The 54,472-nt window shown below is 41.9% G+C and overlaps 3 protein-coding genes across 3 annotated transcripts; all 3 read right to left on the reverse strand.

The window, feature by feature from the left end:
* Positions 1 to 789: 789 nt before the first annotated feature.
* SYNJ2BP (synaptojanin 2 binding protein) lies at positions 790 to 11,503 on the reverse strand. Its single transcript, XM_062577418.1, has 4 exons — positions 11,379 to 11,503; positions 4,893 to 5,029; positions 3,306 to 3,401; positions 790 to 2,282 (listed from the first exon to the last, which is right to left on the reverse strand). The coding sequence occupies exons 1-4, from the start codon at positions 11,446 to 11,448 to the stop codon at positions 2,142 to 2,144; spliced, it is 444 nt and encodes a 147-aa protein (XP_062433402.1). The 5' UTR covers positions 11,449 to 11,503; the 3' UTR covers positions 790 to 2,141.
* A 4,058-nt stretch (positions 11,504 to 15,561) lies between these two features.
* LOC134140697 (disintegrin and metalloproteinase domain-containing protein 20-like) lies at positions 15,562 to 17,772 on the reverse strand. The gene has a single exon (XM_062576249.1). The coding sequence runs from the start codon at positions 17,770 to 17,772 to the stop codon at positions 15,562 to 15,564; it is 2,211 nt and encodes a 736-aa protein (XP_062432233.1).
* Positions 17,773 to 20,532: 2,760 nt separating this feature from the next.
* Positions 20,533 to 34,002, reverse strand: MED6 (mediator complex subunit 6). The gene is made up of 8 exons (XM_062577733.1): positions 33,963 to 34,002; positions 29,352 to 29,511; positions 28,241 to 28,332; positions 25,559 to 25,641; positions 24,828 to 24,936; positions 24,213 to 24,328; positions 23,385 to 23,412; positions 20,533 to 22,795 (listed from the first exon to the last, which is right to left on the reverse strand). The coding sequence occupies exons 1-8, from the start codon at positions 33,982 to 33,984 to the stop codon at positions 22,665 to 22,667; spliced, it is 741 nt and encodes a 246-aa protein (XP_062433717.1). The 5' UTR covers positions 33,985 to 34,002; the 3' UTR covers positions 20,533 to 22,664.
* Positions 34,003 to 54,472: the final 20,470 nt, after the last annotated feature.

Below are 54,472 nucleotides of genomic sequence, written 5' to 3' on the forward strand. Positions count from 1 at the left end.
ATTTAATAAACTACCTGCACCACAGATAGCAATCATGCCTGAACAGTATCAAAATCCCAAAGCTGAAATGAATAAACAAGGACTCATCTTTCTCCGCTTTTTCAACAGGAAAAGAGTGAAAATAACCACTCCCTTCTACAATGCCTCATCCTCCTTAGCCTTTTCTACACAATCCCCCTCTTGCAGATGAGGGTCTACACATAGCTGAGGACTAACAAGCAGAGGTTTGTTACACAGACCTTTCTTTACTGTCTACACCCATATTCTGCTTCCTTAATCACATTTGTGAGTGCTCTACATGGACACCAAGGCTTAAACCAGGCCTTAGACAAGCAAGCTGCTTTATCTGCAGAAAGCTATCTGAACAGCTACCCATATGCTATCAGACTTAACTGCTTTGCCGAACAAGGTAAGTCACTAGATACACAGGCTCAGACTATCCGACACCAATATATGCTTCCGCAAACCTCAGGCCAAGTCTCTTCCCAAAGCTCCCTAAGAATATAGGGCAAAATTCCTCCAGTTATATATACATATATACACACACACACACATATATATATATATATATATCCTTCTCTCCCTCCCTCCCTTACAGTGGAGCAGTTTATTGCCAAAACAAGACTTCATGTGGTGTAAACGCTCTGAAACTTTTTGTGAGGACATAGGAATGTCATGTCTAACATCATACCACTTCTACCTCCTCTGGAGGCCAGAAATACAGCTGGCACATAACGATTTTGAAAGCATCAGAAAAATCCTGCTAAAATAATGAGGAAAAGAGACAAGTAAAGCATCAAAAGACCAGATAGATTTCTTTGTTTGAATACATATACATTGCATAGGTGATTTTTTTTGGCATCATACAGACCAAACTATACATTTTGGTTTTCTTTTACAAAACAAACAAAAAGCATTCTTTCTTGGAGACAAGAGAAATAGGTCTTTCCCCACAGAGCTTAGGTCAGTCGAGGTGTTTAAAATCATACAAATCACAGTGAGGAAATAAGGTCCTGCAGGTAATTTCAGCAACACTCTTTTCAGAGTAAGGGTTTCTTCCTTCCGTTTTATTTACTAAGCCTCACTCTGGCTAACACCTGCCAGTCTATCTCCTCAACACCACATCAGTCTTAGGAAATAACCAATAGCCAAGATGAACTCAGACTGCTCTGGGCTCCCTGGCTTCCATCATTCTAAGATTTTTGTGATGGCAGAATGCAAAAAACAAAAACAAAAAAAACCCCTTTATCTGAAGAAATTCCCATGCAAAAAACAACCCCCAAAACAATGCAAAAAAGACCTTTAACCTGAACGACTTCAAGTAGCTTGATGGGTGGAAGTGCTATTGCTTCATTGCCACTTTAAAGACCTTTCTGCACCCTCAGCATGACCATCGGGTATCTCTTGCCATTGCTTACCCTTGTGATTCTGTTGTCTGCCTGTCTCTTTCTCAGCACTTGTGGAAAGCTTCTTCTTGCAAGTCTAACTCAAGATTAAGCAGCCCTTCTGATTCTTTCTAGCAGCAGGCTATCTTCTGTCTTTACAGAAACAGCAGAATTCTTCATCAAGACTGCACATTAGCTTTAAATCAGCAGCTACACTGATAATTTTACCTGTGAAATCACAGATCAGATTTTATACAATTTTTCCTAAGGCATTTATTTAGCAACAACCAAAAAAAATTAAACGGAAAAATAAAATACCCTCCACATTCCTCCTCTTTATTCATTGCTCAGAGACAAGGATCATTGGTTGCAAGAAGAATTCAGTGGGAACAAGGCAAAGTCTCTAGTAAAAATTTTTGTTTTAAAACCACCCTAACCCACCCCCAGCCTCTTTAACAGAAGTAACTTCTCAAAACATGGAACACATGAGCATGTTTGAAAGTTCACAATGCAGAAAAGAGGGACATAGCCAAAGACTCCCTTACACTAGTCAAAAATACAGCTATTCCACCCTACATGTGAACACAGTCATCTTTCTTCCCCTTTTCCTTTCTGTTTCCATCTACCCTACAAGAAAATCAATACATAAAGAACATTAGCAGCAGCTTTATGATAGGCAATGATGCTTTTGGACATCAGTCTGTGATAAGATCGTTGATTCTCTCTTTCTTTAAAATACATCCTAGCATGAACTCTTCATATCCGCTGTCGATACCTCAGCATGATCCACACTGCTGCCACAGCAAGCACCAGGCCTGGCACAAGAATGGCTGCTAGAGGAAGCCCACCTGGTTCTCCATCACCTCGATGACTCGCCGGGCCATTTTGTGGCTGCAGCTACAAGGGAAGAAAAGTATTTGTGTGAGAGAGCCCACTGCAGGAGAACCCCCAAACCCATGTCAGGACCAGGTGGTACTGTAAGGACATGCAAGATGGTTCCTTCAGCTACCTGTGCACTCTACACATGGGAGGGTTAGAATGGCTTTCCTGAGCTGCGCTTTACTACGGGGTACCCTTTCACTACAAGTCATCCTCACCTTTCTCTACCACTTCATGAACTAGTCACAAGGTAAAGAGTTCAACACCTGGGGCAGGTTAGGTCTCATGAAGCAGAAGCAATCTATACACATACCCAGACATCCCTGGGTGCACTTCCCATCATACTATTTTCTGGTGTCATTCCCAACAAGAGGGCATCACTAATCCCATCCATTTTTCTTACTTGCTCTGTGCAGTGGTCCAGATTTACTCTTCCATTAAGAGAGTAGAAGAGGGGCCCCATCCCACCTCCCCACACCAACATGCTTCAGGTTGATCACTGTCCTTTATCAACTTCAATGCTGGCCAGACACGTCCAAACAACAAGAATGCATTAAGGATTTCTCTCCTTCTATATCCAAATGGTGCCAGTATTTTTAAACTGCAGCAGCACACATTTCCTTTGTGCTGGGCTGCAAATGCTTCTCAGCACTAGTATGAGGTGATGACCTCTGAAACAAGGGAATTTTGTCTCTCAGAAAAAAATGGAGAACTTGAGACTTTGCCTTCACAGACAAATCCTTGCCTCTGAGAAAGAACAACTGTGAGAAAATACATCATATTCTTAGCAGGAAAACAAAGACCTGGGGACTCCTCCAAACTCACCTTTTCACTGATACTGTTACAACTGAGTAACACAAGAGAGGGATACAACTCATGGTCAGTTAGAGGGAGTTACAGTTCAAACAAAATCTTTATATGTAGAATTTATACTGAGGGCCTTAACTGGGTATTTTTCTGACTTGTAAAATACACATCCATCAGCCACAGGAACCAGTCTAAACTAAGCTAGGAACACCCTAAAAAATGGGTAAAACATACCCTGCGCTGAATTTTCAGAGACACATCATAGCCTGCATTCCGGAACAGTTCCACAGCATCCTTGTGCCGTAAATCTTTCAAGTCTCTGCCATTGACCTAGTGAAAAAAAGAAAAAGGAGAACCAGGGTAAAAAGCAAATTTTTTATGATGCAAGGTAACATAGAAAGAAAGAGACAAAATTCTTCCTCTTACAAAGTTCTGCATTTAGTGCACAAAACTATAATCGGCAAGATACAGATTCATCCACTGATATTATAGATGTATTTGTGCTGAAAGATAACATGAGAACTTTCAAGCCAAGAAACAGAGGTGCTGAGAACACTACCTAGGAGCAAAACCTAAGACGACAGTTGTATCAATAGCAGCTTCTTATGTTATTGCTTTACTGGAAAAAATAACTGTGACATCTAAAGGAAAATAAAAGTAGCTAGAGCAAAATTATTGTTAGAGTAAAGTAATACCTTTTCCACATTTTACCTTCTACTGGTCTACTTTTGAAACCTTATTTCTGTTTGAGTGTTGTAAATAAACATTTAAAAGGATTCTAAGATACAAAAAGACTTACATGCACACTTGACATCCACTTAGATGTGTTAGGATTTTCTTTCATTTTAAATAATATCTCACAGCAGAGGGTCTATATCTCCTTGATTTCACTTGCTAACTCCTGATACTCATGCTAATTTTTCTCTTTCATCACTATTACTCCTAATTGTATCCCCTCACATCACACCCTGTTCCACCCTTCTCTTGATATTTAAAACTGCCCAAATACATTACACATGAATATTAAATTGTCAAGAAAAGATACAAAGTTTTTCTGCAGTTCTAGTATCATTCAGAGTAATCAGAGATTTAGTATCATTCTCTCGATCAGTAAGAGGCTCAACTAGCACAAGACACTATTTATTTATAGAGGCTAAAAACACAATTTTATTTTAGACTTGCCTATTAAGAAGTACAAAATGATCATGTATCAGATAAAGAGAGGCTACTTCTTCACTCTATCATGTTTTTAAGTATATTGTCTTGTATGCTTGCTAACAGCCAACAGAAAAGAAACTGGGGGACTGTAGCTCAGTCACCTTAAAACATTTTTCTGCAAGGAAAACTACGTCATTTGCAATTAAGTAATTTATGGCCTAAAAGTTCAGATCCTCCTGAACCAAAGATCAATAGTCACTGACTATCATGCAAATAAATAGAAACTTAGAGGTAGAAGACCAATTCCTGTATTTCCATGTTTGTAAATGACAATCCAATGAGAGCAAGAAAAGGTCTGATGAATCCTAAAGCCTCTGGGAGGCAAGTCACAGACGAAATACAAATGCAGCACCAAGTAATGCTTCTGAGAACAAATCAAGATGGCAGATGAGATGGGCCCTTGTGTAGAGGCCTCAATTTCCTGGTACTCAAAGCTCTGCCCATAACCTCAAGGCAGGTCCTCCACTTAGTTTCCTGAGGATCACCTAATTGCATTCATGCACTCTGATGGCAAACCCGCATCTCTCATCATGTCACTCAAAGCACTTCATCATGATCAAAGCACTTCAAGAATACAGCAAAGCGACAGAACAAAGGGCTTACCGCTAAAATTTTATCTCCTTCTTGTAATCGGCCATCAAGGTAAGCTGCCCCATCCTTTTTGATCCGGCTGACATAGATGCTGCTGTCATTGGAAATGTACTGCTGATCTGTCCCACCAACAATGTTGAAGCCCAGCCCTAAGGTAAGCCAAAGACAAAGCTGATGAGAAATAACTCAAAGCTTAAGACACTCTTGCCGTTGTGAGGGGCTGCACCGTACACTCCCATTCTCCTGTCTTCTCATCTATATCAAACTCATAGCACACAAATCTGCATCATCCTTTCCAGTCATCACTGCCTAGAGAAGTTTGTCTCATCATACTGTTCTTCAAAGCAGAGGAGAGACCTGGACACGTTAGGGGCCACAGCTCCATTCCGTAAGGTATCTATGAGCTGTTGCCCAGGGGGTGTTGGGGAATACTGAGGGCAAGCTAACATTTCTGAAAAGTTTATTCAGCCTTCGGCAGGAATAACCCTCTTCAGTACTGTGTGAAAGGAAAAGAAAGCATTTTGCATTTCACAGCAGACTTCTGTAAATCATTACTTTTGAGCAACCAGGAATCATGCCTCACAAGACCCTCATGAGTTGGGACAGAGTTAGGAAAGGCAGGGGGCATCAGACCCTTTCTGCAAATGAGCGAACAGACAGGTGGAGCTGTGCTACCAGTGAGGGCTCCTACAGCTCCAAGCGCTCCATTTCCACATCTAAGGAGCTGAAGCTGCCATTCTTCACCTCTGAGAAGGAGATTAGCTCAAATTTAATTTAATTACTTTGTTCTGCTCCAGGAATCCAAAACATGTCAGGAAATAAATACAAAGTTCTTGGATTTGAGACAAAACAAGAAGAAATACACATATATTAAACAGAACTAAGGTCTACTTCGTGTTTCTTTGCATTGCTCTTTTAAGTAAGCCTTGATTACAGACCTCTAAGCGAAACCAGCTGCTGGATTTAAGAGCAGTTAAAGGTACCTCTTTGAAATGCATGTACACCAATGCACGCAGCATGGGGACCATGCAGGAGGAGCTGGAGATCTGTGTGCAATCGCAGGCCCATGATCTCATTGCAATCACAGAGACATGGTGGGATAGCTCACATGACTGGAATGCTGCCATGGATGGCTATGTGCTTTTTAGGAAAGACAGGCCAGGAAGGCGAGGTGGTGGAGTTGCTCTTTATGTGAGAGAGCAACTGGAATGCATCGAGCTTTGCCTAGATGGGGAGGAGGAAGAGGCAGTTGAGAGCTTCTGGGTGAAGATCAAAGGGCAGGCCAACATGGGGGACACTATTGTGGGTGTCTACTACAGGCCACCTGACCAGGAAGAGAAAGTTGATGAGGCCTTCTATAGACAGCTGGAGGTAGCCTCACGATCACAGGCCCTGGTTCTCATGGGGGACTTCAACCACCCTGACATCTGCTGGAGGGACTACACAGCAAGGCACAAACAGTCCAGGAGGCTCCTCCAATGCATTGATGAGAACTTCTTGTCACAAATGGTGGAGGAGCCTACGAGGAAGGATGTCCTGCTGGACCTTGTCCTTACCAACAGAGATGGACTGGTTAGAGATGTGAAGGTTGGGGGTAGCCTTGGCTGCAGTGACCACGAGATGGTGGAGTTCAGGATCCTGCAGGAAAGAAGTAAGGTAACAAGCAGGATTGCAACCCTGGACTTCAGGAGAGCGGACTTCGGGCTCTTCAGAGACCTTATCGGTGGAGTCTCATGGGTTAAGGCCTGAGAAGGAAGGGGGATCCAGGAAAGCTGGCTAGTATTCAAACATCACTTCCTCCAAGCTCAAGAGCAGTACATCCCTATGAGTAAGAAGTGCAGAAAAAGGGGCAGGAGACCTGCATGTGTGAGCAAGGAGCTCTTGGCCAAATTCAGACAGAAGACAAAAATACACAGAATGTGGAAGAGGGGACAGGCTACTTGGGAGAATTACAGGAATGCAGTCAGAGTATGCAGAGATGCGGCGAGGAAGGCTAAGGCCCAGTTGGAATTGAGTCTGGCAAGGGATGTCAAGGACAACAGGAAGAGCTTCTTCAACTACATCAGCAGCAAGAGGAGGACTAAGGAAAATGTGGGCCCGCTACTGAATGGGGCGGGGGCCCTGGTGACAAGGGATACAGAGAAGGCAGAATTACTGAATGCCTTCTTTGCTTCAGACTTCACTGCTAAGGGCAGCCCTCAAGAATCCCAGAACCTGGATGTGAGGGAGAAAGTCTGGAGAAGGGAAGACTTTCCTATGGTTGAGAAGGATAGGATTAGAGACCTTCTGGGCAGGCTAGACATCCACAAATCCATGGGCCCGGATGGGATGCACCCATGGGTACTGAGGGAGCTGGCAGATGTTGTTGCCAGGCTGCTCTCCATCATCTTTGAAAAGTCATGGAGAGGTGCCTGAGGACTGGAAGAAAACCAATGTCATTCCAGTCTTCAAAAAGGGCAAGAAGGAGGACCCAGGCAACTACAGGCTGGTCAGCCTCACCTCCATCCCTGGAGAGGTGATGGAACAGCTCATTCTGGATGTCATCTCCAGACATATGGAGGAAAAGAAGGTGATCAGGATTAGCCAGCATGGATTCACCAAGGGGAAATCATGCATAACCAATCTGATAGCTTTCTATGATGGAATGACTGGCTGGGTAGATGAGGGCAGAGCAATGGACATTTTGTACCTTGACTTCAGTAAGGCTTTTGACACTGTCTCCCAAAACATCCTCCTAGATAAGCTCAGGAAGTGTGGGTTAAACGAGTGGACAGTGAAGTGGATTAAGAACTGTCTGAAAGGCAGAGCTCAGAGGGTCGTCATCAGTGGCGTGGAGTCTAGTTGGAGGCCTGTGGCTAGGGGCATCCCCCCGGGCTCAGTACTGGGTCCCATCCTGTTCAACTTCTTCATCAGTGACCTGGCTGAGGGGACAGAGTGCCTCCTCAGCAAGTTTGCTGAGGATACCAAGCTGGGAGGAGTGGCTGATACACCAGAGGGCTGTGCTGCCATTCAGAGAGGCCTGGAGAGTTGGGTGGAGAGGAACCTCCTGAGGTTAACAAGGGCAAGTGCAGAGTCCTGCACCTAGGGAAAAATAACCCTAGGCACCAGGACAAGCTGGAGGCTGACCTGCTGGAGAGCAGCTCTGCAGAGAAGGGCCTGGGAGAGCTGGTGGATGACAAGTTAACCATGAGCCAGCAATGTGCCCTTGTGGCTAAGAAAGCCAATGATCTCCAGGGGTGCATTAGGAAGAGTGTTGCCAGCAGGTCGAGGGAGGTGATCCTGCCACTCTGTTCAGCCCTGCTGAGGCCTCATCTCGAGTACAGCATCCAGTTGTGGGCTCCCCAGTACAAGAGAGCCATGGAGCTACTGGAGAGAGTCCAGTGTGGGGCTATGATCAGAGGGCTGGAGCACCTGCCCTATGAGGAACAGCTGCGAGAGCTGGGCCTCTTCAGCCTGGGGAAGAGAAGACTGAGGGGGGATCTTATCAATGTGTACAAGTACCTGAAGGGAGGGTGTCAAGGGAATGGGGACAAACTCTTTTCAGTTGCCCCATGTGACAGGACTAGAGGCAATGGGCACAAACTGAACCACAGGAAGTTCTGCCTGAACGTGAGGAGCAATTTCTTCACCGTGAGAGTGACAGAGCACTGAACCAGGTTGCCCAGAAAGGTTGTGGAGTCTCCTTCTCTGGAGATCTTCAAGGCCCGCCTGGATGCAACCCTGTCTAACATGCTCTAGGTGGTCCTGTTGAGCCGGGGGATTGGACTAGATGATCTCCAGAGGTCCCTTCCAACCTTACTGATTCTATGATTAAGACTCCTTGCTTCTTCAAAATCTAGAAGAACAAATTGAATGCAAAAGTCTGGAAAAATACATGTTACAAGACCACATTCCCTATAGCGCATGTAGCCAAACTTCTGTGTAAATAATAACACATGATAAGGGATAGGAATGATTCACTAACAAGAAGCTTGTGGCAAAATAAAAAAAGGGAAAAGTCAAGGAAAAAGAAATATGTCAAAGAAACAAAGAAAGTAAATGGAGAAAACTTTTTTCTGATATACACTAGGCATCCAAAACCTATTGCCAGGTACAGCTGAAGGCAAATTCTCCCCACATTTGGCGAGGCTGATTTATTTATTTTCTCTCTCTGCCTCTCCTCTCTGGGTTGGGACTAAAAACTCAGGGAAGACAAGTTGTAAATGAAAGAGTAAAACCACCTTGCACCTGCTGGAAAGTAGCTTCTTAAATTGGTCACAGGATACCAAAGGATATACAGGATGAGATATGGTGTTTTAAGTGTGCATATACTGGCTGGGAAGCAAAGAAATATTAACAGCAATCTTGCCACATCTGTCCTTCCTCCCCCAGCCCCCCACTCCTTGGCAGCTCCAGACAAATCAGGAAAAAGATGGAAGGGGTGACAGGCTGAAGAAACACTGACATTTTAGCTGGACTAAATCTGTTCTAAAGAGGGACATCTGTACATGTTAATAGACACTTTGTTAAGAATTAAAAACTAAAAAACAGAAGAAAGAAGGTTCCACAAACCTAAAACGATTTGCCACGAGGCCAACAACCTGGGGACAGAAGGATCAATACTACAGAAAATTTGAGGGTTAAGCAACATCTGGCTCTTTAAGAAAGAGCTAGGAAAAAGGAATCCCTGTTTCAGGGCAGACCGATTCTCTCTCAATTCATACATCTAACAACAATATGCATACATACATATTTTGCAAGTTTTCACTAGTGAGAGAGAAAAGAAATCAAAAGTCACTGTTTCCATCAGCAGAGGCAATATGAGGCAGGAACAGATATTTGACAAAAAGAGGCAGTAGCTCACGCTAGGCCAAATTAAGTATTCACAGCATTTGCTGCAGGGCTTTTTCACTGCGTCTTTCCCCCAGCACTTAAACAAATTTCCAGTCTGGCTAAAAATACCTTCCCTGCCGCTCCCCCAACTCTTCTGCTATTCTCTTCCTCCCAGCTCACGTAATCATAGCAAAGGACATGGCAGAACTACAAATAAACACAGCAAGGGGGAGAAGAGAAGCACCTGGCATTAAAGTCCTCATCTACAAGTGACCAGAAGTGCAATGACAGTCTCTAAAAGCGGGCTTTGGGGTAGCCTTCCACCTCTGCCCTGGCACAACAGACCTGAAACCAACTCCGTTATAAATACAGTTAAAGGATCATGATTTGCAGGGTTAGAAAAAGGGCTATATAATAATACAAACCTGAAATTCAAACTACAGTCCTTTAGTTTTCCATAAAATAGGGGGTTTCAGCCTACTTTACAGAAGGAAATTTTAAAAAGAGACACACGCAAAACTGTTTTGTGACTGTAAGCGTATCGCCCCGTTCAGCAAACTTCTGCTAGGGATGTTTGATCCTAAACGTTCTAGACAGTCACAAACATGGCCAAAATTTGGATGAGGGAATTATGGCATTGCACTGTGCTTTACAGAGAGTGGCGTCCTGTTCCTTCAACATAAATTATTACCAAGTAATTCATGTGAAAAATGCTTCAAGACCACACGGAGCCACGGGGGCCTTCAGCCCAACTGATTACCACATAGCTAGAAAGCTGGTGCTAGAAAATACACGGCCCATCTTAAAAACGGGATGAACGCTGCTCAGGGGAACCAGACTTGACTTCCAGTTGCCCCAGCAACGACCTCCGACACCTTCGTCCCCCCTCAAAACTCCAGGCCAAAGCGCTCCCAAGCGCAGGGAAACGAAACGCTCCCAGTCGCGACGGGCTTCGCGCCGCGCGCGGCTCCCGCGGGCCAAGGCGTTCGCCCCAGCTCCGGCTCGCGACGGCGGCCCGAGGCGCCCGCGCGGCTCCGCGAGGCCAGGCGAGGCGGCGAGGCGGCCTTGGCCTTGGCCTTGGCGTTGCGGCGGCGGCCGCCGCCAGGGCCAGGACGGAGCCCCGCGGGCCGCCGAGAGGCCGGAGGCCGCCCGGAGACGGGGCGCCCGCGCAGGCGGCCGGGCTGGCGGCTCCCCGCTCGGGGCGGAGGCCTCCCGCGCCGAGGCTCAGCCCCGGCTCCGGACCCGCGGCGCGGCGGAGCCGGCATTTTGGCCCAGGCTTGCACGTTTGACGACAACGCGCAGCACTTCTGACAGCGCGATTTTAATGACGTTCTGTAAAAACACCAGAACAAACCCCGGTCGGACGTGCCCCAGACCTCCCCCCCAAAACACCACGAAGCCCTCTCCAACGATGCAGCAGAGACGCGCGTGCAGTCACCTCGGCTACGTTTTTAAGAGGTTTTCCCTAATCCGGGTGCCCCGCACAGCCCAGCACCGGCCGCTCCCCCGGGGGCGGCGGGAGCTCCAGGCACCGCGCCGCGCCGCGCCGGGCCGGGCCGGGCCGCCGCCGGGAAGCGCCCGGGCCCGGGGACGGGGACGGGACGGGACGGGACGGGACGGGACGGGGCGCGGGGCCCGAGCAGCGGGCGGAGGCGGCCTGGCGCCGCCGCGCCGCCCCCGCCGTACCTGAGGGCCCCCGCGTGAGGCTGATCACCTCCTCCGCCAGGCCGCCGCCGCCCGCCACGCTGCCGTTCATGCTGCAGCGCGGCCCCGCTCGGCTCGGCCCGGCCCCGCTCGGCCCGGCCCGGCCCCGCTCCCCCCGCCGCCGCCGCCGCCGCGCCGCGGGGCGCTGGGAGTTGTAGTTCGCGCCGCGCCGCCGCCGGCTGCTGCCGCCTCCTGGCGCCGCCCGGCGCTGCTGGGGCCGCGGGGAGTCCTCGGGCCGAGCGGCCGCGGCATAAAGTAACCGAAAAAATAACTGAATAGACAAATAAACGGGAAATTTTTCTCTCTCGCGATTTAGTTAAAATTGCAAGAGAGGCGACAGGGGCAAATAAAGGCAGGAAACAGCGAGTAGGCCCCGGTGGCATTTAATCCCCTAAGAGCTGTTTGCTTTTTCTGCAAATAGGTTTTTCTTTTCTTTTTCTCTCTTTTTTTTTAAACACAGCGCGGTATAATGTCTATTACACCGCATTCGTTCCGTGTATTGCAGCAAGGAATATCAGTCTTTTCGATCGGTTCAGTCCAAGGTTGTGCGCGCTCCGAGATTCCCGAGCTCAGCAGCGAGAGGCCCCGGCGGGTGCTCCGGGTTACCGAAAGATGGTGCCACTTGCCTTAATGCTGCACCTCTAATGCTTAAGGCTATAAAAACGGTGAAAACACCTGCCCAGGCAGGCAGAGACTGACATCTGGGTTCCCACTATACCTGCAATGACAAGCAGAACTGTGACTTCTGCGTCTCAGGAGGACTTCTCAAACCATTAAGCACAAGTTTTTTCACCTGTTTCAGTCCAGTTTGCCCAGCGATGTGGTCCTGGAGTACCTACCCACTGGACACCCATATTGCAGTCCTCATCGTCTTCAGAAATATTTGGGTTTTGATAGTGGTGAAGAGCACTGTAAAATAAAACAGTGCTCCGATCTGCTGATCGGAGATGACTGCATTAGTAAAAGGTTCTATAAAAGTCTTTAGTCAGGAAGAGATTTTGAACGATTTCATCATCAACCATCAAACGATTTCTCCCAGCATTGCTTCAGATCGTAGACTGACCTCTGCATACACTATATAGACTAGTAGAGACTGACCTCCCCTTCTGGGAAATGAGGCAGCAGCACTTCCAGGCTGCCTCTTCTACAGCTGCAGCATTGCCTGGTTCTAGGAGGAGGGATCAGACTGCTCAAGCTGAAAGCTCAAGACTCACGCTGAGCAGTGCGTAGGGAAGAGGGATGACCCTCGTGAAGCTTGCGTTGGATCTCAGTGTGGTAACTCTGGGCAAGGGCCAAGGGATATGACGTCTGGTCAAGATACCAACTGGCATATCATTTTTGGAATTAACCAGAGGGGACTGCTGAAGCAAGAGGATCCTTCCAGATAAAATTACCATATCTGTGCCTTTTTTGAGAATTGATATGAGTAATGGTTTACTTCAGGCTGAATTTAGGCCTTCAAGTCTCTAAGTAAATATCTAAACAAAGGACCAGATTTTTAAAAATGTCCAGCACTCAGCAGCTTTCCTTGGTTCTAACACTTGCCAGTTCAGAAAAAAATAGCACACCTATTTAAAGAAAGAAGTTATGATCCTGGGTTCTCACATGCATTTAAAACATTTTAAAAGGCATTTAAAGCCAGAAGAAGGAAAAAAAGGTGAAAACCGCCAATGAACTTACACTTGCATGCCCATATTACAGTAGTGCACTAGGACATCTCTAATAAACCACCAGATATATCAAGTTATTCATTGCTATGTTGAAATTGGAAGCAACAGCTTTTTCAAGGACAAAATCTTAGCGAGTGAGCCTGCACATTTTATAAAACATAGACTGGGTCTGTTGGACTTAGGTTTGACTTAGCTGATACAGACTAAACAGAAGTAGAGGAAGGGTGTACAGTAAGAATGCTGTCCAAAGCTTGCAGAAAATCTCCTGTTTAACAATAATGTCTTCTAGATCAAGTTTTAAACAGAGAAAATAGAAACAAAGAACACCACTTTATTGCTTTGTCTCTTTGAAAACTGTATTTGCAAATAAGCTTTCTAGCCTAAATTCTACTTTTGTTACACCTCTGTCTCTCCAGTGGTATTGCATCTGTAGACAAGAGCGATCTGTCTGCACAGGTATTTCTTAGACTTCGGCATAGCTCTATACTCTGCAATACTCATACACTCAGTACTCACACTACTAGCCAACAGCATGGTGTCAAGGTGGCACACTGGGACTTCTGCCACTGATGTTTACGTGTTTAAAAAGAAAAAAAAAAAAAAAGAAAGAAAAAGAAATCTGACAGTACTTAAGAAGTTTGTCCATAGCTAGTTAAAAAGTGGTGGGTGAAGTGCATGTGTTACTTTTATTTACACCTTCACCTAATCTACATCCCCTTGTCTACCATGTATCCCTTGCTTGTTGCACCTGAATTAAGATAGTTACTTCTCGGGGGGGGGGGGGGGGGGGAAGATTTCCATTCCCCTACTCCCAGAAAAGGGTCTCTGGTTGTAAGACACAAATTTGAGCTGTCAGCCTAAGAGTTTTTATCTTGTCTTTTGACATAAACGCAGGATTAAATTTTCTTCATCTAACCAAATCCATCCATGCTGTATCAAGGTCAGTGTGGCACACTCAACAAACAATAAGTTACCTCTGTTCACCAGACAAAAATAGACAACTGTTTAAGGACCCGCTTGCTTTAGGCAAAAGCCATGACAAGCTGTAAATCATGTCCTTTACATTTCACATTCACTCGTAATGTAGGCAGCCCTTTTTGGATGCAGAACACAATCATTTTATAAAAACATATAGGAAAAAACCCACAAATGTCACACTTAGGAGGCTGCAAGAGTTTATCATCACAATTTCTAGAGCCACCAACATCTCTCTTCCCAAATGTTGCAAATGTGGTACTTATGCTGCCTTTACAGAATGCCTGCTAAAAATACTGTATTTGCTTTCCAAATAAGAACAATTTTTTTTCATGACAGACAAATGCATTCTGAATCCAAAGATCTCAGTCCTTAAAAATAAAGTTTTTGCTTAAGTGTAGACTACAGATTCCTCCTTATGTTGATCCGGTCAAGGGAATTTGACACTGCTATAATAACAAAAATAATACTTATTGATTGTTATGTCTAGATCCTTCACACTTTTAGACAAATTTTATCTCTTACTATGCAAAAAATTGCATAATAGAGCAAGAGAAACCCTGAGATGGTTTGATAAAACATCTATCAAATACAGAAAGAATTATGGGTATGGGAGATTTGCAGCATAGCTGCACATATTTTAGGTCCCAGCAGTTATGTTTCTACTTCCAGTTAACTTATGCAACTTCGCAGACAGCTTCTTGTAGTGCCAGTAAAATATATAGCACTTTTAGAAGAACCCAACTCCGAAAGTATTGAAAAGTTTCCACAAAAGACAGACAATTTGTTCAAATGTGAGATCTGATGTCACTAAATTTTTGATGCATTTCTTACAGTTCAGAAACACAACCTCTACCAGCATGCTTTGGACAGTACTTCTCTACTATCTCAGAAAACGAACAACCTTTTCCTAAAATCTACCTCCCCCTGAAACACTACTCCGGGGAAACTGTTGGAAGCGTTTATGCCGTAGATACCTGCCTCTCACTGGAATAGCCATTTTTTGCCTGGCTCTGTATCACTGGTGTGAATTAAATAAAGACTGCAAGAGCAACTTTGTTCCCTTTTTGGTTATTATTGAATGACAGAAGCAAGATGCTCACAAGCAACTCTCACTGTGAAATGGAGGGACACTTGGATGAACTGGATCAAAATACTCAATTTCTTCATACCTGTTTTAAAAAGTCTGCATTTGTAAACTGTTGAGATACATGGAGCATAAAGCCACACCTGCGGTTTGCCCAGCTACCTCAGTTTAAGAGCTCAAGGTGAAAAGAAAAGAAGAGCAGCATACCTTACTGCCTGCATTTATTATCTTAAAATAAAGATTACATTTACTCTATATTTGATGATGTTTCCTGAGATTACAACTGTTCAGAATGTGTTGAATCATTCTGAAGAATTAGCAGCTGGCCTTGCTCCAGGGCGACTGGTGATTCTTGAGCATCCAAAGCAACTGCTTGCTGGCCCTTTAGTAAGTGCTCTGCGACGGGTTTGGGCTCACTAGCTGCTGTTCTCTTTTAAGAAGTGCTGGGATTTCCGGCATTTGGAGCAACTGCTGGTTTTTTGATGCGGAATCGAGCTGTTATCCTCCTAAACCATCTTGCTATTTCCCGTTTATAACATATGATAAGAGTAGCTCCGAGGATGCAGAGAACAACAAGGCCAAGTACTATTATTCCTATTTTAGCTCTACGAAAAATCTCCGTGGCTGGAGGGGGTCCGCTGTCAATGCTACCTCCAAGTCCTTCCAGTTCGCAATATGGAGGAGCCCAGCCGTACTCGCAGTGGCAGTTCTTACGATTATTGCACACTCCTCTGTTGTGGCACTTTGTCACATTACAGTCGTAGTTCAGCAGTGACACGTTGGTACACGTCCTGTTGATACAAAGCATATCACTACCACATGGCGTGCCATCATTCACAGCCCCCACGTCGGCTGTAGGCATCCCTACATGATAGTCAATACCCCAACACTTCTTATCTCCAACAGGGGTTTGGATTATGGTTATGTGGTTGCGCAAATATGGCAATCTGTGTATGTTTTCACACTGGATCCTACCACATAAGATATCCTCAGTTTTGCATTTTATAAATCGAATATTTTTTTCAATACCACAATTTCCAAAACGGTCACCTTGAGTATTTAGTGCTCTGAAGCAACTCGAAGCAGCAGCCCTGGCTCTTTTGCCAAAGAGATGCTTGCATTGTTTACTGTGGGAAGAACATTTCCCTCGATAGCAATAGGCACCATCCTTGCATCGGGCTCCATCTTGCAAGTACACATCCGGCTGGCACCAGGGGGAAGTCCCATTGCAATACTCCGGCAGGTCACAGTCGCCAGTACTCGTTCTGCAGACTGTTCCTGCTGGAAGGATCTGACAGTCCTTGCAGCATTCTCCAGATGCACAAACTGAGCCTTGAGTTAACGTACAGTTAGGGTGGCAACAAAAGTCCCTTCTGCAGTTTGATTCCGAGCCACAGTCGCATTGCTCTCCATTTTCTACTACCTCATTCCCACAGTATTTATGCTTCATGGTGTAGAAACTGCCAGGTGCTGGCGGTTGACGCAAACAGCCTGCACCACTCCCAAGCAAGTCAAAGTAGTATCTGTAGCTGCATTCACTGAATGAATCAGTGTGGGCCTCAGTTTCAAACATAATGCATTTCTTCCGTCTACATTTACAACCTGGTTCATCATGTTGCATCCCAAGAACATGGCCCAGCTCATGGGTAAATGTGATAACAAATGCAGACAATTTCCTGTTAGTGAAGGACTCAACCGCTGATGACCACTGGTCATCACATACGGACGACACGTATGCCAGTCCCAAACTCCTTCCAAAGTTCTGAAATGCAAATAAGTGAGCAGTGTCATGGCGCAGCCGTGGAGACAGGTTTGCTTTTCTCCATTTGTTAAATTCTGCAAGTGTCTTGCCCACAGAGTTAGTAATATTTATAAGATTACTTTTGGTCCAGATCTCCAGCCCCAGAACATAGAGCTGAACAGAAAGCTGATCATACAGAGAGTCCCCAATATTGATGACGTTCATGACGTCCCTGAAGACTTCAGATTCATTGCTACCTGTCTTCGCAAACCGCACTTGGTCCACGATCACCACAAGCTTCACATACCTGATGTGCGTCCACCAACCCTGCAGCGTGTCCTCCTCCTCCGCCACTCGGGCAATCTGGAGCCGGGGCAACAAGGTCTTTTGGTGCTGCAGCTCCTGCTGAGTCAGTCCGCAGGCGAGGCCCTCAGGATCGTCGGCTTCTTCCATGCGGTAGAGGACGTGTCGAAAGGCTGGATCATCAGGGACAGGCTCGATCTCATAGGTGCTGTCCTCCACCCACAGGACGCCGCGGAGGCCCCCCCAGCAGGTGCTGAGGGCCACCAGGGAGCCAGGGCTGCCTTGCACCTTGCCCTGATAGAGGCAGTCCTCCGGCACGAAGGGCTGGTCATCCCAGCGGGACCCATCCTCCTCGTAGCTGACCAAAGTGAAGGCCTGGGAGACCAGCCCCCGCCGGGGCCGCAGGTGCAGGACCCGCGGCCGCCCCTCCATCTCCAGCCGGTAGGAGAGGGCCAGGGGGTCCTGGCCGGCCCGGGGGCTCAGGCGCCGCGGCACCGTCACCTCCGTGGCGGCGACGCGCAGCGACCCGGGCACGTCCTCCTGGGCGGCGGGGCTGCCCGCCAGGCCCAGCAGCACCAGGAGCAGCGGGAGCACCCCCATGGCGGCGCGCTGCCGGGCACCCCGCCGCACCCCGCTTTGTGAGCCCGCAGCCCGGAACGGGCCCGGAACCGCCCTGCCGAAGGGGCCCCCGCGCGGCGCATCGCCCCGCGCCGCCAGCCGGCAGGCTCTCGTGGGGAGGACAGGATTTGCCCGACGCAAGCGTGCACGCAGGCAGCTTTTGGCGGCTTTCATTTGGAAATTAAGGGGTATTCCTCCCGCTGAGCGTCAGAGCGCTCAGCCAGCGGGGTCCCTCCCTACGTTTCACACTTTCAGTCATTGATACTCGGGCCAAGCAAACAGATCACTTGGTTAGACCACAGGGGGAAGAGTCCGTGTTAATAGCTCAAGGGATGGCTTTTGTTTTTGTCACTTTTTTCTTTCTTAAAAGATCGTTTGTGACTGGAGATTAGGAACAGAGAATTTCAGCCCAAAAGAGTATTAGAAAAAAGCTTAGGGTCCAGACTGAAAAAATATAGAAATGCTGGATGTGAGAAAAAAAATAGAGTCGAAGAAGGGATGAATTTGCTCACATTACATATAATAGTGCAGATGCAAATTAATATAGCAAGTATAAAACCATAAAGTCTGTTTATGCCACAGTTGCTACGTGTCTTTATTAATGTACCCCAAGTACAGACATCACCAGTGCAACAGCAGCGTTCCTACCTCATGGTCTTTCTAAACATTTGCACTCACAGAGCAGGAGGTTTCAGGTGCACCTCTTGCTTGGCTGCCGTCTTTATTTTAGGAAATGGCTCCATTAAGATATATCTGCAAGAAAATGATCTAGACTGTGGTAAGACAGCGTGTCCTGTACAATACACCTATGCACACTGGCTTTTTGGCATGCTGTGCCAGCATTCGGCATAGCCGCAGCTGTTCTCTCTTGGGAACTCTTCACAATTTTCTTTTCAGCAGCCAAACATTTCTTGGCTACAATCTAACTCGCCACAGCCCTTACCTTTCTCAGTTGCAGGAGGTTCCCCCCCCCCTCCATCACAGAGGTCCTCTTCTGCCTGTCCTTGGGCATCAGCTTCTGAGCAGCAAGCATCACGCAGGCACAAGCAACCACGTGCATTTCAGACAGGCTCAGGAGGCTGAGCAATGAGAGCAGAGCTGGAGGCTCAGGACTTCCTTTTGCTGCTTCCTTCCCCAAGACCCCTAAGCAGGCAGGTTCCTTCAGCCAGCCAGAGAGCAGGCGTAACCCGCTGCCGCGGAGGTTAGCTACTCCTGGCAGAGAGGGCTTCAGAGCCCGCGCATTGGCACGTCGCTCGTTCGTGGTAAGGGCGGCCAGTGTGGGTAGAGCCCACCTCACAACACAGTAGTTTAGACTTAAGACAATAGGGGATGCCTGCTCCTGTTACTAGGTTATGGTCTCAAGTAATGTTCCTCAAATAACTCCCCACTAAAACCCAAACACATTATTTCCTGGAAGGTTCTACAAATATCTAGTGGGGTTTTTTTTGTTTGACAAAGTTTATTCTGTTATTGAAGATGCTTATCACAACACAGGCTAACAGAATACCACACTAACAAACCTATCCCTGTTGTAACCTTTACACAGCTAAATGAAAAACAGTTGCTTTAGATCAGGAACAGTAAGTGCTGCACAATGACCACAGGCCTCCAACATATACACACGTACCTAAAGCTGTGTATTTTTGAAGTTGATCATTATTGCTTTGGCTAAGAGTGAGCAAATTCATAGGCTGTATTGGGCTTAGATTTACTCTTTTTCTTACTAATTTTAAAGCTTTAGATAAATTCTCTCATCTTGAAAGTTTTTGAAAAGTAGCAGTGGAAAATTATTCATGTATCCCTTTTGTATTCCAGAGCCTTGAACTGTGCCAGATTGTCTTTTGAAATAAATTTAACTCAGGACACAATAGCTATAATAGAAAAATCCAATTACGTTATCTTTGTGTGCAGTGTCTGTAGCGCTATTTTTAAATTCATGCTTCTGCTCTATGTCCATTCCTGACTTTGGCTATAGAAAAGCCCCTACTAAATCAGTCAACTTGCTCAAAACATCTTATGGCCTACTCCCAGAAGTTGCATGCTATGTTCCCCCCCTCCCTGCTCAATTTATGCTTAACCATATAGCTACAACTAGGAGAAATAATATAGTTTTTTTTTTTTTTTTTAAAAAAAGATGTGTCAACATAACAGTACATAGCAGTGCTGAGCACCTACACCAAGTTCTTCAGTATCAAGGTCATCTCAACAAGACTACGCAGTTGTGCTTGGATTAGCAGAGCCTTCCACTTCTGTACTCTGATCAGGTAAGGTGTAGATAGGAGAAGAGGAATGATTCCCATTATATGATGATGAACAGGTTGGAAAAAATGGCTAACCACAAAGTAGAGCAAGGAAAACAGATCACATTGGTCTGTAGCTACTCAACAGTAGAAACTTTTTGTTCAGCACATTTAACTGCATAATTACCATTTTCCCCCTCCAACTGCTTTTTCATCTTGCTGCTCCCTAAAATTTTCCAGAGGGAGGTGAAGCTCCTGTAGAATTGAATTCTATCAACAATTAGTTTACTCTTCTCACTTGCTATCTGTTGAGTCTTTAGGAAAAAGTGATAGATCCCCCGCACTCTCGCACCGTGGACTACAGGCTAATAGGCACTGCCCTTGCAGAAATAATTGAAGCCTTCCGATTGAGAGGTCAGCAGCACAATACCAGATCCCATCCTACTGGACAAATCCCTCACCCTCATCATAATCCGCATCTTACAAATTGAGATAATCTCTATTTTGGAGTGTTAGAGTGTTTATTTATGTTAATAGCTGAAATGAATCAGATTCTAGAAGATGATAAATACCAAAGAGACTAAGGAGGAAATTAATAGTTGTTTTCAGAGTAGGTTTTGAACAGCACACAGAAGAAATAACTCAGGACCAAATACCAAATTAAGAGGAAAAAAAATAGTTTCTGTACAGCTTATGATGTTTACTCAAAAAACCCCATGACTCATGGATAAAACTATTTGATCTGGCAATTAAAAAATTATCATTAAAAAATAAAAAGGGGCATTTCCTGAAGTTCCCTAAAAATAAACAAAAATACCCCCCAAAACTCCACACCTCTTAAAGGTTAGTAATGCATGTTTGATTTTGTAGACCTGCTATGGCTATATGATTGAAAACAAATTTCCTCAAGGAAAAATACGGTACATGATGCTGTAAGTGGTACATTTTGACTCAGAACTGTGCCACTGAAACAGACAATCTTAGAGCTCTGGTTAACCAGTCCCATCCCTGCTCTGTCATAATTCAGCAACCCACTGTCAAAGCTTAGTGCTCCTTGGGCCCCTGGTTCCCATAGAAAGTCCTTTAATACAGGAAAGAAACCATAACCTTTTGTTCTAAATGTATTCATACTACATTGTAATTACTAAAGATTGAATATCTCCAACTTGTTTTGAGCATTCCAGAGTAACTGCTCTGTATGTCTGGATTTAGAACTTCACATTGGCTTATTATCCACTTCTGTCAACATTTGGAGAAATAGCTGCTCCACTTTGCTTTTTTTTCCACCTCCCCACATCCACCTTTTCCCACATTTTTTCCCCCACTTGCTTATCTACATACTTATTACATCCTTGGGTTACAGGACAAAAGTTACACAGGTCTTTCCATTATTCAATAGCTACTCAGTCATAGGTCTTTATCAGTTACTGAAGTAGGTGAAAATCCCTCCTATAATCTCAAACTAAATTTGGCACAGTAGCTTGAATATATTTTAGTCTTTCCAATTCATATTTGTCTATTTAGAATCCTTTTTCCTCACTCTAACATTTCCTAGAGGATATTACAAAGTGAGCAACAAAGCAAGCAACATTTTAGGGGCCAGGGGCAGAAGAAAACTATTTCAAGGATGGCTCCACTATTCCTACATAAAAAACAAAACAAGCCAACATTCATTTCTTAGCAATGGATTCTAACTAATTCTCTGGAAGGCAAAGTGTGCCTTGTATAAACACCACAGCAAATACGCAAAGTATACAGCTGTCAGTAATATTTCTCTTCCCCTTCCCTTCCTCCTCAGGTGTAAAAGGCAGACAACTAATCAAGGTGATTAGATGCAGCAAGAAGGTGCTAGAAGCACAGAGGAAATGGTATGCAATTGAGACATTTGAGTTGCAATGAAAGAAAGAAAAGCAGACATTGTGAGCACATAGCAAGATATTTTAGCCTGTTTTATGTCATCATTCATCTTTGACAAACACTAGCTTTTTATTATAAAGGAACAGTTTAGCTGTCATTTAAGTAAAAAGAGTGTCTGAGAACACTTAGAGACTTGTGGCAGTTTGACATCTAATCACATGGATTTGAGCTTCCAGTTACCAAATCCTCAATCCGTATCCCCACCACGCTAAGGGCACAGCAATTTATATCAGCCAAATCCTTTAGTTGAAATTGCCTTCCTCAAAATAGCACATGACATATTCTGATATCCAAGTAAAAGACTGCTGGCAGCCCATATGGTATATTCACTAACGAAGTATTTATGAGAGGCAACCTAGCACCCAAGACTTGATTTACCAAGAACAAGTTTTTATAAAAAGTTTTTCTTTTTACATAAGAAACCAAGACACAAGGGACTGTAAGGATTTCAGGAGGCTGCAAAAATAGACCTCAATGTAAAAACCATTCTCAGAAGCCAACTGACAAAACAGAATGAAAACTGAAAACACTTTCTTTGAAGCAGCTCACATCCCATTGTGGACATTTCTACAATAGGTTTCTACAGAAAGAGCCATTACAGGGACTTCAGCCCCTGAATTTTCAGTCTTTGTGAGGAGCTTAGATATCAAGGAAAGGGAGCAAGAATCTCTTGTAGACTCTCAGGTACTGACTAATCCAGATGTGTAACAATTTCCTTCACTGGAGTCTCATCCGTTTTTCAGGAGGTCCTTTAGTGCCAGCACTCTGCTGAGCATTCTTTACAGTCTCTTTCTCCTCTGGCTTGATAGCTTCAGGGGCTGGTTCTGGTTCCTTCTTGATTTGATCCACTTAAGAACAAAACAAAGAAGTTAGACCTCCAATTTTGAGTTCTAAAATACTGACCGAGCCATTTAGAGAGTCTTGTTGACTTCCAAGTGGTAACATTAATTAGTACCTCTAAGAACAATTACGGAGTAAACTCATACTCTAACCATATACAAGTTAGAGTGTAATGCTTTCAAATAGTCCAGTCTTTTTCTGTTTCAATGTTGCTTAGAATCAACTTAAAGCCTTCACATGCTTTCCTGAACTTATAGCAAAGGGCAAAGTTACTAGAATGCAGGACTGACCTAATCATTCCCTCGTGCACCCTTTACCCCTCCTGCATTCAAAGAGGATTCCCCACACTTGGACCTTCAGACAATAAAGTTTTACAGATGGAAAGTGCAAGCCATCTCATGGGTAGGGAATAAAACATACTTTTTTTCAGCTTCATGCTGGTCACCACACTGACCTCTGCTCCTACCTAGCACTTTGCACAACTAGGCAGTACCAGAATAACCACCTTTGTAACAACAGAAAGAAGCTTATGGGGCAACTGAAAAACACAGCAATATATAGCTTATTTTAAAAATCTTTTGATAGTAAGAGTTTTACCTGGGATGGGCTTTTCTCCAGGCTTTTGCTGTGGGAAATAAGCAAACAAAAAACAACCATCAGAAGAACCAAAGTCATAATTCTTAACTCTCCCTTGTATTCACTTAGGTACACAAAGCAGGCAATGTGCTACTGTACACACAGGAGTTGAGGTAGAAGAGAGGGCTGTTGGTTGATCACTAAATATATTTTAAAGAAAAAATGAAATAACTTTTTAAAAACCATGCAGTTTTCCTCTGACAACTGAAAGGAACTAACGGAGAAAGTGCTCAGTTAGTCAGTCTTTCCTAATCTCTGAAGCATAAAGAGTTTTGTGACCGTACTGTATTATTTTATTTACTGCGTTACACTAAACATTTTCATTTGCTCTCCAGCACAGGACCTGATAGAACAAAAAGCTGCTAGAGACAATCCAGAGGTTGTCACAGCCACCTCACAGAATGCTGAGGATATCCACACTAATTAGCAAGTCTCCAGAAAAATGTAGTAACTAGAATATAATACTTGTGTTGATTTCATTCAGCTCACAAAAAAGAAAACTGGCAGCAGCAGCAAAATCCAATAGCTGACAAGTATAGATCTTCTACACTTAGATGAGGAATTTATAAATACAATTTGTCACTATAGTTTTGCCAAGGTCTTAACTCTTAATTACAAAGGGGAACTCCACCTTCTTTAAGCCTGCTACTTTCAAAATCTGCTATCTAACCAGTGTCACCATTCTAGAAAGCACAGAAAATTCCCATGCACTGTCAGTTTCAGTTGTTCAAGTATTTTGACTGTTTTAATTTCCAAGCTACATAATTCAGTGGCTTATAAGCATCATACCTGAACAAATCTAGGTGGAAACTTTTGTCTCAGGTCTAGCAGCAAAGCATCTACTCGTTGCCTTTGGAAAATAGAACTTGGTTCTTCTTTCTTCTTGGCTTTTGGTTTAGCCTTCTCTACAAATGACAGAAAATGTGACAGAAGTCTATTAAGAAGATCTCTTATCAGCTCTTTTTTGTGTGACAAGACAGCATCAGTTTCTCAGTTTCCCCTCTAAACTTCATCTCCATTTCCCCTTTGACATCAGTTCTTCCTTTGTAGAAGACAGATTAAGGATAATTTTACCTACTGACAAACTGATTTGGCTTCTTAAAGTGTCCTTCGAGTCCTCAGTTGGTTGAAGTGTCCCACACTTCTTTGACATAGGGCTTAGGGTTTTTTTTTTGTTTGTTTGATACACCTCCCACCCACACCTCAGTGCTCATCCCCACCTGCCCAGAAGCCAGAAGAGCAAGTTTCCATCCAACCTCATGAAAAGTACTAACTTATCTTCAAACAGGACAGGCACTAGCACTGAACCTTCTTTATACCATTATAATGTATTGCAGCCAAGCTTTTCCTTCATATGCACATCACCCTCTCTCAAAAGCACAGAGGGGAGCCTGGCAATCATACCTCGTTCTTCTTGATCTTTGAAATGCCACCAATAGCCTTTGGATGGGTGATAGCGACAATAGGACATAGCTTCTTCAAAAGCAGACTGAATTCCATGCACCGCAGTGAGCTTTCAAAGCAAGTCAACATAAGGAAATATTCAGAATTTAAGGAAGAAGTACAGTATAAATTCTTGTAGGCAGAGATTTAAAATTTTCTATTCTGTATTCATTTTTGTTCTGGGAAGAGAGATTGAGGCAGCTAGTTTTGGACCAAGAATGTAATCTTTTTAACAGGATCTTATGAGATCAAGTGCTTTTCTAAAGTGAAAAAATTTGTGTCAATAGGACACAAGAAGAAACCAACAAGTTTCTTGTTAAGAAACTTAACTTCCTGTTAAGAAAAAACTTAACCTAACAATAAATATTCCAAAGTAAGCTTCATTAAATATGTCATTGTTATTTCACATGTATTTATGTCATCTAATAGTTTTCTTATGATTATTTGAGCTTCACATTGTTCTCCCAATTGTCTGATTTCAGCTATTCAGATCCCTTCATCCCTACAATCAGTGCCCTACCTATATAGGACACCCACCATATTAACCAGCAGTGTTTGTTTTGTTTAAGTTACTGTATACAGTAAAGGTTACAAGACCTTTTCTCAAAACAGTGCAGGAAGGGTTGAAACAGACTGCAGAACAACCAAAAGCAGGTACAGACTGATATATATCAAACGCACAGAACACTTACCACTCTGGAGTTAATGACAGACCCCAAGTCAGGTGCCTGATAAATCACACCAGCAATGATATAGTAGTCAGCCAATGGAATAACTGTGAAGAGGAGGGTGGGAGGGAAAAAACATACAGGATCAATTTAAATCTCTGTCCGAAGAGCGTATGTTTTGTTTATTTTCAGTAGTAACAGTAAGAATTCCAATATTCATCTCATAGTGAAAGTTTCTCTCTTCCAAGTCTTTCCTTAAGGTACTTCAGTTGTACTCTATCCACAGAGAGATAAAGGGGAGGAGGCAGAGGGAAAAAATAAAAAGAAAAAAAAAAGAAACTTAGGTCTGCTTTAGAGAGAGAAGAATATCAACTTTAAATTCAGCTATTTGCTTGCAACAGGACAGGAATTATGAGAGTTGGGATTTTCAGAGCAAGAGCAGCCAAGTGAACTGCACTGGAAGTAGTCCCACCAGTTTCTGATACCGGTAGAAATCTGTAAGAAGGCAAAATCTCATTCTCCCAAGCTCAAGTTTCTCTGACTTGTGTGGTCCTCTTAACTAGAGGTCCTAGGCCCAATGGCAGCAAAGTGCACATAAAATAAGCCTGTTAAATTAAACAAGATTGGGGGGGGGGGGGGGGGAAGGAGGGGGAAGGAACTTTCCAAACCCATTTGCTAAAACAGGTTAGGGACGACTTCTACTGGTTGATCAAAAATTCTTTGTTAAAGCTGCTGTGCAAAGGAACATGTCTCCATAATACTTTTCCACACTTTGTTCAGTTTAGGATCCATAATGATTATACCAGATTCATGTCCCCACGGCTGTCACCCTTGAATACATTTGCTCCAGTTCCTCCATCTGCATTAACACATTCTATCTTGACCTTTTCACTAACAGGACTCAATTTCTTCAGTACTTGGATTTTACAAAACCTGGATGCCTGCCTAAATTAACACAAGACAGTTCAGTGCATATTAGAACCATGACCCCCTCCTCCTCAAAAGAGGGAGGAGCTCCTTCTCAGCATTTCTTTGAGGGTGGAAAAAGACACAGAACAGCAGCTCTGTTGTCTTACAGCATACTTTCCTAGACAGATAGCTCTCCTTTTGTCTTTGGATCTACAGATTTTACCAACAGATTTTAACCACTTCAAACAGGCAAACTCTTGGCTTAAGATTTGAAAGGGTCATGGTGGAGAAGAGTTTTCCTCCCAAACACAAAGAAGTCTAAGACAGATCTGCACCAATTCTACCCAAATATTCAATACTGTCTCTGAGCTCACTAAATTTTCAAGTTTCCTATCCCCTACTTAACCTGTCTTAAATAAAGTGATATCTGTGTCAAGATAAAATAAAACATATGGGTAACATTTGAGCCAGGAAACTAAGTGATACAAGTAAGAGATCTAGCCCAAACTTTAGGACCATAGTGAAAAAGTGTTACTAAACAAGTCCTAGCTAAGCTCCACCACAGACCTGTATTACAGTCAAAGAACAAATATTTGTGTTGTGAAAACCAGAACTCTACTCTGGATTAAAAAAAAAAAAAAAAAAAAAAAAAAAAAGTAGAAACCAAGGGATGCATGGTATTTCTATACTCACCTTTTCATCTTTTAAAAGCTAGATTCAAAATCTTTTCTTAAAAAGAAGTAGAAAACATATTCAAAATAGTTATATATGCTCTTTTTCCATATGGAATTAAAATACAGAGAGGCCATTATCTGACATGAGCAAATAAGTAGCATTGCTAGACAAGCCAAAGTCCTATACAAGAGCAAAATGCATACACAGAGCTGAAGTTATTAAACAGAAAGTTAAAAAATAACTAGCATTAACCCTGTTTTCCCCTTACCTCCTGTAATGTTTATTCTGAAATAACCTAGTGTTTTACACATAGGTACAGTAAATATAGAATATGGTCTAATTACGATAGAAATGTGGTAGCTCCTTATAATTTATCATACATACACAGATAAATTTAAAGTTAAAAAAGTCACATTGAATCTAGTTGAATGCTAGGGAAAGAAAAAGCAGTTATTTCATTCAGAACTTGGAAAGGCCATCATTGACACCAGTGCTACTCTTTCTTAGAGTGTCACAGGATTCCCTAAAGCCTCCAAAATATTTAGGTCTCAGACAAATAACCAAAACAAAAGCATTTTGTAGTATTATGCTGTCTTTTCTTGCAACTCCTTCCTACATTTAGCAATCTAACCAAATCACAGCTGACATGAATGCATCTTTCTAACGAATGAAAACCATAGCTTTCCCAAAATAAATAAATAAATAAATCACATACCAACCACTTCAGATGATTAGCACAAATTAAATTAAGCTCATCAGGCCCAAGCAATCACAAAATTAGTCTTACTTGAATTAATTAAACTGAAAATTTGTGTATAGCCTGACATGGCAATATGACATGGCATGCATGCTATTATCAATTTTCATAGCAAAAGATATGACAGCACCTTCTCATTCCACTCTTCACATTTGCCCTCACAGGAGGGCAATTCCGGCTACTAGCAGGCTAGATGTCACTCCATGAGGCTTTATATGGGAGGTAGCCAGAGGCACTCTGCCTCATGTCCATGTATTTAGATTTGAGATAAAGACAGATCAGACAAATGCTTAAACACAAATTAGAAACAGATAAAAGAATAATTGTCCAGCCTTTCAACAGTGACAAAAACTAAGAGACCTTACCTTGCGTTGGAGACTGCCTTTGCTGCTTTCGGATAATGAAGAGAATAGGCTCTTGAGCATGAAGAAGGATATACTCCACTCCAATCATTTGGCTGGAAAAATAAACAAACAAACAAACAAACAAAAAAAAGCAACCAGAATAAATATCTTGCTCTCAAAATAAAAGCTATAGGATGCAGAGCTACAAAAGGCTCAACAGTAATGAGTTAAAATTCTGATGCTTTGGAAGTTGTTTTTATAATGAGCAATAAATAGAGGCAGATATCTATCTGCATATACAATGGAAGTTAACAAAACTTTTAAGCAGGACAGGTTAGCAAAAGAATAAATAGTGAGAAAAATGACATCTGTTTCATGGTAGATTGTTATTAAAATACAGAAACAAAGGACCACAGTATACTCAGGTGATGTGAAAGCCTCTCTGCAACTATATACAGGTACAAGGAATTTTGCCAATGGGCATTTAGCTTAATTGCATGCTCCCTGTCATATTGTTGAGTCTTTAAATAGCTCTCAACACACTTCAGTTGCGCTCAGTTTAGTGGACAGGGAACTGCAAAGAAAGTTAACCTGAACATGGAGTAATCTCACTAGACAGCCATCTGTGACGTTTACTTAAAAATTTTAATACTTGTGTTATTCATACTAAAAAAGTCAGCTCTTTGGAGGAATATCTGTATTAATTACGGTACACAGCCAGCACGATACAGAATCACAAGCTAGTTGTTTATAAACCCAAAGTATCCCCCAACATAAGCCTTATTCATCACAAGAAAAGCATTTAACTACATTATTAATATCAATATTCAATTTCTGTTGATCTGGGAGGAAGAAAGAAGATAGCTTTTTGAATTCAAAGAGCATCTAAAAGGTGATTTACTGGAATCTCAAGATGCACCTAGAACACTTCATGGCTATAATTTCCTTGAAATGGCACTAGAGGAAGTAGAAGACATCTAAACATAAAAAACCTGGACTCCCTGGCAAGCAGTGGGGCTGAAAAACAAATAGAAGCAGCTTTCCAGTATGTTGCCATTTGATCATCAAAGCCTCTGAGTGGATGGAAAGAGAACAAAACTACATTAGAAACAGTTTCAAATTAACAACTTACTTCAAATGGTCCAAGGTCATCCGCTGCATTTTGACAACTTCATTGTTACATGTTCGGTCATAGAATGGGTTACTGCGCTCTGAGAAATAATCCAACACACTCCCATTGTTTAATATTGGAATCCAGGAGCTGTCAACCCAGGAAATTCCCAAGAGATTATCTGGCAAGAGAAACCTACTTTGAGAACCAAACACCCTGAAACAGTATGAAAACCTCCAAAATAAACAGTTAATTCTTATGGCATGCAAGCAAAGTAGAACTGCCTTGTGTGGGGCTGTGTTCCATTTAAAAATGCATTTTGCAGAGGTCAAGTAATAATCAATATCCTTTAACTTACTATAGCTCTGTAGTAGATAGACAAGAATGTAGCCTGTTGTTATTATACTTTTCTTCCCTTGACTATTAGTTGCTGGTAGACCATTATGTTCTGAGAATGCCAGCAGGAGGTGGTGGGGCAGAATTAACTAGCTCCAATAACTGCATAATATTATTATAATACTATGTGCATGTGTATTACTATATACAGTTTATATTACAAACCATAGCAATAGCTGAGTAGAAAGACAATCTAAAACACAGTTCATTTAGAAAGCTAGTTTTCTGGTAGAAAAAGCTTAAGTTCAACTGTCAATTAGAATCAGTTACTGAAAAAAGGAAATCTGAGAAGTAGTACACCTTATACTAAAGCTAAGGCTAGCCATGTTTATTTCCTACAAAAATAGTTTCCAAATTGTAAACCACAGTACTTAAAATAAGTCAAACACTACAAAGATCTGTTAAAGCAAAATTTGTCTTCTGTTAAAGCCAATGAGTAGATTACTGAGTGAAACAAAATAAGGGAGCGGTTAATAACATAGTATCTTAGAAACATTAAAACACACATCTCTGATAGAACATCAACTGATACTGTTATCTGCCAAAGATGTTTGGTGTAGGCAAAACCCATAGTAAACAAGCCCCTAAAAGACAAAGATGTTATATTTTGGCAAATGTTTCCCAGCAACTACTAATACGAGATTCTATTCGCAACTCAGGAAATTGATTTCCTAAGTTGTCCATGGCAAAATACTCATGTTACATCTCAGGGATTATTACAGAAACCTAACAATGTCAGTATTCAAATTTGAAATACGTAACAGTTTGTATGTTACAGATTATATCAGATAAATTCTTACGCACTTAGGGACATCTGAATTAAACTATCTAGATTTAATTATGACACTTCAGCAAAATTGTGTTCTACATGCACATAAACAGTCAAAGTTAAATACAGACTAAGAAAACAGGGTCAAAAATTGGTTTTATAGCCAACAACATTGCTAACACCAAAGACATACCAGGTAGCTTGAAAACTATCTTGAAATTCAGCTATTTAATTTTCAATAGCAACAAATAGACTTTCTATTCTGAGAAAGCAGAAAACAGAGAAAGCAGAAAACAGAGAAAGCAGAAAACAGAGAAAGCAGAAAACAGAGAAAGCAGAAAACAGAGAAAGCAGAAAACAGAGAAAGCAGAAAACAGAGAAAGCAGAAAACAGAGAAAGCAGAAAACAGAGAAAGCAGAAAACAGAGAAAGCAGAAAACAGAGAAAGCAGAAAACAGAGAAAGCAGAAAACAGAGAAAGCAGAAAACAGAGAAAGCAGAAAACAGAGAAAGCAGAAAACAGAGAAAGCAGAAAACAGAGAAAGCAGAAAACAGAGAAAGCAGAAAACAGAGAAAGCAGAAAACAGAGGCATATATTGTTCAGATTTTTTTTTAAGTACAAGTGATGCAAATTCTTTGAAGAATGAATGAAAAAAATTGAAATGCTTTCTTACAGGAATCACTCCTTTATGTTCATGCATTATATGCATATCCAGAACTCCCACTTTTCATTCCACTGTGAATATTTTATTTTGTGGCAACTCTGCATGCTCAAGGATAGCAAGACCAGTTGCAAAATGTGAGCTCACACATTATGAGCTGCTTCTTTTATGAATGATTAGTAAAGTGATACTAGGTGCTCAGCAAACCAAGAAAAAAGCAAAATAACTATGAATAATTCATTCTGTCTTGTCAATCTCAGAATTGCCAATCTAGCTCTTCCATAAAATGGAAAAAAAAATGTCTAAAGGCATTGACATTGTTTCATACAGACTATTCTCTCTTCTCTCTATAAAAAGAATCTCAGTAACACAGGAGTAAAACCCATTAAGCACTTAATGCTTAAGTATGGTAGCACTACTATCCTAAATACCTGTGAAAACCCAAAGACAAACTTTCCTTTCCAGCAAAGACAAAAACAGCCCAAATTCACATTCTTGCCTGGATAAAGTCCCATTTCATATTTCAAATGCAGAAATTTCTTGCTAGTAGGACTAATAATAACCAAATTTCTCAAGATTACAATCTCAGTTAAGCTCACAAGGCCAAAGAGACATTGACAAATATATCATAAAACTGAAAATAAAGTTTGGGTTCTAAGACTCAGTTATCTTTAGCTGTTGTTTTATAAATGCAAATAGTTAAACTGTCTTTAAAACTTGCAAGATTTTTCTCTTAAACTACCCTTGGAAAAAGGGGAAGCAGGGAGAACAAACCCAACCACGAACCTGGCATGCCTATTCTGAGGAAGAAGGGAGTACTTCCTTTTATTAATGCCAGAACATCGTATTCAGTGTATTTACATGGAATTTGCACCACGTATTCACTTTATGTGCTTGTGACAGTATTGTCTCACATGAGACATTCATGGCAGGTTGACATTTCAAAAACAAAGGAGACAAGCCAACAAACCACGGCAAAAAATAAGAGGAAAGCAATCCACACACAACAAGCTGTACCTGGACTTCTAGGCTGGATAGCTTGACACTAGGCTTTGACACTCAAACTCCGAGTGTCTTGAATCAGCTTAGATACGAAACTTTGAGGGACCTTAGGTGAACTAGATTGAGAGGGAAGGTTCTCACACCAGCTAATAATTGCTCACAATACTCCTATCATTAAGTGCGAACACTGCAAACAGCTGTTTGAAACAAAGCAGTCAGAAAAATATGAAAATAAAAGATAGAAAATTTTTGTGGCATTATCAAAAACCATACTATGTCACTATCTGACACTCTTAAGTAGAGCAAGCTATAGAGGATTACAGAATAACCAGATATCAGTTTCTTGTTTCTTCTCTCTCTCTCAAAAAAAAAAAAACAAAAAAAAAAAACAAAAAAAAACCAAACACCTTAGGGAAGTAGGGGGAAGGACAACTGGTGAAGACAACAACACAGGGTTTGTAAAGTCCTGAATGGTAACCTGAAAGGTTAGCAGGGAATCATTAGCAGAAAAATCAATCAATTCAGGTTTAAAAAGAAACAAAAACGAGCGTTACATACATATCACAGTAGAATCTGTGACACTTATTTTCAGAGAGCACTGAGGAACCAAACAAAAAAGAATTCATCATCAGCCATTAGTCATAGCGATCCAACTGCTATTTTTGTTACAGGAACTCCCTTAAGTACATGTTTCTGAAAAGCTGGAGGTTTAGTAAGGAAGGGCTCAATCTATACTTAACCTGTCTCTTGTGACCTTTTCCTAAATACTCGCCCTTGGTCATTATCTGAGAGTTCACTAGACAGGCTTTTGGTGTGATTCCTTTCAGACATTCTTACAAAAAGTGTAATTTATCTTCTCATGCCCCCCATACCCTCTTTTCTCACTCACAGTCCCAACTCTCCAGTCATTTAACCTCTACTTTGCCTATCACATAAACCTTCTGTAAGACTTATTCAAATACAGCCCTAACTTTAAAACACAATATTTATACCAGTGTATACTCACCCAAACCCTTCTCTTTCTCCCTCTCAATTACTTTAGCTTTCTTCATGGCTTTTCTAACACTTAGCCAGCCTCGTAGCACCTACCCAAACTGCTGTTAAGATTACCCACTAAACTCATTGCTCTGGCCTCATGCTACCAGTCCATCATCTCCTGCTCTCCTCCACACTTCACAACTTGAATTTTCCTTCTTAACTGTTACTGGATCCTATCACATCATCCTCATACCCCCTTATTCTGTTTGCAAAGCCAGCCTTACTTGTCCCATAATTAAGGCTTGTTTTTCCAAGAAGCTGACTCTTCACACACTCTTCTAGCCTGTTTTATGTCCAGCAAAATTGCTTTATAAACATGATTTTTCCTCCCAGATCCTCCTCATGATGTAGGCACATTAACAAGGTTACTAAAATCCCTTGATCAGAGTTCTGAAAACATATAAATAAACCGAGGAGCTTAATTACCCACACTAACCCCTGATGAAGTATACAGTTCTATAGCTTTCATACCAGTACCCTTTCTTCCAGTAACTTAGAGGCTCTCTGGAGCACACACTCTCTGCACGGAAACCTCAAGCTGACAAGGGCAATCAGCCGTTACACTAGGCTCATGCTCCTTCCTCAGCAGAGCTACTGCCTGCTGGCATAGGACAGCGAGGCCCCCGCGCTCTGCCCCAGAGCCGGGGCACCTGCCACACAACAGCCACGACGGAGCGCGGCTTCCCCCGGCGCCCGCCACGGCTCCGGCGCAGGGAGGACTGCGGGCCCGAAACGCCGCCAGCGGCGCGGCGGACGAGCGCTCCCACCTCGGATATCCACCGCCGCCATGGCCTCGCACGCGCACTTCCGCCGGCGCACGGCCGGCACAGGAAGTGGGGTAGAGCGGCGCCGACCATCGAGACGGGAGGAGAGAAGGGCGCCGGGCGCGGCGGTGCGGGCGGGCGGGCGGGTGGTGTGAGCGGTGCCCCGTCCGAACGAGCTGTACAACACCCCGCAGAGCCTGTATTACCCCAACCACCCAACAGCTCGGAGAAAAGGCAGAGCAGGTGACCTTCCTGCCCTCACCGCACAAGCGACTGGCAAAACACCAGCGCTGAACGGAACTTGCCTGCGGTATCTTCGAAGCCACTGGGTGACAACGCCGCTGGCACCGCGACCAGGACCGCAGCATCAGTGACGGACGCTAAGGGCATTTTTAGGGCTATTCCTGAACTACTCGTTCAAAAACAGAAGTGCAGACGTTTTACAGTTATCTTCCTATTGGCTTTGTCCTGTGGTAATTGCTGCTGGCTTTTGAGGCCTGCACGTTCCGGTGGAGTGCCGCAGCAGCTCTGGCCGAGGCAGCTGGAGCGGCTCTGTTTCACGTTACCCTTCTGAACGACGGTGTCTACAGGCTGCAGCCTTCCTGTCCCCGGTTTTGGTCCTTAGCATTTTGACTCTTTGTATTACTGGTCATTCATAGGCTGAAAAATAAAATTTGGCAAGTGGAAGAATATAAACTAACATACACTGACGATTAACAACATCTTCATTTAGACTGACAACCACAAGCTACTAACCTGCTGTACGGAGCACCAGCTCTCCCTGCCTTCCACCAGCTTGGTTCCCCATGCCCATCTCAGCAGAGCCTTTGTAGAGGGCTGCTGAGATCAGCCATTGCCTTGGTCTGAGCAGCAGAGTCTGTGCAGGGAGTCTAGTGGTTACAGCCTTCCTGATGGCACCTTGGGGATGTAAGTCATGATGAAATTTCTTCTTCAGTCAGAGAGAAGAAAATAGTGCATGTATAAACTACAATAAAAGGATATTATTACTGAAAAAACAACAATCAAGAAGTTAGGACAAAGCAAAATTAAGTTGCTTTTTTGCTCTTTATTCAGTCCTCTTGTATAGATGCATTATGAAGTGGACTTTAAGTGCCCAACCACGCACTCTTCCCCTCTCGCCCCAGAGAGCCACATTCAATGTGTAGGAGTCCAAATATGACAATATATGACTTGCAGGTAAACTGGGGGTGTTTTCTATGAAGCAGAGCTGTCTGCAGAACATTTGCTGTATGTCTTTCAGAAGTTGAAAGATGTCAAGGTGCTAAGTGAAGGTTATAGAAAGTTAAAAGATCAAATAGTTAAGGCAAAGAATGCTGCCTTGGAAAACTGGATTATATCCTTGCCTGTGATGTAGTCTTACATGATGCTAACACAACTCTTCACAGATGTCCAGTAATTTCAGTTCTTCATTTCTTGGAGATTTACTTCACATGCTGGGACATGATTTATAGATATGTTGAGTTCTCACTGCAGATAAATTTCTGATGCTGTGGGGTTTTTTTGTTGTTGTTTTATAATTTTCTGTACTCTGAAAAGTCAAGTTCTCTGAAATCCATCTTGGTATAAGCATTCAGTATTAGATTTTTGTCATCTCTGTGCCTCAAGGCTGCATCTCTAAAATGAGAATGATAACAATCCCTTAACTCAGAGGAGTTTCTGAAAATTAATTAATTAATGTTTGCAAAACACAATGACACTGGGGAGTGTCATGAGGAAATTAATATTTCCCTCTTCAGAACAGGATTTGCATATTGAACAAAAATAAGTTAATAAGATTGAACAATGGAAGAAAACAAAGTATTGAATAGATGGGCAGCTCCCATCCTGAACACCAAATGCAAGAGGAAGCCATAAAAGCATAGCATGCAATACAGTCTTCAATGGCACAACTACATTAAAAATCACAGAACTATCCTTAATTTTTCAATTTTCTCATTTCTGAGCGCTTGATGTTACTACTAAGATAATATTCTCTAGACATACTTTTCCACTGTGTAATTTCATGTGCACACACACTGCAGATTCCCGTTCATTAACACTAATTGTTAGCAGTTTCTGCCTTTGTCAAATACATCTCTCTTAACCTTACCCCCAGCAGAGTGTTTCCAAATAATATCATGGTAAGTGTCATTCTGAAACCAGTATTTAAATATCTGTGTCATGAACAATCCTCCTGGAGAGCAGAAATGCCAAAAGATATAATGGCCACCTTTTTGGAGCATCTCTGACATCCTGTCTCATTCTATTTCCATGCAAATTGTTTCTCTTCAGTAGCAAATGTGAACTCAACCCCCATCCTCCATTTTAATTATTTATGTTGTCCATCTTTCCTGCTGACTCTGCACCTCTCCTGAGCAAATATGTTTTTGGATGAGTGAGGGACCGAAAAGCAAAGACTCTTATATGGGAAATAATGGTGTTTGATGGCTTACAATAAATCTTCAATTATATAATGAGACTAGCTGAAGAACTGTTGGGAAGAGTTGTTCATCTACTAATGTGTTCACCTACTGCAACATAAAAGAATATGTCTTCTTCACTCAGCTTTCTCTAAATGGAGAGTCGTGATAAGTATTCATGTTCTGCTTTTTGGGAAGAAGTTTGAGTTACAGATGGAGATCTAATAAAGATGCCATAAGATAAAAAGTACTATGTAAGGACCCTTTTCATTATATTCTGAGTAGTTTCCAACACATATAAGAGGTTGCTGACCAACAATCACATCATCACAACATTTTTATTCTGCCAATCTATGTTGTAACTTGCAGTTTAATAGTAATGACCTCCATATCCCATTAACTGTTCTGTGCAAATGTAGTTCTGAAGTAAATTGCAGAGGGAGATTTAAGTTCCTGTGCTAATGCAGAATCACCGAGCTTGAATTACTTACGAAATGAGCAATTTGCTACTGGCTTTACAGTAAGTAGGAGTGGAAGAACATTCTTTGAAATGCTTTCCCTTTGGAAAAAAAAAATCCAAAAAGGAACAAAGTACTGATAGGAAATTATTGGAAATGTAATGAAAACACTGAAGTAATATTTAAATGAGAAAAATTGAAGATTTGAGTTGGCTAGTATGAGTTTGTCCCCCCTATTTTGCTTTAACATTTTTGCTGAGGAAATTCCCTTCTTGCCATGCTGAAAACTATCACAGTTTTAAGAGTATCTTCAGATGACACTACAGATGTATCTATTTACATAATAGCTTCCAGCAGACCTCAAATTCTATTGCTGAACCCTAACATGGCCAAACTGCACAATTCTATTTTTTCCTTTTCCTGGGATACTGTTTTATACAAAGAGTTTTTATAAATACTGCTGATCAGATGCATTAACTATAGGAAAAAAAATGGCCAGGCTTGCGTGCTCTTTTTTTGCTGGAAAAATGCTGCAGAGAAGATCTAACTAAAGTCATTGCAATGTTGGTTGTAGCTCATCAAAACTGAGTTCTCCTCACTGCTATCAGCACTGAGCTGCAAATAGTAACGTCTTCTAACTAAGGGTTGCCTAAGAGAATGAAGAGCAGAAAAGCAAACAATCACAGTCTCCAGGCCACACTACAGCCTTAGCATTTATAGAGTATCTTCCATCAGGCTTTGAGTACCATTGTTTCATACTGCTTTATAAACCCTAGCATGGCCAAATTGTAAAGTGCTTGATTTTTATATGCTTAGTCAGGCACTTTGCTCATCTGAAAGCAGGTTTTAATAAAATAAAGGTCTCTCTAGTATGATGAACAAAATCAGCATGTGTTTTCCTGGTTTGTTGTTATTTTTGATTAAAAACTGGGCTTTGATTTGACAGTGAGCCCTGTGTTACAGAACAGTGGTGCTAACTTATTGCAGCCTAGTGGAAAGATGCAAAGCCTGGACAGGCTAACAAGCTGCAAAAGTGAAGAAGAAAAGCATGATTTAATAGTTTCAAGGTAAGAGAGAGCTGCAAAATCAAACAAGTAACACCAGTGGCAGGAATGAATGAAACCTTTAATACTCCTTCTGCTTGACTAACCCCAAGTCTTATAATGGTTGAAATTAAGGATTTTATTCCAGAGAAGAATTATAGTCTCTGCTGCATCCACTTAGTCAACACACATTTTTTTTTCTGCACCTGTCTGCCTAAAACAGATTTCTTCACCTACTATGAAATGTTAATGAGTTCACTTCATCAGTTTCAAACACTTAATTGGCCAGGCAGTTCTTTGATTGGATGGCTTCTTCCCCACTCTCTTTTCATGTTATTCTTTGCTAGTGTTGGTTGCCTGGTAACCCTAGCACCTATCTTTCGTTCCCAATAATTTTACGTGTTTCCCCCCAACATGCACACTATTTGGTCATAAAACCCATCATTTCGATCCTGCCTGGTATGTTCCTTCTCCACCTGTGCCTTCACAGCACGTGATTTATAAGATGGACAAGTGAGCAAAATGTTGATCACCAGCTGATCTTTGTGTCTGAATTGGATTAGAATCATTTTTAGCCATCTTTTCTGTTAACATGAATAAAGGCTGGCAGTGTGGGTGGAGCAGATGACTTCATTTTGTTGCTAACTCCCAAGCTCAGTTTTCTCTACTGATCCAAAAGGGAAGGAACTTGCAAAGAGCATGCTGTGGGACTGGGAAAGCAGGCCAAGTGAAGGATGAAACAGAGGACACTTCACATATTGCCTCTAAGATCAGAAGAAAACCCAGAAAAAAAAAAGTGTCTTCCCTCATGTTCCTCCTTAGCATTCTTTTCCATTACCTCTGTTACTCCAGGTCTCTCCTCCAATCTCTGAGCCTACCCCTACTCCTGAACTCTCCAATCTACACTCACCTATGTGGAATTATATACAGCACCCTGGGCCACCAGCACACTCACAGTGGCCCTATTCTGTAGTGGTGAAGGCTTGAAGTTTGAAGTAAAAGCTGAAGGAAAAATCTTGAAGCAGGCTTTTCTCTCAACCTCCTGCTTCTGGTTCTAGACCCAGAGGTCACTTTAGTTCAGCATCTGCATGTAGCAAGGGCTGCTGACCCAGGACCCAGACAGAGAATGCATTAACAGTAAGGGCTGAGCTAACCTAAGGTGAGGAAGTGGGGCATTTGCTGGACCTGTGAAATGACCATATCTGCTATAGTAAAATGTTCCTCCCCCCTCAGGAAGTACTACATTACTGAAGGCTTACTTACCAGATAATTGGATACTGTTTTGGACTGAGAAAAGTCCCAGTTCGATACACAGGTATCATGACAGTGCAGGAGTTTAAAGGGCCTTTCAGCTTGGCAGCTAAATGAGACTTTTGGATGCATAGTCCGTACAAGATATTTTCAGGGAGGAGATTTACCTGGTCTCTATAAATGTGACTGAGAAGAGTATGGGTTCCTCCCAAGAGCCTATGCTGTAGGATCCTCCATCTGGATAGGAAACTGCTAGCATAGGCCCTTGGAACTAATATAGAGGCACAAGGAGTCTGGACTACAGTTTGCAGAGGAATCCTATTCTGAAGAGTATGCATCCTATCTCCTGCAGGAGGAGCAAAATTCCTGTCACAAGATGCATTAAAAAAAATGTTTTTTCTTTCTCAGATACAGATAATCTTGTCTTTGGCTTCAGCATCATCCCAAAGAGTCTAGGTTGATCCCTTGTGTATCAGAAAAATATCACATCATCATGCTGATGCTGCGTTCTCTGTCATCGGAGAACAAGGTATTACTCCTGCTGTGCAACTCCATGTAATCTGAAGAGGCTGTAGTTGTGACCCTGGCGTCACAATGTACAATGCTGGAAATAATCTAGCTTGGCAAGAGGACACTTTCTAGTGCCTTTTACATGACTGAAATCTCCATTTAGGGATATTCTGTTCACCATCAGCACAGAATGGGCCAGATGTGAATATTTTACAGCAAGACTTTGAGAGGAAGAAGTAGGTTAAATTAATTAAACTCACATTACAGAGATTCATGATTTGAAATAAATGGCAGACCTGCTCTTATGCAAAAGACCTTCATCTGTATAATCGAAAGTGCCACAGCATCTCTCTGCTTTGCACATCAGATTAGAGTCAGGAGGCATGTGGCAGCTTACAGAATATGCTGTGATAGCTGCACATCCAGCAAAAATTAGACCCGTTATTCTATCGATCAATGCAATGGGGAGGGGAGAAAGGAGACTTACATAAAAACAACCAAAAGTTCTTATGTGATCATTTTTTTCCTGTCCCTGAATAAACTCCTTCCTAACAGAGAAAAAAATAAGGATAGCAAAGCAGAGGATACACAAATATAGCTGATCTACTGGAGTGAAGCCAAAATCACAAATGCTGGCATGTGTTTCTATAGTGCTTAGCACAGTGGAACTCTGCTGGGACTCAGGAGCTATCATGATCTAGTGATAAATAATAATAGGAACATCAGGAGATGAATACAGACAAGCTATACATTCTACAAATCTGTCCCAAATGAACATTTCCCATCAGGAATAAAGCATGTGACTGACCTTCATAGTTTGATTCAGTGCCAAGCAGTGTGAACTGTTGTCTGAAAGAACAGACGGCGGTACAGCAGGGCAATGAGCTCCCTCCATCAATAGTGCTGTTTCCTCAGGGCAGGCTTCCCCAGTATGGGACACAGCAGCAGCAAAGTGTTTCTTCACATATTGAACATTGCATGTGACTGCCCAGCCAAACATGCCCTTACCTAGCTGGGTCTTGTTCACAAAGACCCAAAATATATTATTAGCACTTATCTATTCTCAGCCTCTTCACTAAGTCTCTCAGACAAGTTAAATATTATTTCTGATTGCAAGATTTGGATTTAAGGAAGGTTGAGCTAACTTTCCTTGTCTTTGTAAATCCACTATCAGAGCTATGGTAAAAGCAGTATCCTTCAGATTTCCCACCTGAGTGCTATGTCAAGAGTATCTTTTCCATCCACACTATCCACATGTGCAACTCAGTATGTGTGTTCTTTCCTAAAAGGGAAAGGCAAGTGAAGGGAAACATTTTATGCTTATGACTTCCTAGCCTTTGAGATGAAATGGTCTACATGCTGGGCAGAAAAATTGATCATTTCAAACTATATGGCAGGTGAGTATCAACGAAACAGAAGCTGTAGCTTGAATTTTTATATTGCCCATGGGTCTTCTTTCTCATTCCAAGTAGCCTTTATGGCAGATCAAATGTCTGTGCTCTTTTTGAACAAGTATAAAAGTGAACACAGAAATGTATTCATCACACATTTATCTTCTTGCATGAGTCTCATTTGTTAAAATTCTTAAGTCTATCTATCTTTCATAGCCATTACTTATGAGGATTATCAGTGTATTTTTAAATCTCTTTTTCAGTCTGTCTATGGGAAAAATGGGAGTGTTGTACATCCGTTTTTCCCCTCAAAGATCTCAGGCCCCTCAAATCAGGAGACATTGATCTTCTCATCTGTGAGTACTGCTTTTCTGAAGTTTGACTAGGTTTCACTGTAGATGGAGTGGAAGTGACTACATATGGCATTCATCTCCCAGATACTAATTGTACCATCTCCCATACCAATCTTCGATGCAACAACTTGACTCAGCGACATCCAGAGTCTAGTCATTTTTTAGGAGCTGTGTTCCTAATTTCTGTAACCCTGAGACCTCAGCCAGCTGGATAGATAAACACTGGATTAATGAGTCTATGGGTATGTCAAAATATCATCCTCAAGTAGGAGGAAAATTCATCTATGAAGCTACAAAAGAAATATTGCAGATTATCCAGTCAAAGAGTCAACATAAATCAACTATTTAATGTGTTCTGTGATATGAAAGTAAACTGCTTGCTTTCAATCTATGGAATATTGTGTGCTATACAGTGTTCTAATATGAGCAAGATAGTAAGGGATTATATCAATTCCTATATTCCTAATAAAGCTCAAATACTTAATTCCAGCTTCCATCATAATTTTTCAGCATCCTTAATCCATATAGTAAATACTTAGAAGAAAGTTTCTAGTCCATGTCTATCATCCCTTCATTCTTTCATTAATAAGATACCAAAAACACAGTACACAATTATAAGAGATCTTCATATGCACAAAGAAATTGAACTGAATCCCCAACCTCCTGTAACAGATTGAGGTAAGAATCGTATCCCAGTAGGTGGTGCTACGTGATACATATGAGGGGTTGAGTCTGTTTAGAAAAGTGGGAGTCAGGAGAGAGAGGCAGAGAAGTAATGTGGTTGAGATACACAAAAGTATTGGTAAGAGAACGGACTTTACTCTTGGGCCCTGTCACCTGATCTAGATCACAGTTTCAAAGGTTAATACCCTGCCATGCAACACAGGCCAGTCTCTGAAATCAGCAGCCCCAAATGCTCTGTGCCCCTCAGAATGTGTGTTCATCCCTTCATTGGCAATGGGTTTTGTGTTATCAAGTGACAGATTTGTTACAATGTTGTCTGTTCACATGAGGACACAGAGGACATGAGTACACACAGGACACCTAAGAATAATTTGAGTAAATTGTGTGGCTTATGGAAAGCCCTTCACATTTAGTAAATTAAGAAACATACGAGTTACTGTAGGAGGAAGCCTTAAACACAGAGGGAAAAAAAAGAACAATCAATAAACTGTATATTAAACAGATCAGCAAACAAATAACAAGAACACAATTGTGATATATCCCATTACTCCCAACAGGCTGGCCCAATTCCCATCAACCCTAAGGCCTTGAAATACACTAGGTGTGATCTTGCTGATAAGATCAAGTACAGCTTATTATTCTAACATCTCTACCTTTTTCAGTACTGTTTCTCAGCTTAGCATTGTGATGACCACACTTAAATAATTGTGGGACTTCATACAGGAAGGCAACAGCACTGTGAGAGATTTTTCCAGACTGATACCCATGTGCAAATAGTCTTTAATTGAAAACCAGTGCATGGAGAATTAACCAAAATCTGGACAATGAATACTCATACAGTCCCTGTCTGTCCTACGCGCCTAAATTAATATATATTTCCACATATTACAGGAAGTGTCTGAAGTCACTGAAAGTATATTCCTTCTCCTTTTACAGTTTTGGTGCCCCATAACCCAAATGCACGAGATAACTGCATTTGTGGAAATCATTGAGAGTTCAATAGGTTTAACTACACTTAGAGAATCAAAAAGGAATGTAAGTTTCCAAGACATATTTTTGATAATTTTATCTCAATTCATTCTTATAGTGACAAATCCTAACAAAATATTTTATGGAATTTGCCTGTATTCTTTCCTGTCTGATTTCATTATTCTCCAAAGTATCAAAAGAGAAACAGAAGTTTCTCTTCTGTTCTTCATGTGGAAGGAAGAAGAATCAGATATTCAGACCATAAGTTCAGGCACTGAAGAAATAATTTCTGCTTCATCAGTAACCATCAGAATCAAAATAACTATTACAAAAAAAAAAAAAATTAACAGGACTGCATAGCTTGCACTAAAAATTATTTATAGGAGTTGACTTAAAAGTTTGTTGAACCACTACTACTGATTTTCCCCCAGATCTCATAGTATTTCCACAGTATGTGGATACTGGAAAATAATCTTATTTTTCTTGTGTTTAAAAAGGGTGCATATAACTACCAGAAAAAACTCTAGTTAGATTGACCCTGATCCCACTAGACTCAGAGTGTACCTGACAGGAGATACAATCAGTGAAGCAAACAGAGGCATGGTCAATACCAATCAATTTGTTTTGACGAGAAAAAAATATATACGTATATTCTGATGTCCTTCATGACACTCTGATTATAAAAAAGAATCAGTATGCAAAAATCAGTGCTGTCTACAATTAGTGAAACAAAAAAGGTTTCAAGTATCAAATGCAAAAAATGATAGTAGACGAAGAAGAGTCTTCATACAGAAGGTCTTCTAATACATTCCTCCAAAGACCTGTCACTGGTTCAATGAAATTCATTATCTCTGCCAATCATCAGGAGGGAAATATATTTCCCTGAAAAACTTAAGATGCACTCAAAATTTTAGAATAATTATGGAGGAACAAAAGACAAGTCAGGTATGTTTAAGAAGGTGAGTATAACAACTGGTCCACAAACATGGATTATTATGCAGGATTGAGGAATAATGAAATCGCAGTTGAAAACTGAGTCCAGTTCTGGTGTTTGCACTTAAAAGGAATTTTTTTAAGAGTTGAGAAAAGACCTACAGGGTTGATTAGCAGCTTGGAAAACATCCCTTTTCAGCCAGAGATTAGGGTAATTTAGTCTACTCAGTTTACCCCAAAGAAACTACAAGCAAATGTTGATGAAGTCAACAAATAGCCGCTAAGAGAAAAGATTTTGTTGTTACAGTAGTTGCCTATACAATCTAGCAGGAAAAAATATGACATGATGTTGATAATTAGAAGCTGAAATAAGACAAACTGGATAAACAAAAAACAAAATAATGAGGGTAATCAGCAACTGGAATAAGCCATCAAAAACCCTTTAAGATGTTCCATTCTTTGAAATCCTTAAATCAGGACCCTATGTCTTCCTAAATACATGTAAGAGCTCAAATGAAACCAATGATTTGTAATCACAGATCACTAGCTAAGTTTATCTTATCTGTGTAATAAAGTACAGATTACATGATCACAGTAGTACACGCTCTCTATTAAACCTAAGAATATGAAAAATAGAACATCAATATTCCACCACATTGTACTGCCATTTATAACCAAAGTAGTAAAGCTGCCAAGTGGTGTGTTGAAAATAAGGAATTCAAAACACACCTTGCTTATTCTTTGGTTTTGTTTGAGTGACATCTTTTGCCATTTCATCTCAAGATTTGACAACTGTCAAAAGAGCCCTAAGACACTGTGATTGAACATTACAAATCTGAAGGATGTCATACAAGTTACTTGAGAAATGTACATTAAAATAAATATTTTTTCTGCAAAAAAAGTGTCCATTTTCTTTCTGTTCAGTGAATGTAGATTTGGCTAATGCAAATTACAAGAAAAATGAGGGAAAGTAAAGAGTATATTTTAATGCCAAGCCTGTTCCTGGCTTACTGTCTGGTTTCAGATGAATTCTTCACACACTGCACCTTACCATGGCATGAGAAAATCCTAGAAGCCTGTGAAGTCTGTTATTTACTGTAGACTTGGCAGGTTTGCGGATAGCTCCCAGAAAGTCTGTCCCACAAGCCCACGTACCTCACTGATATATCACAGACCTCTGAATTGATGCAATAACGATTTTGCAAGTCCATCTTTTGTAAAAGAGGCATCTCACTGACTTTAGCTGGAGCAGATCAAACCTGTTAAAACAATCTGGCTATTTACCTCTCCATTTTCTACATATGTTCAGGATTAGATACGGTAGAACTAAAGAACTGCTATTATAATGCTTCTGCTATTCTTCAGAACAAAGGCAAAAGGAGAACAAATGCTTTCTCCACAGTGCCCATCTCACTAAGTTTGGTTATTTATTTGGGGACAGTATTTACTTGAATTATTTGCACAGATCCATGCATTTGGAGACTTGATTACAACTCACCTCTGGCTGCATTTGTTTCCAATATGAAAAACAAAGAATGCGTGTAACAGAGGTGACAATTTCACAGATTTGTCTGAAGAAAACAGTGAGTCAAGGCTGAGACAGATTCTGCTCATTGTTCCTATTATGAGAGCACTAAAAAAAGGCTGGCTATTTGTATTAGTTAACTCAGGATTAAACTGGCTTCTCCAGAAAAGGCTCACCTGAATACCAAATGTTACCTGTAGGCTAAGGGTAGATAAAGGAATTTTGCACATTTTGCCTGTTTACGCCTCAGCATGGGTTTCGCTGCCTTTCACATTCAGCTGTGTTTCCTCTCACCTGAATTTCTGTGGCCTCTCTTTGTCCCCACTCTACAAGTCATGACATGTACAAGTGTTCTAGCCACCAGCTCACCTTCAAAGAATTGCACCAGCTCCACCTTCAAACACACCCACTGCTTCCTCATTGAAGTTCAAAGCTACTGGTTTTATTGTAGTACTTCCTACTTTCTTTCTCATCCAAGACATCCTTTCGCATCATTTCCTCTTTTCACTCCACCTTTGTTCTTTCACGTATTCTCACTACCTCTGGTTTCAGAGCATCTGTTCAGTTCCTTCTCCGAAGCATCCATCTGATGCTCTCAAGACCACTGATTCTCTGCTTTTCAAATCCCTGCTGGAAAGAGGTTTTCTCCCTTCGCTAGCCAGTATTTAATTATCTATCTGCTTTGATAATATGCAGTATTTAAAAAAAAAAAAAAAACATTGAAATGAGTAAAAAATCATTTCCAGTCTCCAAATCCAACAGATACCAGGACAAATCTATGTTTTCACTAAATTTTGTATATTTTAATGTTCTTAAATATGACACTATGAAGGAGGAAATATATTACTGATATATCAAGACAGGAAGCTCCCAGCTGCAGTCCAAGACAAAAGAATTTCCAACTCAAGATGCTCAGAGCAGCAACTTCCCATAATTCTCTTACAGCATCAGTTGTATTTTTATATGATTTTCATACCCTGATCCTCTGGGCAAGCATAGGGTAGGGAAGGAAGAATTGTGAATATAGCTTACCATGGTCTTATTTTTCCAGAAATTTGGAAACACTGCTTTGAAATACCTTGTCTAGCTAGCATATTCTGACCAGATGTATTTTAGATTGCCCAGACAGTAATACTGTATTTCAAGCTTTGTGTCATTTAACTTTCTATTCTGAGCAATGCAACTTCTACAAGATAATTTCTGCAGAGTAAAACTGACCACATTACAGTTTGTCCACATTTTAGATGACCTTTGTATTCTCCCTAATTTAGAAATTACTGGAACAGGGCCACATGGGAGTAAAGCTGAAAATGATACTTTAAAATGGCAGCTGTTTATTTTAAGAGCCAAAGTCTGCATTCTATTCCCATTGTTGTTGATTTACTAAAGACTCTAATTCCTCTGTGTGTATGTATACATACACGTATACATATACAGAATTTGCATTTTAAAATTGATCAAAGACATTTCCATCATAATGTTTGAGAATGTTATTCACAAGCCACCAGGCCAAGTATCATTTCACACAAAACGCAGAAGGGATGATCAGAGGAGCACCGACGAGGACTGAAAGGAGAAGAGCTAGTCACTGCCAGGAGGAGTTTGGGTAACAAACAATTCAATAATTGATAGGATTGGAGAACCTTGAGGCAGGCCAGAGGAAAATCAGGAAGGCTGGGAACCACAGACTAACTGAGGAAGTAAGAGAACAGGTCCAAGGCAGCAACGGGGAAAAATCTTCAAACACTAGAGAAAAGCCAGATGCCAAGATAGCAGCCAAAATCTTCTCAACAATAGGAAACCATTTTTTCCTGAGCTGCCAGGACATTCCTGCTCAGGGCTCAGGAATTATTGTGGCAGCTGTGCTCAGACAAGTAAGGCCATAATGGCCACTCTTTGCATTCTCCTTAGGGCAATCCTGCTAATAGAAGCAGTGCCCAATAGCTTAGAGAGAAAGAAATGTTTTTTTTCAAACAATGTAAGTGCAATGTGTTGCAGAAATCACTAAATTAAATCTAATTTTCTGCAGTGAAATCTCAGTGACCCTTGATTAGATAGAGATAATTTCCACATGTACACATTGTGCATCTTACATCTGCACTGTATCTCTACCACATGGCCCCTCTAAATGAGTCGGAAAGGCTTTGTAAGATCAAGGTCCAGGGAGTCAATTAGAATTTCTCTTCTCTTCGCAAGATGAAGCAATGTTGTTTCCTCATTTAGGGTTCACTTAAGCGCCTGTGTACATAAAATTATACCAGGCTGTACTGGCCAACATCCATCACTTCAGTGTCCTGGGAGATGAGGTCTGGCCTGGAAAGCTGCCTGCATGAGGAACAGAGCCACTTCTGCAACCAAAGAACAAAACTGAGACTCTCACATGTGATTTGCAGGGCTGATGCTACCAGGATAATGCACAGATGGTAGGCCTGTGACCTTACTATCTGGGGCTTTGTGCTCACCAGACCTCAAAAATTCATGTCTGGAAAATCTGGGATTGGATTTCCTTAGGAAAAAACTCATCGTACAGGATAATGAATGTTGGTGATAAAGCAAATAGCATTCTTCTTTCAGAGTTTATCTCCATATTTGTGCTTTTTTTATGAGCAGATCACCCATACATAAAGTTTATACCGCAGCTGTCATTCAAGTGGTTTCACTCAAGCACTTCTTTAGGTACAGGAATCCCCATGCTCAGAAATGGATCTGTTTCCAGGATGAGGTATGCCATCTGTTTAGTTTTGCAGCACCCTCAGCATGTTAGTTTGGAGAGAGAAGTGGAATAACTACATCCAACTGGAAAAGCAAAAGAGAATGCAATTATACTGAAATTTGTCAAGGCCCTGCGGCTTACACCTCAAACTCAGTTACAGTGCAAAAATGTTAACAGTCGGAAGCATAAAACAACTTTAATCTCACCTCCTTTCCAAAGATAGCATTCCTAACTGAACTGCAGGGCCTATATCCTGCCGATAGACTGGCTAAGTAATGACTGGGGAGAATACCATTTACTGCATCATCAACCACACTTCCTGAAACAGCCTGTGTTTCACTGGAGGACATTTGCCTGATCACCATCTACAACTTGCACGGACTTCTGAGAACAGACAGGAAAACTGTGGAGTCCTTCCTTTTCATATTAGTCCAGTCAGATATGTTTAGCACAGTACTAGCCTTCCTAGAGGCCCGTATTTTGCTATCAGTCAATTACGACAAAGTTGTTAACTAATTAATCTTCACCTTTTTGAAGACTGCCCCACAACATAAGCCAATAAAGATAGATGCTGTGAGGGTAACAATTCACAGAAGACTTGGTTTTCAAAGACGTGGCCAAACCAGGAACTTCACAGAAACCCTGCTTGTTGTCAAAGAAAGACCTTAACTGAACTCCTTTGCACATTGCTGGGACAAATATTAAAAAAGGCAGCCACTTTCCTAGCAGGTCTGGTTTGCTCTGCAAAATTAACACTCACAGTTATCCTCTTGCAGTTCTGCTGTAAGATCAGTTCTGAATAGCTGTGCCTCACACTGGCTGTTGCACTAAGCAGGCAATCCGAAGCTCAAACTTCCGAATTTGCTCCTACACTTAATTTTTCATCCCATAAACAGAGATAGCATTGATCCACAAAATTGAGATACAGACATTTTTTCAACCTTAGGGGTAGTTAAATGCACGTTTGATTTGTGCTGTACCAAACATCATGGAAGAATACAGCTGAATGAGAGTTACAGTCATACTTGTGAGTTAAATGCAGGGGTTCTGGTGTTAGCTATATAAGTAATGGGCAAGAAAAGATAATTATGCACATATCCTGGAGTACAGTTGGAATGACTGTACACCCTGATGGTGTAAATGTGTAAGCAGGACGTAAGGACAAGGCAACAGTCCTAATGTAGACACACAAACTGAGCGTGTTTTTGCTGCTGCTTGTCACTGGATGACATTTCTTTTTTGATCCAATATTTATGAGTAGTCAGTGAATTTTTGGATTCATTTTATATTGTTCAGTAATTCAGGCTCCAGTTACGCTCATATACTGTCTGATTTGACTCAAACCCAAGCAACTTTCTACTCACTCCTGTACAAGCATCATCTGGTCCACCTGTTAGGGTTGTGACCTGTACTAATCTTTGACTAACTACGTTACATGGGCAGTAAGAGGATGTCAGACACCAGCAGCCCTGCAGTAAGTGCTTCTGTCCAGTCTGTTATCCCCAGTAATGGTACACAATATACATTTTTTTCAGTGTTCCATGAATGAGGGGTGAGTAACCTCATCCTCATGGTCAGAGCAGGTGCCCTGCCAGTCATGGTGGAGCAGCTGATGCACAGTAACTTGAGTCCATACTACCATGGTGTAACATTAAGTAGTTTTGCAGCTCTTCCTGGGTCAGTAATAACTGGGATGATGGTAAGAGGGTCCGCTTCCTTAGGATCTTGGTAAGAGGGTCTGCTTCCTTAGGATCTCAGGAAACCCTTGTGCATAAGCCAGATCTAGGTCACTGTTAGTTCAAAATCCTTACATCATGTTCTTTTGTATGGCATAGACATGCCTTCAGAATTAGGACAGTTTTGGTTTCTGGTAGATAAGGTAAAGGAAAAATGAGGAGTGAAAAATATAGGAGTGCCTATTTTAAAATTCTCAATATCTGCCTGATAAGAAAGATGTGTTTTTTTTTCCCAGCCTACTCTTTTCACACACGACAGAGGAATCCTCCTTGCTGTTTTTTAGGGCAGTCTGAGTAAAGTGCAAGAGCCTTCCTGGGACACTGGGCTGGCTTGACAGATTATAACTACAGCCTGCAGACAGGCTGTCAACAATGGATTTTAAAGACATCAAAAGTGTTTAACAAACTTATCAAAGGTAATCTGTCACAGCATTCCCTTTCTCTCCAGTGCAACTGAGGTGTTCTGCAAATTAGAATACTCATTTTAAATTAAAGTACAAAAAGAAAAGACTAGGAATGATGATAAATAGTTTTGATTTGGCTTGTCCTGGTTCCTTTAGCCTCCATAGCTAAGGCTTGTAATTAGCACTTCAACACCATCTTTACAAAAAAGAAAGAATTCAATATGTTATAAACAGAATTTGGAACACTCGTTTAAATTTTGAACAGCTGTTCTGTTTAACCATCTACCTCTTAATATTCTTTATTGGCAAATATTTTTGTGAAAAAGATGTTGCTCATACATGTCTAAGGAATGCTTGTCACAGAAACACTCTTACTTGCCTGCAAACATTTGTGTTCACCATTCTTTATTGATTCTATGCCATTCCCAGGAAATTGATTGTAACCCTGACTAACCATTCCCAACTAAGCAGTCAGCAAGCATCAAACAGCCTAACAGGATCAACTGATCAATCACATAACCCCTGCACAATATACTCTAAATGAAGTGTGTTATATATGATGAGCACTTGTAAATGAAGAAGCTCTTGTGCTAAAGAAATTATTGACTGCAACAGATGATATGAAGAGATTACAAGAATATGTATCAAGGTGGAGCCTTTTTATTGCATATGATTCTATTTTCCTTTCCTCCCTTCCTTAGACATAACTAAAAATGAGAATCTCCCAAGCAAAGAATTTCAGATACCTCTCTGCTTTTGTTTTCTCAGGTCTTTCAGAAGCTCTGTCTCTTCTTTTCCCTGTACATGGACAAAAGGCTATGGTGCAGAGCTTTACATATGATTCGGAAATAAATAATGGATGATTGACTAAGCTGGTGACAGACTGTAGCAGCAGCAGCTGTGTATGCTGGAAGCTAACTGCAATTTGGGAATGCTCATTCCAGCTGAATGAAGGCACTTAGGAATCTCTTCTCCCATTCACAAGGGCTTTACACCGTTTTCATTACAACCTACTTTCGGCCCTTTTGGAAAGAGGTACAGCTTCTGGTTTGCTTCTGTAACGATTTGTAATGGACTTAATCAAAAAGTTCTCAAAGAATCAACAGTCTCATTAAAGTCAAACACAAAGAAAGCTGGATTGAGGCCTTAGGGCATTCACTATATTCAAAACTGATTTTTATTTATGAATGTACATAAGGTTGAGTCCTAGCTGCCCTTAAAGCTGCAGTTGGTAAAAATCTCCCCCAACAGTGTCTGTGCTACAGTGAATTCACATCCAGCTAGAAAGAACCATTAGTAAAGGGCAGATGCCTTGCCTCCTTAGCTCTCCCCAGTAGTATTTCCAGATTCTTTAGCATTGTCCTGAAATGTGAAGAATCTGTACTGTATCTGCCTGTATATTAATCGCCCAATTGGGCAGAGACAAAATATTACTGTTAGAAGACGATCTGAAGCTCTCACAAATATTTATCCAGCATCTTTCTCAATATTAACAGTTTCACCCAAAAACACATCTTGCCATTGTCAACAGGACCCCACAAACACAAATCTCTTCAGGTAAGCTGCTGTTATGGTTTAGTGAGTCACAGATCTCAAAATCACACTATGAAGCATGTGACCACTGCACAATAATAATTGAGCAATGCAAATATATGCTCTTGGAATGTGCTAAGGAAATCTCAGTGCGGAGGAGGAAAGACAGGCACACCCCGGCATTTTTACTCACTGCACCTAGGGGCATCCAGACAGACAGGCACACCTAGCTAATACAGAATGAGACATATAAGCACGAAAACTCTACGGACAAAACCTCCCCGTTGCACAAAAGACAGGCACAACTAATACTGACCAGTACTACAATCTCATTTCATAGCATACAGATAATGACTATGAACTGCCTTCATTTTATCTGAATGTGTCTCATTTCACAATCCAACTTATATAAATCTACTCTTTTTGATGTTTTCCATTTCCTGGCAGGTTTTCAAACTGGGTATCATTAGAGGTGCTGGCCATCTCCAAGGCTGTATGTGATGTCTAATGGGCCTCAGACAGCTGATGCCTGGATATAGACATCAAGTCATATATAATCTAATGAAACAGAAAACATCTCTCAGGTACAAATCTTGTCTGACATGATATTTTCTCATGTTTTCCCTCAATGACCACATTCTCCTTGAAAAAGAAACAAACAAAAACATTCTCTTTCAAGAATGGGCTATGTGGTGTCTCTCTGACACTGTGCTGTTGCTTAAACATTTTAGTGCAGCCAACAAATTACTTAGCCCTTCTCTAGATGAAAAGAGTTGATGGGCTAAACTAACCTTTGCCAGTTACCCTACACAAATCTAACAAGAGCTTTAAATTCTCTACCAGAGGGATCGAGCTGTCAGCTGACGGGTACTGTTTGACACCAAAATGGAATCTGTTGGTCAACAAATAGCCATCATTCCGGCTATCTATCATCTGTTCTGGGATATACACAGTCATGACGTACCTCTTTGTATTCTCCAGAAATCTGTCAAGAAGAGAGCTTGGACGTTTCTGGAAGAACTAGAAGATGGAAAACTCATTCATGTGCTGAGGCAACACTCAGGACTAAGCCACGATTTAAAATTTCCATTATGGTTCATAATGTGAAGAGCACTGAGTTTGGGTAATACTTTGTGACCATTTGTGATCATATCTGCTCCCACATTGGCAGTGACTGCTACTAGATTTTTCTGTGATAAAAGGTTTGCATAACTTGTTTGTCATTCACTGGTGACCACTTACCAAAGGAAGAAATCTCAGAGGAGATTTCCTTAAGGCTAATGCATAGTAGGGAAGAGAAGGAAAAGAGAGGGCTCAGGCAAGCTCTGAAAGAGGGAAGCAACATCAGCTCCCAATCTCACTTTGCTGCAGCACTGTTCAGGAGACCACTCCATTCCGTGGTTGCTTCTACAACTGCTTAGATCCAGGAAGTAAACTTCCGTGACAATCTCCTTTCCCTTGGCAAAGTCAGAGTTCTAGCATAACAGACACATGGTACTCGTGAATTCTCCTGAATAGGATTCAATACCTGTAAAAAAGAAACCTCTGAAGTTACTTGAACTTAGTTTTTGTACTATGACTAGCAGACAGGTAGAAAATGACCCAGCCAGAAATCTCCTTCCTTAATTTTTAGGTTCCACACATAAATTCCACTCTAGCTTCCATGACTAATTCACACATATAACCCCCACACCAATTTTCTAATTTCTAGATCACACACACTTTGAGCAAGATCTGTGAGTTATGTTATGCTTGGCTTGAGGTACCTGAAAATGCTGCGCATCCATTTTCAGAAAATAAGGATGTGTTCAGTAGGGCACTTAAAAATCAAAGTACCTGAAATGACTTAATAATTTCTGAAACCTTAGCTCTTTCTAATTTCTCTCATGATAGTATTTTCAAAATTATTCATACTGCCAGTGCTTTTATGATGATTGTGATGCTATTTGTTTTTCCTTAAGGCTTCAGTTCCTGGAATCAGGTGATCAGGTACTAGTAGTCCTAGTAGCCGAGTCTAATAGCCTAGACCCAGCAGAATCACATCACCGAGGCATAGAGCCCCAACTTACTACCCCTGCTAACAAGGAATTAGCCAGATTCCAGTTCATGTCAAGCTGTGTTGCACAAGATATGCCCGTTTACCCAGCACTGCACAGAGTATGCAAGCCAAAACGCTTGCATTTTGGGGGGACCGTGAAAAAGCGAAAAGTGGTGTCTGGGCACCGGCGGGACTCAGGATGGGGTGCAAGGCGTGGGACACACGAGGGAGAGGGGAATTCGGGGTGAGGCGGGGATGGGACACGGGAGGTGGGGTGGGCCTGAGACCTAAGGTGCATGGAGGGCAAGGTGCGCGCAGGGAAGGGACGTGGCCCGCGCCAGGGCACGGGAGGCAGAAGGGGAGGGAGGCTGGCGGAGGGGGGCTCCTGCCCGCCCGGCGCGGCCTCGCCGACGGCCGGCAGTGCCCGCTGTGCGCGGCGTCGCCAACGGCCGGCGGTGACCGTTGGCGCGGCCGGCGGTGACCGTTGGCGCGGCCGGCGGTGACCGTTGGCGCGGCCGGCGCAGCCGGGGGGGGGGAGGGGGGAGCGGGTCG

Source organism: Rhea pennata, chromosome 5 (genome assembly GCF_028389875.1).
Source record: "Rhea pennata isolate bPtePen1 chromosome 5, bPtePen1.pri, whole genome shotgun sequence".
NCBI lineage: Eukaryota > Metazoa > Chordata > Aves > Rheiformes > Rheidae > Rhea > Rhea pennata.

Bases quoted from the DNA above. Each gene is read 5' to 3' on its own strand.
- SYNJ2BP (XM_062577418.1), bottom strand. From the start codon at position 11,448: ATGAACGGCAGCGTGGCGGGCGGCGGCGGCCTGGCGGAGGAGGTGATC. The intron at 5,030-11,378 runs GTACGGCGGGGG...GGCTTACCTTAG, and splicing joins CCTCACGCGGGGGCCCTCAG to GGCTGGGCTTCAACATTGTT. The intron at 2,283-3,305 runs GTATGTTTTACC...CTTCCCTTGTAG, and splicing joins CTCTGAAAATTCAGCGCAGG to CTGCAGCCACAAAATGGCCC.
- LOC134140697 (XM_062576249.1), bottom strand. From the start codon at position 17,772: ATGGGGGTGCTCCCGCTGCTCCTGGTGCTGCTGGGCCTGGCGGGCAGC.
- MED6 (XM_062577733.1), bottom strand. From the start codon at position 33,984: ATGGCGGCGGTGGATATCCGAG. The intron at 24,329-24,827 runs GTATGATTGCCA...TGTCATTTGTAG, and splicing joins CAAAGATCAAGAAGAACGAG to AGAAGGCTAAACCAAAAGCC. The intron at 23,413-24,212 runs GTATGATGCTTA...TATTTCCCACAG, and splicing joins TTCCACCTAGATTTGTTCAG to CAAAAGCCTGGAGAAAAGCC.